Source organism: Pinus tabuliformis, chromosome 8 (genome assembly GCF_031772625.1).
Source record: "Pinus tabuliformis cultivar Carrire ecotype Pingquan chromosome 8, CPIR1, whole genome shotgun sequence".
Classification (NCBI taxonomy): Eukaryota; Viridiplantae; Streptophyta; class Pinopsida; order Pinales; family Pinaceae; genus Pinus; species Pinus tabuliformis.
In genome coordinates, this window is record NC_142294.1 from 207,271,957 (window position 1) to 207,344,045 (window position 72,089).

Genomic DNA, 72,089 nt, shown 5'->3' on the forward strand with positions numbered 1-72,089 from the left:
AGACTATGATTGCCATCAAGACTATGATATCCGAGACTGAGATATGTAGAGAAATGTCAAGATTATCCTTGCTTTGCTTCCCTTATTGAAGTTGATTTTTTTCCTTGAATGTCCCTTTTTGTTGCCCTTCCTTTTAGCACCTTAGCTTTGATACCATGTTGAAGAATCTAGGGATAATGTAGTTAGTGAGGTTCTTATTTAGCATGATAACTATTTGTGGGGTGTTTTTCAATTTTTCTTTTTAAACCAATCTTCACTTATTATTAGAGTGTGAATGTCCCTTTTTGCTGCCCTTCCTTTTAGCACCTTAGCTCTGACACCATGTTGAAGAATGTAGGGCTAATCTAGCTAGTGAGATTCATCTTTAGCATGATAACTATTTGTGAGGTGTTTTTCAATTTTTCTTCTTATACCAATCTTCACTTATTATTATTAGAGTGTGTCTTCTTTAGTTCATCAAATAGCTACCAAAACAAAGAGACAAGAACACAAGATGTTGGCATTATGCCAGGGCCAAAGCCTTTCCCTCTTGGAGAGGAAAACCCACACAAAATTCTTCTTATAAATATTCCAATTGACGAATACCAAGACCATGACCCTTGACCTATTAGGCCACTCCAAGACCAAGACACCAATCCTCTTTCTTTGTCAATGTTGAGCTCATCATCATTGTTGCACCATTACTGCACCACTTCATTACTATTGTAACATCTTTGTTGTCCCTTCACCGAGGTCTTCATCAACTAGATCTCCATGTTGAGATATGTATTGGAGAGCTACCTTTTGATCCATTGAGATCACGACAGTTTCATCATAGCCTTCACCAAGATCATAACTATGATAGTATCATGTCTGGATTTGACCGAGAATGTCACTGTGTTTATCATGATTGCACTAAAGTTTGTGTTCACCGAGATCTTACTTGTCATGGATATGTCGTGAATATATCACTGTAGGATTGACTTCTTATCATGATTATGTCGAGACTGTGTGAGACTGTATACCCCATTCATTCTCATCCGAAAACCATAGGATCCTTCTCCTAGACGAGGTACTGTACAACTCCTTCATCTGAGATTCCTATAGCCCTGAACTTGGCAGAGACTTCAGAGAGGTGTCCGAAGATGTCACTGTAATTATGACTGAGATTTCAAAGGCACTGAACTTGAACGAAGTTGCAGAGCTATATAAAAATCTTCCTTTTTGTTGTGACCCTACATGCCTATTTATAGTTGTTATGTCTCCATAAATAAGCTGACATGTCCAATGAACCGGTGTGTCTCCTTTTATGAGACTACTTAACAATTATACATGTATTGAGGCCGACATGACTGTTCTTCTTCATTGTTTAAGCTTGCATACTTCTTCTTGTGCTTGTCTTGGAGGGCTACTTGTCATTTCTATAGACTCATATTTCTCTCATGCTCAAGAAGAGCTTCTTAATACATGACATCGACTCTTTGACTTATTCTAAGGCGCTCAATGGGAGCCACTACTAAATAAATAAACTTCTTGCTCATGAAACCCATGCACCAAGGTATAATAAGTTTATTTTCTTATAAATGATAATTACAATGTCATGAAGACCGAACCCAATTAAAATTTCTTCAACACATTAGAAGGTTCACCTCTACTTGGAATAAGAAAGTCTCTCAGTGATCATTCCACCTTGTGTGGGATCCATTACTTAGAAGGATGATGATATGATGACAAATAAGTGCAACATGTCAAAATGGTTGAACAACTTTCAAGTAAGGAGAGGAACTTGCCGAAGGAAGTCTAGAAGACCAAAAGAAGAAAAGAGGGATCTTTTCCTTTGGAAAGATGCATGAAGGCATGGTTCACATATTGATAAGATGAAATAAACATAATATGTCCTCATATGGAATATGAGGTGGTTGAAAAAGATGGACTATGGATGGAATTTCCTAGGGAGAAATATGTGAAGAAAGAAAGAAGATATCGTGAAAGATGCAACTATAGTCATGTAAGAAAAGATAAGGAATCTACATCAAATGACTAGAAGAATTAGCTATGGCATATCCATAGAGAAGATATGAAGACGTTGATAAGGTCTGTAAAGGAAGGAGACCCTTGACATTTAAAGTCTTGGAGATATACTTAGGAATGTGCAGGATGTTGATGTGGCAAGCAAATAGATGTCATGATGAAAGGGCATCATAAAATTTAACTTTGATTTGATGTTCATTTTGATTTTTGAACAACATCTGGTTGGGTTGATACAGGGCTACCGAAAGAAAGTTGTATATGTCACCTACATCTAATACTCATGGGAATGGATGGAAGATCCTGAAAGTAACATGACTTGGAAGAGGTAGTTGAATGAAGAAAAGCCAGATGTGGGCTAGAAGATCACTTTCTAATGAAAAGAAGGATGACATGATTGATATGGTTCATGAAGGAAATTGATGGATGGTCGATGCCATATGAAGAAAAACTAGAAGATGAAGGCTCCATAAGGATGAATATGAAATTCATGACATCGAAAGAAGGAGCTCCAGAAGAAACTGATAGTACCATGATCTCCACCAAAGAGTTGATCGTTGTTGTTGTTGGTAACAAGTCCCTAGTTAAGAGGGAGCTTGGACAAGTCCTTGGATAAGAGGGAGCTTGGATATATTCCATTTATAGTAATAAGTATATTTTTCCTAGTTGAGAGGGAGAGATAGACATATCATTATTGTCTTCATATTGTGAAGAAAGAATGGAGGATTGGGTAAGAATCTAAGCTTGATTATGATACTCTTTGAGGATGAGGTAGGGCATCCAAGATAAGAGTAGTCGAAGAGGAAATTCATTGAGGATGTGCTATTCCAAGATAGGAATTGTCTTAAAAGGACATACCCTATGAACACTCGGGTGGGGTATGTTCCTTAAGAGACAATGATGATGGTGTATGTTAGTCATTAGTCTCGCCAACATTGTGCTCTTATCTTGTGGAGAGATAGAGTTGTTAGTCAAGGCCTTGCTATGTGACAATGTTGTTTGGTATGATGAGATGATCTGGCATAAGCTAAGGAAGTAGCTTATCAGATGGCTTACCAATCTGACTCTTCTTATGAGAGTTCTTCAGTTTTAGAATGTCCAAGTACCTTGTATGGATTATGAATACCTCCCTAGCTAAGTAACCGGATTCATTGATATACCCCAGCGAATCCAAATCCAGCGTATCTGATACGATTCGATGGAAAATCGTATCCCAAAACCGGATTCGACGAGTCCAACTAGGATTCGTACGAATCCTATATGAATCCTGTACATGCTCATCGAATCAAGATTTTAGGATTCGTATCCCAGAAAATTGCCTCTCGCGGGTTAAAAAGCACGCATTTCCTTTATTGTTTCACGTTGTTTGTCATTTGTATTTGCATTGTTTGAGCTGTTTGCAAGGAGATAAGGGTTTGGAGTAAGGAGCTAAGGGAGTAGAGCGTTCAACAAGGAGATTCAAGCACCAGGGAAGTGCATTTCAGCTCCATTTTTTTTCATTTCTTATTCTATTGCAACAGTTTGTATATGATTTTTTGTTTACAAATTTGTGCATGTTTTGTTCATTTTTTTTACAGTATTCATGGCTCAATCAAAGGCAACAGTTAGGGGGCAAAGGAAGGGCAAGAATGTCTCCATTGGAGATGCCCCTCCTCCCCCAATATCATCAGAGTCTGCTGCAAGTAATGTTGAGGGAAGAGGAGGACCTAAAGACAACATTGAGAAATATCTCTTGTGGAAATATGTCAGAAGAGAGGATGGGACAAGCACCAAGGGGAAGAGAGGAGGCAATGTGCAATGGAGATGCAACTTTTGTCACATTTCTTTCTAAAGCACATATTTCCGTGTGAAAGCCCATTTGTTGGCTTTACCGGGTTGTGGGATTGGAGCTTGTAAAGTTGTTCCTTTACAAAAGAGAAAAGAATTGGAAAAGGAGTCCACTGTTGGTATGGAAAATGTGGCTTCAAAATCAAGAAAACCCAAGAATGAATACCCCCTTCCATTTTTGAGGAAAGCCACCACCAAATTTCCATTTGAGAGTTCTATTGGGGGACAAGCAACAAAAAGAAGATCAATTACACTTGGTCCAATGGAATTTTTTTCAGAAAGAGAAACGAGAAGAGCTTGATCTCACCATCGCCTTCTTTTTCTATCAAAACTTCATATCATTTAATGTTCCATGGTCACCTTTATTTATTGAGATGTGTTGAGCTTTAACTCAAGGGTGTCCATCATGGTATGTGCCTCCTGGTTAAGAGAAGCTTAGAACCACATTGTTGACGAAGGCAAAAACAGAGGTGCAAAAAATGCTTGAGCCTATTGTAGCATCATGGCTAGCATTATTTCTGATGGATGGACAGATCCAGCTCGACACCCAATCATCAACTTCATGGTGTATTCCTTGAATGGTCTAGTTTTCATGAAAGCAGTGGATCCACTTGGAGAATACAAGGATGCACAATTTATTGGTGAGTTATTTATTAAGGTTATTGAAGATGTAGGTGTTGATTCTTGTGTGCAAATCATTACAGATAATGCACATGTTTGCAAGGCTGCTGGCATGACTGTGGAAGCTAAATATCCACAAGTGTTTTGGACACCTTGCATTATCCATTCATTGAACTTAACACTGAAATCCATTGCTTCTGATGTGCTTTGGATTGGTAACATTATTGAGGATGCATGACATATCCGTAACTTTGTGAAAAATCATACAAATTCCCTCACTATCTACAAGGAGTACACCAATCTATCATTGCTGTAGATTGCTGATACACAGTTTGCCTCTTCATTCATGATGTTCAAGAGATTGAGGGAGGTCAAGACCACTCTTGGGTCCATGGTTATTTAAGAGTTTTGGTCTTTTTGGAGAAAGATAGATCAGGTAGCCTCTAAAAGAGTGAAGGGCACAGTGCTAGATGATGCTTGGTGGGAGAGGGTAGATCTACTTATTCAGATCATGGACCCTATCATTTCTTTGCTTCGATTTGTAGATACAGACAAACCCATCCTAGGAGAGGTTTATGAGGGATGGGATTCCATGATTGAGTCTGTGAGGAGCATTATTCTACAGAGTGAGTGCCCCGAGTATGAGACATCACCAGAGGCCTTCTGTGATACTATACAGGATATTCTTGTCAGCAGATGGGACAAGAATTGTACACCTTTACATTGTTTGGCTCACTCATTGAACCCTAAATACTACAGCCATGAGTGGCTGAATGGTGGACCTTCCCGCAGATTCATTCCTCACATGGATGGTGAAATCTCACAGGGGAGGAAAGAGGCATTCAAGCGGATTTTTCAGGATAGTGCATTGCTTGATGAGGTGGAGGATGCCTTTGCAGAGTTTTCCACTCGCAGTGGTCAATTTGGAGGTTATGATGTGATTAGAGACATGGGGGGATAAGAAGCCCTATTCTTGGTGGGCAAATCATGGGGCAACAAGCCCTCCTCTTCAACAGTTAGCCATGAGGCTCCTCTCTCAGGTGACTTCATCCTCTTGTTGTGAGAGGAATTGGAGCACATATGGGAATTTGTAGAGTGTGAAGAAGAGCAGGCCTGAGCAGTCTAGGGCAGAGACAATGGTGTATGTGCACACCAACCTTCGTCTTATTTACAAGCAGAGGGGAGAGTGGTTGAGGGGAAAGACAAAGATGTGAGATGTCTTTCCTAATGATATGGGTCTGGACAATAGTGTTGAGTTGGCATTGGCCAACATGGATCTCAATGATCTAGTGCCAGATCCTGTTAGATTTGATGACTTATAGGGGTCATCCTCCACACCAGCAGATGCAGAGGCGACTATGGATACAGGGGAGGAGGAGGATACAGAGGAGAGCAGTGGGGACCATGATGATGAGGACATTGATGCTAATTATGATGTTGATGATGAGGATTGATGCCTTGAGGCTTGCATACCTGTAGTTGTTTTATATTTTCTATTTCTATTTGCCATTGGCATTGCACCAGCACTACCTCTGTAACACATTTTGATTTGATGACTTAATGAGAAAACTATAGTTGTCAGTGTGTTTATCTTACTATCTTGTAGTTGTAAGTTGTCTTTCATTTATGAATTATGAATCATGATTTATGTGACCACTGACATGTATTTGAATTTTGTATGTGCTATGCATGCTATAGATGAAGATCTATGTTTGAGATCAATAAATTTGTATCATTAATTAAAATTTGTATAATAAATATCTAATTTTTAATATATCTATATCTATATATATATATATATATATATATATATATATATATATATATATATTAATAAAATAATATATAACGAATCCTATGTGTCCTGTTCCGGGGGGTCAACGTGTCTGAATCCGACACTCGAATCCCCGAATCCTACGAATCCTGAATCCCCGTGTCAGGTGACTTAGCTCCCTAGTTAAAAGGAAGTGTTGAAATATGTAACTAGGTTTGGTTTCATAATCACATGTAATCATGATTTTATGTATTCAATGCATTTCTCTTTAAGGGAATGGGTGAATGTTCTTAGAAGAACCTCATAGGTTGAAAGACATTGAAACTTCATCTCCTTTGTGAATTTGAAGTATAAAACTCTAATAACCTAGTTGTTGCAATGGAAAGGCTAGCGAAGGTCAATTAGGGCTCCTTAGCATAATAAAATTTTCGATTTGGGTGTATTTTGATTCCATTAAGCCCAAGAAGCAAGACACTGATCCCATAGGGGTTTCACTGGTGGAGAAATACCATATCACATGCATTCATATTGGGGGATATATATTGAGGAAAAAATGACATAATATATTGACCATATAATAGGGGGTAAAGGATTTTTATATTCGCAGGTATTAAAAATGGAGCTCAAAGTTAATGAAAAAATATAAAGGGGTATAAAAAATGTTAATGAAAAAATGGATAACTACAATATCTAGTGAAAGTAGGGGTTTTTTTAATTGGGAAGGTGTATTGGGTTCATATTGGTAGTGGGTTAAATAATGTGATTTTTATAGGTATTTTCCAATATGTAGTGAAATTAAGGGTATTATTTAATATGCCAAGAACACATGTGATATGTCAGAGGTTCACTCAGTGAAACCCCCATGACTAATCCTCACATCCCTTTGGTGGTCAAATAACCTCTCTTTTATTCATATTTTCCAATTTTAAACCTAACCCTAGAAGGTCTCCTAGGGCATCAAGCGAAATGTTTTGTAGCCATCCAAAGCCCTTGAAAATTGGTCAAAAACTGCATTGGGGTCTTCTCAAGAGGTCCTCCAAGTTTGAACTCAATCCGATGGTGGAATCCTGAGATATTGCAATCCCTAGATCAAGGATCATTCCTCTCTCTAGGTTGCTTTGGGTTAGTGTCCTCATTTGAATTTCAAAATAAAAACCACTCCTTTGATCCTATTTTCCTCCCTAACTTAGTCAAGCCCCTCCATTGTTAATCAACTCCACACCCTTGACCTAGTTTGGGTCTACTTGGGTTCTTTGTCACAACCTTGTGACTCAAATTCCACAAGGGTTACATAGAATCATTTTCTCCTTTAAGATCATTAGGTCAAGGATACCTCTTGTTAAGGGATGCTCCCCAAACTTAGGTTTAAGTGTCTTCATATCCCTTCTAAGAGAGCCATCTATATTGCTTCAATAACAAGCAAGTCCATTATCTGAGACTCTCTTGTGAATAGGATTTAGGAATCACTCCACCTCCTATCATTGATCTATCCATCCTTATGATTCTTCTCATACCGGGTATCCTCCCATCGGTGAAATTACGTAAAGAGTAGGGAGCTTTAGCTAAGGTGATAGTGGGTTATTGCTCCGTTGTTGCCCCTTGATCTAATAGTTTCTCTATATGATCCCCTCTTAGGACCCCTGCTAGTTTGAGCGGTAACAAACACATTCGACCAATTTCTTCACCTCATGGCAGCGCAATTGTATTTGTGCAGAAGAAGGATGGGACCTAAAGGCTCTGAATTGATTATCGAGCCCTGAACAAAATCACTGTCAAGAATAAGTACTTGATTCCACATATTGATGACCTTCTTGATCAACTCAAGGGGGAAAAATACTTCAACAAGATTGATTTAAAGTCTGACTATCACCAAGTTTCAATAGAACCCACGGATGTGTGGAAGACTCCTTTCAAATCCAAGTAGGGTCTTTTCGAGTGGTTGGTCATGCCTTTTAGTTTGACGAATTCCCCCACAATTTTCATGAGGCATATGACATCTTGTGGGCTTTCACCAACTCATTTGTGGTTGTATCTTGATGACATCCTCATCTTCAACAAGAGTTGGGAAGAACATTTGTAAAATATTTGCCAGGTCTTGGATGCTCTGCAAAAGCACAAGCTATGCATGAACTTGGAAAAGCGCTTTTTTGGCATGGACATGATACAATATTTGGGTTACATTATTGATGAGCAAGGTGTGCATGTGGATCTAGCTAAGATCAATTCATTGGGGATTAGATGGCCCTCATGAGTCTCACAAAGCTTCATAGCTTCTTGGGCCTTGCTAATTTCTATTGCAGATTCGTGTTGGGGTTCCCCCATATCACTTGGCCTTTAAGTCAAGTTACCAAAGGTGGAGTGAAAGCAAAGTTTTTTTGTGTCACAAGATAAGACATTCGTGGAGCTAAAATATCACCTTTAATCTACTCCATCCCTCACATTTCTAAACATGCATCAACCATTTGAGATTGAGAGAGATGCCTTCAACTATGTCATTGGTGTAGTCCTCACTCAACAAGGGCATTCATTGTCCTATCACAGTGAGACACTCTCTGATAGTATTTGTAGATACCCCACCTATGATAAGGAGATGTATTCCACCATATAGGCTTGCCAACAGTGGAAACATTACATTCTGGGGAAGAAGAAGATCATCCACACGTATCACCGACTTCTTCAATTTATGTAAACACACAGGAAGTTACAAAATGATCGCCATCAGAAATGGTCCACAAATATGCAAAAATTCCATTTGAAAATTAAATGAAATAAGGGTAGCACCAATCATGTTACACATTCCCTCATTCGGTCCCTGGTCGTGGCACTTACCACTGTTCTCAACTCTTGTGGGAACAAGACTTTTGGATGGCTGCGACTATACAAAAATGATCCAGAGTTTTCCACCACATACCAAATGTTGATGGACAACAAGAAAGTTCTAGACTTCCACCTCCAACATGCACTATTGTGCTACCTGGGACACCTTTGTGTTCCTTCAAGCAAGCGTGTCAAGCTAATTTGGGAGGCACATTACAGTCGCGTAGCAGGACACTTTAGCATGGAAAAGACAGTGGTGGTACTGCAAAAGTATTTTTATTGACCAAAACTCTGACAAGATGTTTGCAAATATATTAGATCTTACACTACTTGTGCCATCGCCAAGCTAACCATTAAGAAGCAAGGTTTATACACCCTTTTGCCTACTTTTAGCCGACCTTGGGAATCCATCTCCATGGACTATATGTTTGTCCTTCCTTCTACCAAGCATGGTAATGACTATGTGTTTGTGGTCGTTGATATATTTTCTAAGATGACCATATTGGTTGCTTACAAAAAGAGTATCACAACATAAACCATTACCAAGCTCTTCTTCGAACGGGTGTGGGAATTTTGGGATCTCACAGACCATCATATCAAATCGAGATAGCAGGTTCCTAAGCACATTTTGGTTGAGCCTCTGGTCATTGTTGGACACCAAGCTCACGAATTCCACTGTCTTCCACCCTCAAACCAATGGCAAGATAGAAGTCATCAATGAGAAGACAATGCACATACTACACATGTACAACTCTAAGTATCCACAAACATGGAATGAAAGCCTCCCCTATGTACAACACAACTAAAACATGGATCTCCATAACTCAACTGGACACAACTCCTTTCAAGTGGCATGGGATTTCAACCATTGTGTCTCGTTGATGTTGCAATGCCTCTTGTAACTACGCCAATCAAACATGCACATGTCTAATATAAAGTTGATAAATTCATTAAATTTATTGAACACATTCAACACATATGCCAGTAGGTTTTCGACATCTTGGATAAAGCCAATACTAAGTAGAAACAATGTCATGATCAACATCGAGTGCCACATAAGTTCAAGTGGGCAACAAGGTTTGGTTGCATTTATAGAAGGAATGTCTTGCAAGAGCTCATCGAAAGCTTCTACCACTCCGATATAGGCCTTACACTATTATCAAGGCTATGGGTGACAATTCTCATTAGAGGAAAAAGTGGCCTCCTAAAGAAAAATAATAAAATAATAGTTAAAATAATGAAAATAAGAGTTATAAATTTGGAGGGAAAAGAAGAAAATTGTTTTTTTAATTGTATTTTTGGCTTATCTCCTTATAGGTTTACTCAAATTTCAAGTGTATACATATGTTGGATGCGTAATTAAATTTCACATCCAACAAGTACTCATTATGCATAATTTTGAGATGTCTCACATTGATAAAAAAAAATGAAGATACATTTAAAAAACGTGTGAATACACATTTTTAATATATCTTCAATTTTTATCAATGTAGTCATCTCAAAATTATGATAATGGGTACTCGTTGGATGCGGAATTTAATTCCACATCAAACGAGTGTATACACTTAAAATTTGAGTAAAACACATTTTTTAATGTATCTTCAATTTTTATCAATGTGGGTCATCTCAAAATTAGGCATAATGGATACTCGTTGGATGTGGAATTTAATTCCACGTCCAATGAGTGTATACACTTGAAATTTGAGTAAATATATAAGGAGATAAGCCAAAAATATAATTACTTAAAGTAGTTTTTATTCTTTTCCCTCCAAAATACTTACATGTACCTCTTTTTAAATTTAAATGATTTTGATTGGTTTATTTATTATGACATGGAAATTACATGAAAAATTCATGGACAATTTAAGGCTGAAATTTCCTCTAATGTTCGAGCTAAGTATCCCCCCATTCCTTGGCCTACACTCAGTATTCAATGTGGATAGCCTTCGGCCATACTTCACGCCATTGTTGGACACATCAAACATTGTCGAGCAGCTGACACTGACAAAGCTCAACTCATATTGCATTGAATATACCACAATTGATCGAACCATGAATACACAAATTAAGGACACTTGCCAATAGAGGATCCAACTGTATTTGGTTATCAAAGCCGACCAACGCCTACACTAAGGCAAGTGGCTCACCAGAGACTAAGTTCAACAAAAGTTTCCTCATCTCATGCAGACTCGTAACACAATGGGGACCATTGCTTCCTATGGAGAGAGGACTGATCCAGATGGATATTGGTGGCCACCTGCCTATTCTACTAGGACCCCTAACACGATTTCCTATCAGTTAACTACCTTTCATCATAGTTTCCTATTTCGACAACTTTATGTTTTTGGCAGTTTTTCGGGTCCTGAACTACCAAATCCGTTTTAAGGCCCTAAACAACGTTTTTTTGGGAAATGGACAAACAAGAGGCGAAAATGATGTTTGCATTCGAAATTTGTTGTCATTGGATAAACCTTTCTAACGATCTATCGTGCGCACCAAAAAAAGATTGTATACCAAAGTTACAACCCTGGGAATTTGACATTCCAATTAACCCCATCGAGGCCCATAAGATTTTGGCACTTCATCTCTTAGGGTTAGGTTTTTAGATGTTTAGGGTTTGTCATTGTTTCTTCATGATAAAAATTTCTCATAGCCTCATTGTAACTCAGTTCATAAGACATGTAGCCATCACATCTCTTCTCAGAGATAAGCTACCATCTTTGGAGCTAGTTTTATTTCATTCTGCATGTAAACAATTTAAAAAAAATAAAAATTATTTATTAATTAATGTTCAATTTTTTTGTATCTCTATGTTCTTGTTTCAAATCTATATTTCATTTTATTCCTTCATAAATCCAGATCAGATTGAGCATGGATCTATAAAAAATAAAGCTAATTATTGAGTGGCCTACTCCTCAAAGCATCATAGAGGTGAAGTACTTCCCTGAATTAGTAAACTTTTTAAGAGGTTGATTAGGAAAATTATTGGTATAAGTGCCCACTTGATTGATTGCATAAGAGGAAAGGTCTTTACTTGGATGACAATAGTTTTTGAGAGTTTTGAACAACTCAAAATAAGGGTTATGGAAGCACCCTTCCTTACTATACCAGACTTTGAGAAACCTTTTGTGGTCGAAGTGATGCTTTAGGAGTTCAAATTGGAGTATTATGCCAAGAAGGTAAATGTATGGCCTTTTTCAATGAGAAAGTAAATGAAGCTAAAGATAAGTATACCACTTACAATAAGGAATTATACATAATGTTAGATACTTTAAAATATTGGAGGCATTACCTTCTGCATAAAGAATTCATTTTGATGACTACTAATCAGACCTTGAAGTGCATAAATTCCTAATAAATTGTCCCACAAGCATGTTAATTGGGATTCATTTTTGCAAGCCTATACATTTCTTTGGTAGCATAGGGGTGGTAAAACTAATGTAGTGGTTAATTATTTAAGTAGGTGTCATATGTTGGTGGTAATGAGTACTAGTCAACTTTGAAGAAATGAAGAGTGAGTATACTAGTGATCTATACTTTGGTAGCATTATTACAATTCTAAGTGGACAAAACCTTACTGTTTTGGGAAGTTTTGGTGTCTACAGATAAACGCTTAAAACCCTAGACTAGTAGCTAAGTCTAGAACAACAGTGCAAATAATTCTCTACTTTTTCTATGACCAACAGATTAAATAAGAGGTAAAGAAGCCTACCTGTAGCTTTCACTTACTCCTTATCTCCCTTGACCAATTCTGTCGCTCCTTTCCATACTTAATCCGCTTGAAAAGTACCTGCACATAGACAGAAGACAAAAACCGATGAAAGCATATGATAATGGTCTATTGATTAAACATAGCATGGAATCAAGTGCATGATACACATATGAAAGCCTCAATGGACAATACAATCATATGGAAAAATATTTGAACACTTTATTAGTAAAAGGAAGAGTTACAACCCAATTTGCTTGATTCAACATCACTCCTCTAGTTCAATCCCATCCTCTCCTCATAACAAGAAAGACATTTTGACATCATTACAATACTTGAAATCAACTCAAGTTTCATACTAATAGCATCTCCCTATAATTCAATGATTTCAAGCCCCTGATCACTTAGATGAGTGGTCTTTTTATAAGTGAATGAAGGAAGTTATGCCATAAATGGTGATAATGAATGCCCTCCCAAACTTAGAATTTAGTTCCATGGAGGAAGGGATAAAGGGATTAATGTTCCTCAACTCCTCACCTCATCCAAAGTCGAGCCCAAAGGAGTAGATAAACTTGGGAAACTTCTAGATGCATCAGATGGATAAGAACATTCCCAAACCCCGATGCAATTTCACTCAAATTCGCCCAGTGCAGGCCAAAGAGGGCTCAAGTGCACTGCATAGCACCCTAGCAATGTACTGGACTACATTGTAGTGCACCCTAATGAAGGCCTGCCTGCGCTGATCTTCTTAGAGGCAGTTTTTGGATGATTTCAGTCATGGAACTTCTTGGGAAGCTAGGCATTCTGATGGTTGACTTCTTTATGGAATGTAACAACTGAATTAGGGTTTGATGGGCCCTAATAGTACTGATTTGTAGGTTGGGGTTGATGTGCCCAAATAGATCTGTAACAGTTGCCCCCTAAAGCATGAAGTTGTAAATATGTATGCCGAGTGAAATGTTTTATCATGTGGAGAGGAGGTTTTAAAGCGGAAGGTGACCTGTATCAATTACAATACATATATCATGATAATTTGATTTTTTCTCATGAACTCGCTGAGGGAAGGCATACCCATGCTTGACTTATAAAATTTCATTACATGTAAAAATATAGTCGTCTACAAATATAGACCCATGAAACGATGACCATGAATGTAAGGCCATTTGTACATTTGATTTAGTACTCCTGAAAATATCGCAGCGCAGATGGATGAAACTAGATCTGGGGTCTTAAATCTCGTTCAATCTTTCACTCAAGTACAAGTCTAACCATGTGAATAGATGATTTGAAGTCGAACATGGGAAGACATTGTCTGATTACCAACCAATGATGTAAGCCGTTAACAGATGCGAGAGGAATCACCGATAATGATAATGACCCTCAAGGTACTACAGTACATTTCACATGGTGTGAATGAATGATTTGATATCGAACACCATACAAAGTCTTTCGGTCGAAGGCTAGTGATTTCAACCTATCACCGGAAGTGAGAAACCTGCCATTGATGTATGCAAGCCTCAAGGTACTGAAGGGGTGTTTCTAAGTCAACTTCTTGGATAATGTGCTCATGTCGACAAGAAGCGACTCGTCGCAAGAGGGCCGTGATGTATCCCACATCAACGACACGAAACGAGGTAAATGATTTTGGAGATGAAAAATCAACTGACAAAAGAAGGTTTAGGAATGGCGGTCATGAAAATGAAGGTTTACGGTATTGCAAAGGATGGAGTTTGAACTGAATGACTTCTCTTGAACATGTCGGCAAGACTAAGATGAATTGGTAGCATTGACCCAAAAAAAAGTAATGGATGGTATGATAGACCAACGGTGTGATAACCATCAAGCTGAATGACCCAACCCACATAGTCATGGTGATGAGGTGAAAGTGTCATGTTCAAGAGCGACTTGCTACCATAAAGTGTTTTCCCCTTTTTCCAATTTTCCCTAGTCATTGCTGACTAGTACCTCTTTATTTTTATCAAGCTTGAGGAGGATAACATATGCTTGTTGTATAATTCCACCCTTCAGGTGAATCCATCGCTATTTGATGCTTTAACGAGTCTAGCGAAGGTGAAACTTGGTCTTGTCTAGATGGACAAGTTTGTCACTATTTGATGTTTTTAACGAGTTTAACGACAAAGATAAATCAATCCTTTTCATGGTTAGAGAGTTTGAAAGGAGACGAAAAGGAAACTCCACAAGTTCTTTTTCATAAATTAATCTCTCAAACCTGAAAAAGCGTAAAATAATACAAGAGAGATATCATTTCCAATCCGTTAACGAGCTAGAAAGGACAAGCGCTCGGAAACCTTTCCATATTTAAAGAGTCTGAAAATAGCTTAAAGAGGACTCCATTTTGAGGAACAAGTGGTGTCTAGGGTAGAAATTGGTTCTGGTGATGTTGGAACTTCTCAAAACATGTTGATTTATGTGAAGAGTCTGGCTAATAAGACCACTCATTGCAATTGTTCCTCAAAAAAGGTAAACAACCAAGTGAAAGCGTATGATCAGCCAAAGGGATGGTGGTGATGGGATGAAAACAACCAAGGATCATCTGACGAAAAGGATGATAGAATGGCAATCACAAGGGTTAAAATGGAAATGGGTTCATTTTTACACAAGTTTGAACCATAGGGAACTATGCTTGGATTCAGTTTCATGTTTACACAAGCTTGAAACGAAAAACTATCCTTGAATTCAGTTTCATTTTTACACAAGCTTAAAACGAAAAACTATGCTTGAGATTCGTTTACATGCCCCCAGCATGATGAAAGGGGGAGTCTGCTGTAACCAAATGGAAGTCACTAGGACAGTTATCCAACACATTTTTGGCTTCGTCCAGATAGGGACAAAGGTGAATGAGTTATTCCCTTCACATAACATATAGGGAAACTTACTTTTACCATTAGGTGCATGCCCCCAAAGCTTCATTACATTCACCTAAGTAAACTACTTGTGGCTATCAGGTGGATGGAATGAAGGTTCTTTTACGAGATCAAGTGAAAGACTTGACCGGGATTTTACTAGATCTAATCAAAGACCCGACTTGGAACTTTGCTCCAGGGGACCTTGTTTCATTTTTTAATGAGCTTGACACAAGACAAGGAACCATGCTCAAATTCCTTGTTTCATTTTTAATGAGCTTGACACAAGACAAGGAACAATGCTCATGGGAGCTGTTTCATTTTTTAATGAGGTTGACACAGTAAAAAGACTATCCTCATATTCCTTGTTTCAATTTTTAACGAGGTTGACACAAGACAAGGAACTATCCTCATGGGCCTGTTTCACTTTTTAATGAGGTTGACACCATAAAAGAACGATCCTCATGGACCCTTGTTTCATTTTTTAACGAGGTTGACACAAGACAAGGAAATGTCCTCATGCTCCTTGTATCACAACTCATAAGAGGTCATGAATGAGAGATCTAGTTCCAATGCCCCCAGTACATGGTGTACAACATCACTGAAATGATCATTAGTTGATGTTGGTATGGAACGGGTTGCCACATAATTAACCCATGGCAGGGACGATACCATTGGTAAAAAAGGGCCATTTAGGGAAGATGGTTGACTAGGAGCCATATTTGGACCGGGAAATGAAAGCTGGTAAACGGTGACAATTTTTCCTTCATGCAGGAAACAAATCACTCGAAAGAGTGTTGAAGCAATAGCTCCCATGTCATAAACATAGTCGTGCCCAAGAAGTAAATTGCAATCTAAAGGGCCTGGGACTACCATCACATTTAGATAAACGATTTTTCCTCCCAAAGTAATAGGTAACTGAGGGAGGATCCCTAATGGTTGACTGGTTCCTCTGTTAAAACCCAATAAATTCTGTGTAACAGGCACAAGCGGTGGCAAACCAAATGCTTGCCAAGCAGTTGAGGAAATGATACTCACGGATGCACCTTCATCTATAATAGTGCCCGATACAATCATATTACAAACTTGTACTATGATTTGGAAAGGCACATAAGAAGGAAGGCAAAATCCTGCTAGTCGATTCCAATCAAAGGAAGTGACTAGACTACTTGGAGGGGGTACCGTAGAAATGGGAGAATTAACCCCTTGAGTTACAAGAGTGGGAGGATTTTCCTCCTGTCTTGATGGAACATGAGGATTTCCCCCAAGCTCATTTGAATTTGAAGAAACAAAAAGAACCTGAGTGGTATCATATTCACTCTTTTCGGGAAGGGTACGATTTACTGAAGGTGAAATCAGGTCAACTGTTACCTCGACCTGTTGATTTAGGTCGGGTATAGAATTATAGGATTTACTTTCAGAGAGAGTGGGTTTGACCGGTTGATTTTGGTCAGTGAATTCATCAACTGGTGAAGGATTGAGGGAGAGTCTCCTGTAACTAGATGGAAGTCGCTGCGGTGAAGTAGGACGGCTATCCAATACCTTCTTGGCTTCATCCAGATAGGGACAAAGGTGAATGGGGTGATTCCCTTCACATAACCTACAGGGCAACTTGATTTTTCCCTTCTTTCCATGAACTTTACTACCACTAGTTGACGGTGTGTCACCAACATGATCTCTAGAAGTTGATGGCACAAGATGATGTGAACGGGAGGATCATTCTTCTAAGATCTGAGGAATATGAGGACAATTTCGAAGAAGATGGTCTCCCACACAAAGTTTGCATGGATATCAAACTTTGTGAGGCTTGACGGATGGTTTCTCATCAGACGTTGCATTCAAAACAATGGTTGCTTGGTTGCCCCTCTGCTGAATTTGCTTCTTCTTCTTCTTCTTCCATTTCTTCTTCTTCTTAGCCACCTGGTTACTAGTACCAATACTTTCACCAGGCGAAGAGGAAGAAGGGGAGGAAGAAACAATCGAGGAAGAAGGCAAAGGGTCAACTTTAGGATCAACTAGAGGTTGATTTTGTCCAGTTGAAGGTGCAGTAGATTGCGGAGAAATCACGACATTTGAACCAAGGAGGTTGAAAAAAACCATACTAGCAAGGAAATAGTAAATCCCGGAAGGGACAATGTAGCCATATAAGGAGTACCAATATTTCCGAAATGAGGAAAAGGACTAGGATTCCCATCAAAAGGAATTCCTTGATCGGTGGACTCCGGATTTGTCACCATATGTTTCAACCTAATATCAACTAAGGAGCGAACATGGAGGATGTTATTCGCGGCCAATTAATTTATTTTAATCAAAGTAACATAACAAAAAAAAAATAGGGATAATCTAGACAAAAGGTTTACCAAGAAACTGTGAATTGCAGAATACCTCCCGGTGAACCAAGAAGTACGGGCAGGAAATCTCCCCGAATGCTATGTTCGGTGTATCACAGTGTACAAGGCGGAAAAATTGATTACTTAATGATGGATAGCAACCTAGAGTTTTCCTCCCATATATACCGAAAGTACGTGGAGGCCTAGTCCATATAAGCGTTGTCTAATGCAAAACCGCACAATGAGAGCATTCCCATATACTTTACGTACTGTAACACTGCCCTATATACCAGAAGGTACATGGATGAGCTACGATATGCTCACGGATGTGGAATGAGGTATCACGCTCGGGATGTATTACAGACAAGTTAGTGACAACTGCTTTGTTTTACAACGCCGGAACACGTCTCTAGCCTAGATCTCTAAATGTTTTTCGTTAGGTGACAATGCTCCATTAGGTAAATTCAGATAAGCAACTAATGGATAAGCAACAATGCTCCATTAGGTGATGTATGTTTGCAATTCCTAAAATGCAACTAATATGATAAGCATTCTTTCCATTCAATTTAACGATGAAAATCCTAGCTACTTAGGGATAGAGAAATCAGATTTCTTTTGATCAAAGAGCTAAGAGCACAATCTAAATGAAAATTCCCTACACTATTCCTGTCAGCACACACAAACTTTTTCAATGCAACATGCATGTATTTCTTTTCGATTTCCCTTAATGTGAATGAAGAAAAAGGAAAACTAATGCACAATCGATCAATAAACTCTTTTCATAAAAATCACGATTTTGCGACAATTTATTTTCAATGAAATGAATACTTTACGACACTTTCGTTTTCAAAGAAATGAGGAATTACGACACTTTCAACAAAAAGACTAATCATATGCACACATCAATCAATCGATCTTTCATGAATGAAGATTTTACGACAATTCAATTTTTGAAGGAAAAGATGATTTTACGACACTTTCTTTCGCTAAAGATCAATCGACCAAAAACTAACTTTTGACTATAGATTGAAAATGGCAAAGTAAATACATAAGAAACATTTATCAATCCTAGTCTAAGTAGGGCCAGGTAAGGAGATGAAAAACTATTTTCAGAGACAAGACATCATTGACATTCAGCAAATCATTCAAACAGGAGAAAATTGACAAAAAACTTCAACTCCTAGATGGGAAACTGACCCTCAAGGGATCAGCGCAGGAAACAGTGAGAGATAGTGAGCTTCAGCGCACTGGCTCTATGCGGAAAGTGAATTGCAGTGCACTATGTCCTTCATTGGGCTGCGCTAGTGACATTAAGCCATTTTTGAAGGCAATTTGGCACAATTTTGACTCAATTTTATATGAAATTAGATTGAAATTCAATCAACGACCACAAGTACAGTATGTAGAAATGTCTTAAGAGGATGATAAGCTACTAAGATGGATGATCACTCCCCAGTGGAGTCGCCAATTTGTTTTGGGAAGTTTTAGTGTCTACAGATAAACGCTTAAACCCCTAGACTAGTAGCTAATTCTAGAACAACAGTGCAAAGCATTCTCTACTTTTTCTATGACCAATAGATTAAATAAGAGGTAAAGAAGCCTACCTGTAGCTTTCGCTTACTCCTTATCTCCCTTGACCAATTCTGCCACTTCTTTCCGTACTTAATCCACTTGAAAAGTACCTACACACAGATAGAAGAAAAAAACCGATCAAAGTATATGATAATGAACTATTGATTAAACATAGCATGGAATCAAGTACATGATACACATATGAAAGCATCAATGGACAATACAAGCATATGGAAAAAGCTTTGAACACTTTATTAGTAAAAGGAAGAGTTACAACCCAATTTGCTTGATTCAGCATCACTCCTCCAGGTCAATCCCATCCTCTCCTCATAACAAGCAGGACATTTTGACATCATTAAAATACTTTGAATCAACTCAAGTCTCATACTAACAACATCTCCCTATAATTCAATGATTTCTAGCCCCTAATCACTTAGATGAGTGGTCTTTTTATACGTGAATGAAGGAAGTTATGCCATAAATGGTGATAATGAATTCCCTCCCAAACCTAGAATTTAATTCCATGGAGGAAGGGATAAAAGGATTGATGTTCCTTAACTCCCTACCTCATCCAAATTTGAGCCCAAAGGAGTAGATAAACTTGGGAAACTTCTATATGCATCCAATGGATAAGAATATTCCCAAACCCCAATGCAATTTCACTCAAATTCACCCAGCGCAGGCCAAAGAGGGCTCAAGTGCGTTGCATAACACCCTAACAGTGTACTGGACTGCACTGCAGTGCACCCTAATGAAGGCCTGCCTGCGCTGATCTTCTTAGAGGCAGTTTTTGGATGATTTCAGTCATGGAACTTCTTGGGAAGCTAGGCATTCTGATGGTTGACTTCTTTAGGGCATGTAACAACTGAATTAGGGTTTGATGGGCCCTAATAGTACTGATCTGTAAGTTGGAGTTGATGTGCCCAAATGGATCTATAACAGAAAATAATTATTTATTAATTCATGTTCAATTTTTTTGTATCTCCGTGTTCTTGTTTCAAATTTATATTTCATTTTATTCCTTCATAAATCCAGATCAGATTGAGCATGGATCTAGAAAAAATAAAGCTAATTATTGAGTGGCCTACTCCTCAAAGCATCATAGAGGTGAAGTACTTCCCTGAATTAGTAAACTTTTTAAGAGGCCGATTAGGAAATTATTGGTATAAGTGCCCACTTGATTGATTGCACAAGAGGAAAGGTCTTTACTTGGATGACAATAGTTGCTGAGATTTTTGAACAAATCAAAATAAGGGTTATGGAAGCACCCTTCCTTGCTATACCAGACTTTGAGAAACCTTTTGTGGTCGAAGTGATGCTTTAGGAGTTCAAATTGGAGTATTAAGCCAAGAAGGTAAATGTATGGCCTTTTTCAATGAGAAAGTAAATGAAGCTAAATATAAGTATACCACTTACGATAAGGAATTATACATAATGGTAGATGCTTTAAAATATTGGAAGCATTACCTTATGTATAAAGAATTCATTTTGATGACAACTAATTAGACCTTGAAGTGCATAAATTCCTAATAAATTGTCCCACGAGCATGTTAATTGGGCTTCATTTTTGCAAGCCTATACATTTGTTTGGTAGCATAGGGGTGGTAAAACTAATGTAGTGGTTAATGATTTAAGTAGGTGTCATATGTTGGTGGTAATGAGTACTGGTCAACTTTGAAGAAATGAAGAGTGAGTATTCTAGTGATCTATACTTTGGTAGCATTATTACAATTCTAAGTGGACAAAACCTTACTAGTTCACATTCATTTCAAGATGACTTATTATTGGATGGATTTTTGTTAAAGGATTTTTGACTTTGCATTCCCCTTGAATCCAGGTGAGAAGAGTTGGTGAGAGAGATGCACTAGAATGAATTGGGCAGACACTTTGGAAGGGACAAGACCTTTAAAATAGTGAGAGAAAAAAAATCTTATGACCAAATATGAGAGGAGTTGTGAACATGTTTGTTTTTGCTTGTAGGGTGTATCAAATAACAAAAAGAGGACAACAAAATAAACACCTTATATGCCCTTAACTATGCCAAAGGAATTGTGGACTGACTTTCTATGGATTTTGTCTTGGGATCGTTGTGAACCCAAAGGGTTCATGATTTAGTGCTTGTAGTAGTGGACCACTTTTCCAAAATGGCTCATTTAATACCCTAGGGAAGGAAAATTGATTCAAGCCAAGTCACACATTTGTTTCTTCAAGAAATAATACGATTATATGGTATTCTAAAAAGTATAATTAGTGATAGGGATACCTAGTTCTTAAGCCAATTTTGGAGGGTCTTATGGAAAAAATTGAGTACTAGGTTGCAATTCAATTCATCATACTACCCCCAAATCGATAGTCAAATTGAGGTGGCGAATAGGAGCTTTGGAAATTTACTAAGGTGCCTAATGGCTAACAATCCTCAAAAATGGGGTTTAGTAGTACCCCGAGGTTAATTTTCCCTTAATCCAACAAAATTAGATCTCTAGGTGTATCCACTTTTTAAATTGTATATAGAGCTAGTCCTAAAGGACTTGTAGATTTACTTTATTTGCTTGAAAACCCCTACCTTAGTCTAACTATTAAAGATTTTGTAAAGACAATTTGTAAAATACATTAACAAGATGAGAACAAATTATAGCCAATGAATGAAAAATATAAGAGACATGCTTATATGCATATGAGACAAACACTCTTTTATGTGGCAGAAATGGTCATGATACATTTGTGCAAGGAGAGGTACCCCAAAGGTACTTACAACAAGTCAAACCCTAAGATATTTGACCCCCATAAAATTATGAAAAAAGAATATGAAATTGCTTATCTAATGAGGAATTTGGACAACAACTTTATTTTTAATGTTGTTAACCTTCAATCACACTCAGCTAGGACAAATGACGACTAGATGAGTGGAGATCAAAATGAAAAGGAAAATGATTGGAATAAAAACTTGCCAAAGAAGAAAAGAGAATAAGATGAATGAGTGTTAGACACCAATTTATCTACAATGCATTCCAAGTCATATAAGCTATATTTTGTTAAGTGGAAAGACCTACCAAATTCACACAACACTTGGATCACAAAGGCTAACCTACTTAAATACAGTTGAATAGCTACATCAGGTGACCTCAAACCAAAATATTAATAAATTGGAGGATGATGCAAAGCATCTTAGCTAATGGATTTCTCTCATGTTCAGTAACCAAATAATTCCACATCCCTAAATTCCTATCATTCTACTAGGTAGTTTCAGGAGTTTGGGTTGTTGGCATTATGATTCAGGTTTGGTGCTATGGCACAGGTGTTGTACTTGATGGCAACTCATTCAAGTGGAAAATCTCTGTTCTGGCTCTCAAAATGATGGAAAATAAGGGGTTTGCAGGTACACCGTTCAAAAGGTGCGGACCCGCAGGCACGCCGTTCACCAAGTGTGGTCATGTCCACAGGTTATCCGAACAGAAGGTGCAGACCCGAGTCCACTCATTCCAATGCAGAGAAAGCGCGCACACGTGGGAATTCTTTTGTCTGGCCCATGGTATTTAGCCCGACGTTCATGATCCTATGGTTTTGGCCCGTGGTATAGGATCTAAATTATTGAACCCCGTTTGGATCCCTTGTATTGGTTTTCGATGGTTTTGTCCCATGGTGTGAATAAGGGATTGCCTATAAAAAGGAAAGGAGATCACTTGGCTAGTCACTTGTGAAATTTGAATATCTTAAGATCTGAAATTTTGGGTGATCGGTTTGAAAAGCTAGATCTAAATCAAGGTGAAATTTAAGGCGAATCTATTAATTGGTCGAGATCTCTTGAGCGCATGATCAGATCTGTGGATCTGACTGTCTATGGCACATTGGAGGACTGTTAATTTGGCTCTATTCAGAGGTCCGCAAGCGATCCACAACGTAGATGCGGGGGTCCGCAACGCAGCAGAAGACGCAGGTGCGAGGGTCCACAGCGAAGCAGAAGGCGCTGTTGCGAGGTACGCAGTGCAACAGAAGGTACAGTGCCGAGGTACACTGTCAGGAGACAGTGCAGGTGCGGATCTGCGCAGAGGTAAACAGTGCAGCAGAAGGAGTAAGTGCGGAGGTACGCAGAGTAGAAGAAGGACCAGGTGCGGATCTGCGCAGTTTAGACACAGAAGAGCTGTGGATATTCACAGTTTTCTATTGGTGAAGTTGCGGAATTTTCTTGAAATATTTGTTGGCTGCCTTTTTTCTATTGCTGAAGAGTTCTGGGTTTAGATTACTGGTATTCATGTTCTGGTTACTACATTCTGAGAAGTTATTGGTTGATTGAAAAAGGAGATTGGTTGATTCACATGTACTTGATGATTATTTGATGTTTATGGATCGAGTTTGAAAATTTTTGAAAAGTGGTCCTTGGAAGAAAAGAAGTAGGGGGATTGTAGCTCCCTTCTAGGAGAGACTGAAAAATGAGAGAGGGTTGTAGCTCTCAGCAGGTTGCAACCTGCGTACTGGTAAAGGACTGCACCAGTACAAAATCATTGTAAAAGAAGTTTCTAATTGAAAGAAGATAGAGACATATTGCAGTAGGTGGTTTTCACCAATATTGGGTTTCCACCTTATATCTGGTGTTCTTTGGTGTGATTATCTGTTTTTCTTGTTCTTGATCATTATTATATGGTACTGACATACAAACTAATGATCAATATCTGAAGAATAAATTAAAGTATAAATCTGGAAGATATATTGAAAAGAATTTGATAATATTGATTCACCCCCCCCTCTCAGTATTATTTCCAACAATTGGTATCAGAGCATGTCCTTCTGAAGAAGCTTGATCGCTTGAAGGAAGATCCATCATCATGAGCAACTACGAGAGAGAAGCATCTATCAGGCCACCAATTTTTGACGGGAAAAACTTCGTATATTGGAAGGTAAGAGTTACTGCCTATCTTCAATCTCTTAGTACAGGAGTCTGGGATATCATAGATACAGGGTACACTTTTCTATCAGCAACTCCTACAGATCTGGGAGAAGAAGAAATATGAAACAAATGCAAAGGTTTTCAATACTCTACTAGGATGTCTATCTCAATTAGAATTCGTGAAGGTTATGCAGTACAAATCCGCAAAATAAATATGGGACAAGATTGTTCTGAGCTATGAAGGAGATGATCAGGTAAAACGAGCAAAACTTCAAACTCTCAGAATTCAGTATGAAAATCTCAGAATGCACAACGATGAAAGTGTGGCTAACTATTTCCTTCGTATAGATGAGATTGTTAATTGTATGAAAAATTTGGGTGAAAAAATAAAAGAGGCTATTGTGGTTGAAAAAATTCTAAGATCTTTGTCCCCTAAGTTTGAATCTAAAGTTTCTGCAATAGAAGAAAAGGAGAATCTACGAAACCTTACAATGTCTCAGCTGCACGGAATTCTGACTGCTTATGAAATGAGGAAAGGAGGACCATCAGACAGGAGAGAAGCTGCCTTCAAGGCTTCCGAAAAAGGAGATTACTATGAGTCAGGACACGTGTCAAAAGAAGAAGAAGAATCAAATTTTGTCAAAAATCTTCAACGGGGTGTTGGACGATTCCGAGGTAAGTTACGTTTCAAATGATTTGCTTGTGGAAGAGTCGGTCACTATGCTGCCAAATGTCCTCATAAGGATAAGATTGACAAGGGGAAGGAACCTATTAGATGGAACAAGAAACATAATGCAAATAAGAAAAGCCATTACACTCATGAAGATAGTGACAGACTTTCGAATAGTGACGAAGATGAACGAGGTAATAATTATAAACTTTTAATGGCTTTTGAAGATGATGATTATATGGATGTTGTAGATGAAGAAGGTCTTTATGAAGAGATTTCTAATCTCAAAATTTGTTTAGAAGAGAAAAATGTGATTATTGATTCTCTGCAATGTCAACTGGCTGAAAGGGAAAAATATCACGAAAAATTGGAATGTGAAATTGTTAGTCTTAGAAAAGAGATTGAGAAAACAAAAGCTCTTAATCTTAAATTTGTTAAAGGATCTGAAACTCTGGATGAGATTATCAATGTGCAGCATTCTCCACTAATTAAGATAGGTCTGGGATATAATGGAGAAGCATCTCAAGCATCCACCTCCAAAAGTTATCTTGACGCAGCAAGGAGGAGCAATCAAAGGCCTAATAGAAATCATCAGGTAAATCAGGGACATTTTACCTCAAGAATGAACAAAGACTATCAAGAAAATCGGGGGCAAGCTACCTTAAGGACAAACAGAAGCTACAACCACCCACAGGTAAAATCTTCCCAATTTGCCTCAAGAATAGATGTTAGTAGAAACTACAATTGGTTGGATAATCGCAGGAGTTTCTTCAATGGCCAATGCTTCTCTTGCCATAAATTTGGTCATAAAGAAGCTCAATGTGTTGCCTATAAGACAATCATGACTAGAGAAGCTCAAAAACAAAGAAGTATGACTGGAATCACGAAAAGGACCTATAACAAATTTTCCGCCCTTGAAAGTGAAATTGAATGTTCTATTTGTAATAACTTCGGTCATGAAGAGTCTGAATGCAGGAGCAGGTTTCGGAAGACAACTTAGAAGGAACAAACCTCAAATGCCAGAACATGGAGAATAAAGGAACCGCAACCAGAAAGATGTGGGATAGCTTTATATGCAGAAGGACAGGAAAATCAATGGTACATCGACAGTGGATGTTTGAAGCATATGACAGGTGATAAAGAAAAACTTCAATCATATAGTGCTTTAGAAAAAGGAAAGAAAGTTTCTTTTGGAAATGATACCCCTGCAGTCATAAAAGGAAAAGGCACTGTTCAGTTGAAAGAGAAAGTCAAGGCTGGAAATGTTTTGTATGTTGATGGCTTGAAGCATAATCTACTGAGTGTCAGTCAGATGTGCAATCAAGGAACTGAGGTAATATTTCGATCAAATGGATGTAGTGTTCGTGATCTTGATACAGGAAAAACAGTGATCAAAGGCATAAGAACTCCAAATAATTTATACATATTTGAAGAAGGACAACAACAATGCTATTTGAGCAAGAATGATGAACACTGGTTATGGCACTGGAGGTTGGGGCATCTAAGCTTTTCATAGATAAGGAAAGCATGCAAATACCAGGTAGTTCGTGGTCTTCCAGTTATCAGAATTCCAGACAATACAATATGCAAATCATGCCAGTTTGGTAAGCAAACCAGAACTAACTTCCCTGAGAAGGAAGGATCAGCTAGCAGGCCTCTTAAACTAGTCCATACAGATGTATGTGGACCATCTAGGAAAAGGTCACCTCGAGGAGAAGAATACTTTATATTATTCATTGATGACTTCTCCAGGATGGTTTGGATAGGACTTATGAAGCACAAAGACGAAGCCTTCGAAAAATTTAAATCTTTCAAAGCCTTGTTTGAAAACGAATCAGATCACAAAATTAAGTGCCTCAGGTCTGATAGAGGTGGGGATTTTACCTCAAATGAATTTTTTGATTTTTGCGAAGAACATGGAATAAGAAGGGAATTCTCTACAGCTAGGACTCCTCAGCAAAATGGAGTAGTGGAAAGGATGAACAAAACGGTTCAACAAATGGCTCGTGCTATGTTTGATGAATCTGGAACTCTCGCAACCTTCTGGGGTGAAGCTGCGTTTGTTGCGGTCGTTATTCTCAACAAAACAAATGTCCGGGTGAACATCACTCAAACTCCTTATGAGCTCTGGTATGGTGAGACTCCTTCGGTAAAACATTTCAAAATCTTTTGAAGCAAATGTTATATTAAGAATAATGATGAACATCTTGGCAAGTTTGAACCTAGAGCAGATGAAGGGATTCTCCTTGGTTATTCTCCTCATAGCAAAGCATATAAGTGTTACAACAAAAGACTTGGAAGAATAGTTGACAGCATTGATGTAGTGGTTGATGAAGAAGGAAACATTCCTAGGCAAGTAAATTATGAAAATATCGAAGAGGATGAAGATCATCCTTCAAATCAGACTGATGATGAAGAAGAACCTCAAGAGGCACCAGAGGAACAGATAAGGATAGAAGAGAAGACTCCATCCAAGTATGTTCAAAAGAATCATCCAGAATCTCAAATCTTGGGGCAAAAGGAGGCAGGCGTACAAACAAGAAGAACAATTGCAAAAGCTTCAAGCTATTTGGCATTACTCTCCTCCACTAAACCACAAAATGTAAGAGAGGCATGCAAAGATTCATGTTGGGTCAAGGCAATGGATGAAGAACTTGAGCAGATCGAAAAGAACAACACTTGGGAATTGGTTCCTAGACCAAAAGATAAGAATGTCATAGGGACAAAATGGATCTTCAAAAATAAGTTGAATGAAAATGGGGAAGTAATTAGAAACAAGGCCAGATTTGTTTGTAAAGGGTATGCTCAACAAGAAGGAATAGGCTTTGAAGAAACCTTTGCTCTCGTTGCTAGACTTGAGGCCATCCGAATGTTCCTTGCTCTCTCAAGCTTTCAGAAGTTCAAAGTATTTCAAATGGACGTGAAATCAACCTTTCTGAATGGAGACTTAGAAGAAGAGGTGTACATTGAGCAACCAAATGGTTTCATTCTTGGGAATGATCCAAATCTTGTATGCAGACTAAAAAAGGCTCTTTATGGTCTTAAACAGGCTCCAAGGGCTTGGTACTATCGTTTGGACAAATATCTTCATCAACAAGGCTTTTCAAAGGGATCAACAGATAGCAATCTTTATATAAAAAATGAAAATGACAAATTGCTAATACTTGTTGTGTATGTAGATGATATTATCTTTGGCAGCAATGAAGAAACTATGAGTCAAAGCTTTGCCTTGGTGATGCAGAAAGAATTTGAAATGTCATTACTTGGAGAGCTGACATATTTTCTTGGTCTACAAATCCAACAAAATGAAGGCGGTATCTTTTTGTCTCAAACCAAATACCTCAAGCAGATCTTGAAGAAGTATGGCATGGAAGATTCAAAACCAATATGTACCCCTATGGTTACAGGATGCAGCCTCAGTGCAAATGATGAATCAGCAGCAGTGCATCAACCAACCTATAGATCCATGATTGGAAGTATACTTTATTTGACAGGTACCCAACCAGACATCATGCATGCAGTGGGAATAGTTGGAAGATTTCAAGCAAATCCCAAGGAAACTCATCTTCGGGCAGTTAAGAGAATCTTCAAGTACCTTCAAGGAACTCAAAACTATGGCTTATGGTATCCTAAAGATACAGATCTCACACTTCATGCTTATACAGATGCAGATTGGGCCGGAAGCGTGGATGACAGGAAGAGAACAAGTGGTGGTGCATTCTTTATGGGTTCCAGATTAGTATCTTGGTTCAGCAAGAAACAGAGTTCGATTGCTTTATCTACAGCTGAAGCGGAATATGTGGTTGTTGCATCTTGCTGCACTCAACTCCTTTGGATGATGCAGACCTTGCAGGATTTTCAAATCACTTGTACACCACCTATCTCCATCCTATGTGATAATACAAGTGCTATCAGCATTTCAAAGAACCCAGTCATGCATTCAAAGACCAAGCATATACCTATCAAATATCATTTTCTTCGGGAACAAGTGCTTGAACAAAAGGTCAAGTTGGAGTATGTTCCTTCTAAGGAACAAGTTGCTGATATACTCACCAAACCATTGCCCAGGGAGACCTTTGAATACCTCAGGAAAAAGCTGGGGGTAGTTGATGCATCATCTTGTTGTTGAATCTCATCTGTTTCAGAGATTGTTGGTTGTACGCGAGTTTCATATGGGGTATACGCGTACATTTGCTGGGTTATGGATTAGTCGAAGATCGAATGGAACAGGTTCAGGGGGAGCATATATTCTTCTAACAATGCATTGTTGGCATTATATCTTGGAGGAGAAAGTACAGAAGGAGAACATGGATGCTGATCTGAATATTGCTGCTAATATGTCTCTATCTCTCTTGTCAAGGTCATGTATAGCAGGTTATGGTTTTTCTTGAAGAATTGGTATCGGAGCTCATTCAGAAATTTCAGGGGGCACTCAGGGGGAGTATGGACAGCAAAGGAAGAGAATATCTTGGTCCGCCCTTTGCCCTTGATGTCAAAGGGGGAGAATGAATTTGAGGATCTTAGGGTTGCCATCAAGTCCAAAGGGGGAGATTGTTGGCATTATGATTCAGGTTTGGCGCTATGGCACAGGTGTTGTACTTGATGGCAACTCACTCAAGTGGCAAATCTCTATTCTGGCTCTCAAAATGATGGAAAATAAGGGGTTCGCAGGTACACCGTTCAAAAGGTGCGGACCCGCAGGCACGCCATTCACCAAGTGCGGTCATGTCTGCAGGTTATCCAAACAGAAGGTGCGGACCCCAGTCCACTCACTCCAATGCAGAGAAAGCACGCACACGTGGGAATTCTTATGTCTGGCCCATGGTATTTAGCCCGACGTTCATGATCCTATGGTTTTGGCCCATGGTATAGGATCTAAATTATTGAACCCCGGTTTGGATCCCTTGTATTGGTTTTCGATGGTTTTGTCCCATGGTGTGAATAAGGGCTTGCCTATAAAAAGGAAAGGAGATCACTTGGCTAGTCACTTGTGAAATTTGAATATCTTAAGATCTGAAATTTTGGGTGATCGGTTTGAAAAGCTAGATCTAAATCAAGGTGAAATTTAAGGCGAATCTATTAATTGGTCGTGATCTCTCAGGCGCATGATCAGATCTGTGGATCTGACTGTCTGTGGCACATTGGAGGACTGTTAATTTGGCTCTATTCAGAGGTCCGTAGGCGATCCACAACATAGGTGCGGGGGTTCGCAGCGCAGCAGAAGGCGCAGGTACGGGGGTCCGCAGCAAAGCATAAGGCGGTGGTGAGAGGTATGCAACGCAGCAGAAGGCACAATGCGGAGGTACGCAGAGGAACATAAGGACCAGGTGCGGAGGTACGCTGTCAGGTAGACAGTGCAGGTGCGGATCTGCACAGAGGTACGCAATGCAGCAGAAGGAGTAAGTGCGGAGGTACGTAGAGTAGAAGAAGGACCAGGTGCGGATCTGCGCAGTTTAGACACAGAAGAGCTGCGGATATTCGCAATTTTCTATTGGTAAAGTTGCAGACTTTTCTTGAAATATTTGTTGGCTGCCTTTTTTCTATTGCTGAAGAGTTCTGGGTTTAGATTACTGGTATTGTTGTTCTGGTTACTGCATTCTCAGAAGTTATTGGTTGATATCATTGGTTGATTGAAAAAGGAGATTGGTTGATTCACATGTACTTGATGATTATTTGATGTTTATGGATCCAGTTTGAAAATTTATGAAAAGTGGTCCTTGGAAGAAAAGAAGTAGGGGGGTTGTAGCTCCCTTCCAGGAGAGACTGGAAAACGAGAGAGGGTTGTAGCTCTCAGCAGGTTGCAGCCTGCGTACTGGTAAAGGACTGCACCAGTACAAAATCATTGTAAAAGAAGTTTCTAATTGAAAGAAGATAGAGACATATTGCAGCAGGTGGTTTTCACCCATATTGGGTTTCCACCTTATATCTGGTGTTCTTTGGTGTGATTATCTGTTTTTCTTGTTCTTGATCATTATTATATGGTACTGACATACAAACTAATGATCAATATCTGAAGAATAAATTAAAGTTTAAATCTGGAAGATATATTGAAAAGAATTTGATAATACTGATTCACCCCCCCCCCCCCCCCCCCCCCCCCTCTTAGTATTATTTCCAACATGTGTTACTAGATTTGGTGATCTATTACACAGGCTATGTTTTTTCCTAGTTAATAAAGAGCCTTAGCACTCTTTTAGTAGGAGATTAGAAGGGAGTCTATGATCTACAAAAGGAGGGGAATCAGAGAAAACAATGTTTTCTTTTAGGGTTTTATTTTTGGGGCGAGTAAAGTGACAACATGTCTGAGGGTTATTATTGGCTAGAAGTCATTGTTAAAGTGAATTTCTCACTCTATGCCTCATTAGGGACTATAATTTTCAGTGAAGCGTCAAGATACATTTAACAAGACAACCATTGAAATGTTTCATTGTTAGTTTGTGCGTCAATAGGAACTATAGTTTTGGTTTGTGCCTCAATAGGAACTATGGTTTTGGACAGAGTCAAAGTGATTTAACCATCTATTTTACTATTTTATCCAAATATGTTGTTCAATTTAATATGTTACTATTTTATCCAAATATGTTGTTCAATTTAATATGTTTGTTATATAAAATTTAACTTAAATATTGTATTTATCTGATTTTTCTAAAAATAAATTTGATTTCATATTATGAAATTTAAAATTTAAAATTTTTGATCCATTGACATTCTTGGAATAGCTTTAATTCTTTCAAAGTGGCTTCATACTCAACCTCTCTTATGAAAATTTCATTGTAAAGGCTAGTAGAACCCAACCATACCATGTGCAAAGCACTCTCAACACCATTTTTTTGGGGTTGTCTACCAAGGCCACAAATTCGCCTAGACACAGATTTCTTGTCCAAGAAAAAAATAAAAAAATCAGAATGGAGTATTTGAATTGTTTTTTTATGGCGGAAATGGATTAGACACCATCAAGAACCCTGGGCACCCAAAATCCTGAAATTTGACAGTTACAACCAAAATTTTTAAAAATATCTACCAGATTTTGATATATTCTTGCCAAAAATTCCCTTATTTTCCAAGCTAATTTGTACACTATTTACACTACATTTTTTTTGGTTAATTATCATTATTATATAAATTTTTATAAAAATCAAATGTTCCATCGGTCAATATACCGACTATGCATGTTATAATGAAATTTGTGCATACGCCTAATTTTCCATTTGTAATAAAAGCTCTGCTCTGATGCTCTGCCTGTTCACATCACCGAAATTACATTGATGCCACTGTCAAGGTTACCAATGCACATTGACACTACAGTGAAGGTTCCCAATGCTATTTTGCAGGTTCTGACAACACTCAGTGCAGTCAAGTTTTAATAAGAAGTGTCTACGTGGTGGAGGAATTGCCTGGATGGCCAAAATTGGTCGGAATCCACACAAAAAGAAATTAAAAATTTTGCATCACTAGTATTTGAATAATGTTTTTGATAGTGGAAATAGATTCAGCACCATCAAAAACTTTCGGGGCACCAAAAACCTTGAAATTTGACAGCTATAACCTAGATTTACAAAAATCCTTGCCCATTTTATTAAAATCTTAACAAAATTTCCATTTTTTCCAAGTCTAAAAAATAATCTAGACTACGTGTTCTAATAAGCTCTGATAGACTCTGATCACCTTAGTTGTGAAACTCTGACACTAAGTGCTTGCTGGGTGCTAAATATCCAAGTTAACATATATTCTACAGGTGGTAGCTCTGTATAGAGGGGTTTAGTTGAATATTACCGTGTAGATAGATCTGCACAAACCAGTAAAATAAGACACAAATGTGGTCAACAAATTCATTGTGACTTCATTTTAATTAATTTAGAAAATAATACTACCAGAAGTTAAGAGTTTGTATGGTTAAAATAATATTTTCACGGACCATTAAAAGGGTTGGTCTATACTTGTGTTACTTTCTTTCAGATCGATTAATCTCTTTGTTATTCAAAGCCCTTGGCTCCTATCTGGTCGGACAATATTTAGTGCTTGGATTCCCAATTTCTTCATTGTTGGTTCTCGCATAGGAAGGCGTAATGTAAGAATTTGTTTATAACTACTTGCAACAGGGTTTCACACAAATGCATGGGGAGAAACCCTAATAGCCATAAAATCGAAGAAGAACGAAACTGTTGGTGATACTAGAAGATCATAAATATGTAAAGCAGAGGAGCCTATGGGCGTGCAATTTTCTGAGTATCTTTCGCACAAATGCCAGAGAACTGAAGAAAAATGTTACATTCAATAGTCTTAAAAGATTATTACACTAATAGGCTTAGTTTTTTTTTTGAAATATTTTTAGTCGTATACACATTTTAACAACTGTTTTTCAGCTTCCCACCTCCACTCATCTTAGCTTGAGACTCTTTTGATCTCTGCTATCCATGTTTCTCGGCCATTTAATTTATATAATTAGTTAATATATATAAATAAATAGATATAATAAAATCTGATTGCTATCCATATTTTTCAGCTATTTAATTTACATAATTATATTGATATAGTTTATATAATTAACTAGTATATATAACTAAATCTATTTAGAAAAGAAAAGAGCTTCACAACACTGAGTGAGGAATTGTTATTCACATTCTAAGCAACTTTTAATATTAGGTCATTAATGTTCAATAGTGTAACATGTCCATCCCTTCTAATACTACTCATATAAATAAATTAAAACTTATCAAAATAAAAATATCCTCTTTATTTTATATTTATTGCTTTACTACTTAATCAATCATAAAACATTTATAAAGCGAATTCCACTATGATAAGCATCATAATAGTTTAGTATTAGGTGATTTGTAAAGTTTCCAAACAAATGCACTTGATTAATATTCCCCTCCTTATTTGTATACTTTCATATGCCTCACACCTAACGAAACTACAGGTTTAAGGTTTCGACATATTTAATGGGTGGTATTTACATCTTTCAACTATAATGTGCATATGCTTTCATTCATTATGACAACGAGTAATAATCTACCTCATACCAAGTGCCGATCTACAGATGATTGACATGTTTTGAGGAGTACCTACCCAATTAATGGTGCTCCATCTCGATCTCATTGCTAGAGTTATTTGTCCTCATCTGGGTCGTAGGTCTGTAAAGAGTGAATCTAACGGTGTAGGTCGCCCCAGGGCAGTTGAGGTAACTGATTGCCTCCCCAGCCCCGTTCGAAATTCCTCATTCTCACCACAGCTGCTTGGAGCTCCGCTATCCATTTCCTGTAGGGTTTTGGGTAAATTTTGATGATTTTTCGCCACATGTACACTCTCTTATTTTCCTAAGCCACGGTTGTCAACAACATAGCTCAACAATTTTTGTTTTTATATTCCTTGCTCACCATACATTGGTGATTGCAAACTCAGCTCCCAGCGTCCACGACAAGTTGTTCATTAGTGCCTCGGTTGGCCTCAGGCGCAAGTACTTACAACAAAGTTCCTCGGTTATTCTTAATGAAGATTTCCATGGTTTTTACCAGCATTTTCCCCACGCTGCTACACCATGGCCAGCGACCCTTGATAGGTGATAACCAACACCAGATGTTTGTTGGGTTTTACTTATGCTTTGTTACCAGGTTTGAAGCTACAATTACAATTAACCTACACCTTTGTTGCTTTGCAGGTAAATGATTACGGGTTTTGATTACTGTTGGCTACCAAGGTATTTGCACAACGACTGCATTATCTCTTCCACTCAGTATTGAACTAAGTTATCCTACATGGCACTGTTAACTCACCCAGTTTTTCTTCTTCATTGGATTGTAATAAGCTTATGGCTAGGGTTTCATCGTTTGTTTTATGAACCCATCCACATTACGGACAAATTGTTTGACTAGCTAGCCCTAGGGTTTGAAGGTTATATAACCTGTCTGGTCTGAGTTAGAAGTTAGGGTCGGTTCTGATAAGGGAACTGTCTATTGCATTTATGGTATGTCCTTTTCTGTAATTTATGGAGCCTTATTTTATGTTTTGATTACCCAACAATATTTCACTTACTCAGATCTTTTTGTTACATTTTCCTTGGGTTGTAATATGATTTAGGGGCAGATATTGTTTCTTGATTTAGGGGAAAATATTGTTTCTCGTTATTTACAATGGTTTGACTTTCTTAAAAGGTTAATTGCACAGTAATGTACTATAATTCATGAATGATAATTTCCTCTTTGCAAGATATGGAAAGGGATTAGAAGTTCTTGTACAAAATTGTTTAAAAGTTCTATTTTTTTGTTTCGTTTCCATTGCGTAGTTGTAATAAATTTTTCTTCTCTTACATAACCTACAGGTTCTTAAAATAAGCCAATTTCCTAGCATCTTGCCATCAAAATCCTTATGTTATAAGTTCCATTGGTTTTAATAGAATCTATTACAAATTCCTTTAACTATAAAAGAAATTGATTACTAAGGTGCAACTCTCCCGCAGCAAAAAGAAAGATGATAAATATTATTATAGCGACTACGATATTTCTCTTAGGCGTTTAATTGAATATATCAATTTCTTGTCCTATTGGTAGTTAATTTCCAGTGATTGAATGAAGTTCATTCGTTTACTGTTTGAATTTAAAATTGCAAGTCTGGAAGAATTACAATTATTGTCGAAGTGTATCAAATGGTTATATGTTGCATAGCTCAGGGTTTATCTACGATACTATTTGCAGTTTTAGTTTGTCTATTTGTATATCTTGTTGGTTTACCCTTTTAAAGGTCTCAAGACTGTTCCTAGCAGCTGGTGAACTGTGTAGCTTCAGGAACTAACATGTTTCCTGAATCAAATTCATAATTTAATTTTTGTTTAATTTTGGAACATTACTTGTTCAATTGTTCCTTTGTCCCCTTCTTACTGACTTCTACAAGACATTCTACATGAATTTAAACAAATTTTTTTTGTGACTGTTCTAATCATAGATTTCCTTTATGAAAACATTCTATACAAATAAACAATTAGTTCTCCAGAACATTTCCCTAACAGTGATTCTTTCCTCAATTATTTAATGAATGTTGATAGATAACAATTCCAACAGAGTCAAACCTTTTCCATATCCGTTAATATTTAATTAGAAACCTCCTCTTACGCAGACACATATAAAAATAAATAGTTTGATAGTTTCAATACTTATTTGCATTATGATAATCCAATCCAAAAAAACTTGTTTAGGAAGACCACTCCTCCCTACCAATGAGAATGACTATTACGTCCATTTCTCCCCCCGAACTCTCCCAATTTCCAGACAGTGAGTTCGACTGAGAATCCTTCTTGGCCAGTTCAGTGGCATCAGGGCTTCACTTAGCCAAGCCAGAACTTACAGTCTTCTATACGACTTATAGCCTTCCATTGGCCCTAACCAGCTCAGGAATTATCTCTTTGGCAACGTCCTGCTTCCAACCAATATCCTCCTCTAAGCTTATTCCGGTCAAAAAACAACCAGCCAACCCTCCTCTCCTCCAAGATTTTCCTTTAAATATCTAAGAGGTAGTAAATTAATTGTCCTTCCCAATTGTCTGGAAATTGGGAGATCTTATGGGTCTTCCTGTGAGTTTTCCTTTCTAGATTAAACATTAATCATAAAAATAATAATAAACTTCTTTTAAGAGTGTATCAAAATTTCATTAGGTTCTTAACCAACCTAAAAATTACCAAATTCAACATAAAAGTAATTAATAGTAATTCTAATTGTTTTTTTATTTAATGTAACTTGGGGTGTTACCTCTCTCCCCCCTTACGCATAACACAAATTCAACATAAAAGTAATTAATAGTAATTCTAATTGTTTTTTTTATCTAATGTAACTTGGGGTGTTGCTTCTCTCCCCCCTTACGCATAACATCGTCCTTGGTGTTTACCCAATCTTGAAGCAAACTAGGATAAGCTTGTCGCACAAAGCTTTCATCTTCCCAAGTAGCTTCCTTTGGGCTAAAGTGCTTCCACTGCACTTTAACTTGGGTGATAGCTCGCCTCTGCAGCATTATTTCTCTATGTTCTAGAATACATAGAGGTTTTACCAGAAACTCTCCATCTGAGTCGACCTGTATCATCAACCATGTATAAGTTAATCGTGCAGTATCATATCAAGGAAAGAAAAAAAACACACACACACACTCACATATGTTGTTAATGCCCACTTTACCTGCACATCTTGCTAATTAATGATGTGTATCAGGTTATATATACATATATATATACACACACACAATGTGGACTCGTAAGTGACTGGGTAATGCAAGTTGATAAGCTATTGGACCTATTCTTTCCAAAATTTGAAAAGGTCCATAGTAGTGAGGAGCTAACTTCATACAACTCCCCCATCTTAAGGAACATTTTTTGGGCTTCACTCTCACATATACATGATCACCAACATGAAATTCTCTATATGTTCTTTTCTTATCAGCGTAAGATTTTTGTCTATCTTGGGAAGCTTTTAAATTTTGTCGTACCTTTCTCATTGTCTACTCCATTTCTATCAACATATCTGGCCCCAGGATTAATTTATCCTTGAGACTGCCCCAGTTAGTTGGTGTTCTACGCCTCTTGCCATACAACACTTCAAATGGGCTCATCTTTAGATATTCATGATAGTTGTAGTTGTATGAAAATTCAACTAAGTGAAGGTACTCTTTCGACTTAGTTGGTTGTTGCATTACATACATCCTTAACATGTTTTCCAAAACTTGATTATCCCGTTCAGTTTGCTCATCAGTTTGTGGGTGATATGAAGTGCTAAATTGAATTTGAGTTCCAAAACCAGCCAATAAGGCTTTCCAAAAGGCAGAGGTGAACTTAACATCTTTGTCGGATATCACTACTTTAGGCAGCATGTGCAATCTAAAAATTTCTTTCATGAATATATCAACAATTTCTACAGTTTTATAAGTGGATTTGACATGAATAAATGAGTTTTTTTTCTTAACTTTTCCACCACCACCATGATGGAAAAACTTTGCTACCTGGATCTAGGCAAACCTATTATAAAATCCAATGTAATTGTATCCCATTTCCACTCGAGAATAGAAAGTGGGTGAAGCAGACCAGGGAAATGTTGATGTTCCGCTTTAACTTGCTGACACTCTAAGCATTTAGCCAAGTATTCTATGATATCTCTTCTCATACCTGGCCAAAAAGTAACCCTTTTTAATTGTAGAAAATAACTTTTGATAGCCCGGATGTGCCATATATGGACTCTTGTGAATTTCATCTAACATATACTGCCTAATAGCTTTTTTATTTGGCACATAAATTCTCCCTCTAAAAGTCAACAATTGGTCTTTATTTATTCCATAATCAGTTTGTTTTCCGGAATCTTGTACTTGCTTAGCTTGCTGCCACAAGAATTCGTATTTGGGGTCTTTCATAGGAGCTTCTCTAATTTGATTTGAGAAATTAATTTCTATCTTGTTGAATGATATTTCATATATGTGATGCAATTTCCTACTTAAGGCATCAGCCACCTGATTTTCCTTTCCTTTCAAATGTTTAATGTCAAAATCAAATTCTCTCAAGAAAGCAGTCCACCTTGCTTGTTGTGCATTTAAATTGGGCTACTTGAAGAAACTTGTTAAACTGCTATGGTCTATCATTAAGAGGAACTTTTTTTCCTAATAAATAATGTCACCACATTTCCAGGGCATGCACCACTGCTGTCAATTCTAGATCATATGTTGAATACCTTTGTTCATGATCCTTTAGCTTACGTTATTCATAAGCTATCACTTTTCCTTCCTGCATCATCACACCGCCAACCCCCTCTTGACAAGCATTCGTGCATATAGTAAATTCCTTCTTAGGGTCCGCTACCTTTAGTACAGGGGTTGTGGTTAATAACTGTTTCAAGAGTTCGAAGTTGTGCTGACATTCAATTGTCTAGCGGAAGGCTCTTCTCTTTCTCTGCAAAGAGGTAATAGGATAAAAAATTTTGGAGAATCCATTTATAAATCGTCGGTAGTAACCTACCAAACCCATGAAAGATCTAATATATGCCACAGTTTTAGGTACATACCATTTCATGATGGTTCTAATTTTCTCAGGGTCTACAGTTATACCGTCTGATGAGATAATATGTCCTAGATATTGGATCTGGTCTTTATAAAAATCACATTTGTTGTATTTAGCGTACAACTGATTCTCCCGCAGAACTTGCAATACTATATGGAGGTGTTCTTTATGTTCCTCCAAATTCTTGGAGTAGATCATATTATCATCAATAAATATTAAAACAAATTTGCCTAAATAAGGGTGAAAGATGCCATTCACCAGACTCATAAAGGTTGTTAGAGTATTGGTGAGTCTGAATGGTAACACAATAAATTCATAATGCCCATAATGTGTTCTAAACATTGTTTTGCAAATATCTTCTTCTCTTATTCTAATATGATGGTAACCCGATCACAAGTCAATCTTAGAAAATATAGTGGCCCCTTTAACCTGATCAAATAGATCATCTATCCTTGGCAGTGGGTATTTATTATTGACAGTTGGTATTTATTCTTGATGGTTAGCTTATTAAGTTGTCGGTAATCAATGCACAACTGTAACTTACCATTTTTTTTCTTTATGAAAAGTATGGGCGCCCCCCAAGGTGACACACTTGGGTGAATGTAGCCTTTATCCAACAACTCTTGTAGTTGCATCTTGAGTTCAATTAACTCGGGTATACTCATTCGGTAAGGGGATTTTGACACTAGGGCAACCCCCAGAATTAATTCTATGGTGAAACCAATATCCTTTTTAGGTGGTAATCCCAGTATCTCTTCAAGAAACACATCCACAAATTTCTAAATAACATGTCCCCTAAGGTAGTTGTCTTCTCCATGGAATTGGTATAGCCTATTTGGAAAACATACACCTGACAACCCTTTCGAATACATTTACTTAACTAATTGGAAATGATTGTTCGTAGCTTAACATCTCTTTTAATTCCCTGAATTTATTGTCTAACACCCTCTTCCGAGAGGTAACTAATAGTTTTGTCCTTGCAATTTACTACCAAACAATGCTTCTCTAACTAATCCATCCCAATGAGTATATCATATGATCCTAAAGGCAACATATTCAAGTTTGCAGTCACTAGTCATCCCGCTATTTCTAATGGATAGCTTTTTACTTTCGCTGTCACCCCACGCTTAGCTTTGGTGGCCAACTATACTAACCAAGGGGTTTTAAATTTAGTGGAGGATAAGTGACACAACTCAACTATTTTAGGGCTAACATAACTCAAACTCACACCTAGGTCTATCAGAATGGATACATGATGATTAGCTATTTTACCTTCGAATTCCACCATAGTAGGTTGATACTTGGCTTGGTTGTCCTCCAGGGCTGCATTTATCTGGGGAATACTTCTTGCCAAATCTCTGACCACGGAGGCTTCTTGAACATTTGCTAGCCATGTCCTGGTACGATGGGGGCAATTTTTTTAGTAGTGGGGTTCTCCACAACCCCAAACATTGCAATGGTGGTTTCTGTTGTTGGTTGGCCTTTGGCTTCCTGGATAGTTTAGTTATCCGATTTTCACTGGGCGGTCTAGGCTTAACTTGATTTTTATCAGCAAACCCACTATGTGATTTCCTTTGCATGTTCCTAGAATTGGAATTTTTTGCATTTTTAACATTTGATAAATTTTTCTGTCCCTTTTTATTTGACCAACGTTTTCTACTTTCTCCTTTCTGCTTCATCTGTTGATAACAAATTTTGGCTTTTCGTATGGCTTCGTCCATGGATTTTGGATTGTCAAACTCTATTCTTTCTTTCATGAAAGTTGGCAAACTGCTAACAAATAGTTGTACTTTAGCTTTTTCCTCCCAAATATAAGGTACATATCTTAATAGGGACGTAAACTTAGTCACAAACTCATCCATAGATTGTTGCCCCAACCTCAAATCATGAAACTCTTTTGCCTTTTCATCATAAAATCGCTCTGTTAAATATCTATCTTTGAAATGTTTTTGGAAATTATCCTAGGAAACTTCTTGTTCATCTACTCCCCACGTTGTTTTAATTTCTTCCCACCATAGGGTGGCTTTACCTTGTAATTGGTAAATTTCCAATTTGGCCTTTAAATTATCTTCATACTCATAAATTTGAAAGTATTTGTTCATATTTATCAACGAGGCCTCAACAACCTCTTCCTTTTCTCCATCAAACGTGGGAGGTTTAATCTTCTTGAATTCTCCTTGTAGGTTGGTCTTTTGTCTTTTGTTTCCCTTGCCACCTGAAACATTTTCTGAACCTTCCTCATTATCCATTCGACTTCCATCCATTCCAAAATACTCTGCTCTTTGTTGGTGTTCCTCATTTATGTTTTCATCTTCGGGGCTGGGAGTTGGATGCCTTTGGTTTTGTTTATCGGAAAGACTCTTCAAAATTCTTTCTTTTTCTAGTCTTAATCTTTCATTGTCAGCTCTCAAATTTTCCATTTCAGTCTGAAGTTGTTGAACTGTTTCCAACAACATCACATATGTGTTACTACAGGTGCCTTCTCTTAACTGCACCCACATCTCTGGGTTGGCTCCTGTGAATGGTGTAAATTCCTCTTCAGTGGTCATCCTCCTTGATGGAGTAGATGATGTCCCTCTTCGCATGTTCTGCTCCCTTATGTGCAACAAAAGTATTGTGTTATTATGCATTGTCCATTCATGTCACAGTGTTGAAACCTATGGGCTCTGATACCACTTCTAAGATGTCCATCCCATCTAATACTACTCATATGAATAAATTAAAACTTAGCAAAATAAAAATATCCTCTTTTTCCTTATTTATCACTTTATTGCTTAATCAATCATAAAACATTTATAAAGTGAATTACATTATGATAAGCATCACAATAGTTTAGTATTAGGTGATTTGCAAAGTTTCCAAACAAATGCACTTGATTAATATTCCCCTCCTTATTTGCATGGTTTCATATGCCTCACACCTAATGAATCTACAGGTCTAAGGTTTCGACATATTTAATGGGTGGTATTTACAGCTTTCAGCTATAATGTGCATATGTTTTCATTCATTCTGACAATGAGTAATAATCTACCCCGTACCAAGTGTCGATCTACAGATGATTGACACACTATGAGGAGTATCTACCCAATTAATGACTCTCCATATCGATCCCGTTGCTAGGATTGTTTGTCCTCATCTGAGTCATAGATCTATAAAGAGTGAATCTAACTATGAAGGTTGCTCCAGGGCAGTTGAGGTAACTGACTGCCTCCCCAGCCCCATCCGACATTCATTATCCTCAACACAACCACTTGGAGATTTGCAATCCATCTCCTGTAGGGTTTTGGGTAAAGTTCAACGATTGTTAGCCACATGTACACTCTCTGGTTTTTCTAAGCCATGGTTGTCAACACCATAGCTCATTTAGCAATTTTTGTTTTTATATTCCTTGATCACCATATGCTGGTGATTGCAGGCTCAGCTCCCAACATCCACGATAAGCTATTCACTAGTGCCTCGGTTGGCCTTGGGCGCAGGTACTTACAACATAGTTCCTCGGTTATTCTTAATGAATATTTCAGTGGTTTTTACCAGTGTTTTCCCCACACCACTACAACATGGCCAACTACCCTTGACAAGTGAGAACCAACACCAGTTGTTTGCTGGGTTTTACTTTTGCTTTGTTACTAGGTTTGAAGCTACAATTTAAATTAACCTACATCTTTGTTTCTTTGCAGGTAAATGATTACGGGTTCTGATTGATGTTGGCTACCAAGGTATTTTCACAACAGTCGCATTATCTCTTCCGTTTAGTATTGAATTAGGTTATCCTACATGGCACTGTTAACTCACCCTGTTTTCTTCCTCATTGGCTTATAGTAATCTTATGGCTAGGGTTTCAGTATTTGTTTTATGAACCCATCCACATTACATACATAGTTTTTGACTAGCTAGCCCTAGGGTTTGAAGGTTAATTCAATATGTCTGGTATGAGTTAGAAGTTACGGTCGGTTCCGATAAGGGAACTGTCTATTGCATTTCTGTTATGTCAAGTTCTGTAATTTATGGAGACTCATTTTCTATTTTGATTATCCAGCAGTATTTTGTACTCAGATCCTTTTGTTACATTTTCCCTGGGCTATAATATGATTTAGGGGCAGATATCGTTTCTCGTTATTTACGGTGGTTTGACTTTCTTAAAAGGTTAATTACACAATAATGTCCTATAATGAATGAATGGTAATTTCCTCTCTGCAAGTATGGCAAGGGGTTAGGAGTTCTTGTACAAAATTGTTTAAAAGTTATATTTTGTTGATTTGTTTCCATTGCATAGTTGTAATAATTTTTTCTTCTCTTACATAACCTACAGGTTCTTAAAATAAGTCAGTTTCCTAACATCTTGCCATCGAAATCCTTCTATTATAAGTTCCACTGGTTTTAACAAAATTTGTTACAAATTCCTTTAACTGTAAAAGAAATTGATTAGTAAGGTCTAGCTCTCCCACATCATAAGAGAAAGATGATAAATATTATGATAAAGACTAAGATATTTCTCTTAGGCGTTCAATTGAATATACCAATTTCTTGTCCTGTTGGGAGTTAATTGATTAGTAAGGTCTAGCTCTCCCACATCATAAGAGAAATATGATAAATATTAATATAGAGACTACGATATTGCTCTTAGGAGTTCAATTGAATATACCAATTTCTAGTCATGTTGGGAGTTAATTTTCAGTGGTTGAATGAAGTTCATTCGTTTACTGTCTTGAATTTTAAATTGCATGTCTGGAAGAATTACAGTGATTGTCGAAGTGTATCAAATGGTTATATGTTGCATAACTCTGGATTTATCTACAGTACTGTTTGCAGTTTCAGTTCGTCTATTTGTATATCTTGTTGGTGTACCCTTTTAAAAGTGTCGGCACTGTTTCTAGCAGCGGACGAACTGCCTAGCTTCAGGAACTAACCCATTTCCTAAATCAAATTCATAATTTAATTTTTGTTTAATTTTGGATCATTACTTGTTCAATTGTTTCTTTGTCCCCTTCTTACCTACTTCTACAGGGTGACCACCTAACCCTGATTGTTATTCCAGAGGAGACATTCTACATGAATGTTATTCCAGAAGAGACATTCTACATGAATTTAAACATTTTTTTTTTGTAACTGTTCTAATCACAGATTTCCTTTATGAAAACATTTTATACAGATAAACAATCATTTCTCCAAAACATTTTCCTAATAGTCATTCTTTCCTTGGTTCTTTAATGAATGTTGACAGATAACAATTCCAATAAAGTCAAACCTTTTCCATATCCATTAATATTTAATAAAAACGTCCTCTTACGTAAACACATATAAAAATAAATAATTTGATCGTTTTAGTACTTATTTGCATTATGATAATCTGATTTGGAAAAATCATTCAAGAAGACCACTCCTCCGTACCAATGAGAATGGCTATTACGTCTAATTCTCCCGCTCTCCCAATTTCCAGACAATGAATTCGACTGAAAGTCCTTTTCGTCAGTTGAGTGGCATCAAAGTTTCACTTAGCCCAACGAGAATTTACAGTCTTCTATTCGACTTAGAGCCTTCCACTCATCCTAACTAGCTCAGGAATTCGCTCTTTCGCAGCGTCCTGCCTCCAACCAATGTCCTCCTCTAAACTTCTTCCCATAAAGAAAGAACCCCTCCTCTCCTCCAAGATTTTCCTTTAAATCTCTAAGAGGTAGGAAAATAATTGTCCTTCCCAACCGTCTGGAAATTGGGGAATCTTGTGGGCTTTCCCGTGAGTTTACCTTTCCAGATTAAAACATTAATCATAAAAATAATAATAAACTTCTTTTAAGAGTGTATCAAAATTTCATTAAGTTTTTAACGAATCTAATTTTTTTTTAATTATTATTATCTAATGCAACTTGGGTTGTTACAAATAGTCTCTTAACTCTGTGAGGAATTGTTATTCACATTCCAAGTAATTCTTAAAATTAGATCATTAACTTTCAATAGTTAATGTTTATAACTAACTCATGTTTATAACAAGTATGGATTCATCTTAAACACGGAGTTAACAAGTTTTGAGAGGCATTAAATCTCTTTAGGTCCAAACCTCTTTTAAAATGTCTAATTAACAAAATACTTGCACTTAGGTCTGAACTTCTTTTAAAATGCCAAATTAACCAAATATTTGCACTTCCATAGATTTGATCACCACATAATTTGATATATGTGTGTGTGTATGTGTGTGTAATTTTTCATAATTTAAATTGCATTTTTGAATGCATAAATGGATTCAATGCTTTGAAAATCTCTTTGGACACTTGGATTGGATTGTTTAAACTACATTATTTAAACTTGCAATTTCAACAAATCATTGTTGTATTTAAGTGAAAATGACCCAAAAATAGGTCAAAAATGGCCCAAAAAATAGGTGAAAACCAGTGAATATGTAGAATAGTGAGACTAGCTAAAATCTTTTAATTCAGATTTTTTTTTTTCAATTACTTTATATATATATGACATAGCTAAAATGTTTAAATCCCAAGATTTTTTTTTTTTTCAATTACTTTATATATATATATATATAAGACCTAGCTAAATTGTTTTAATCCCAAGTTGATTTTTCTGTTTTTGTTTTTTGTTTTTGTTTTGTTTTTGTTTTGTTTTTTTTTTCAGTTGATATATATATATATATATATAAAACCAACATGTGTTATTTGTGCAAAAATGCATCGGAGTCAAGTCATCATCTTTTCATTCCTTGAGCTTTGCAAGTTAGGTTTGGAATGACAGGTTGCTCTTTTTCTTGGGAAGGAATGTAGGTTGAAGAAACTTTTCAAATTTGGTTCAGCTTATCTATCTCCCATAACTCCCACAAGGCTCTTCCCCTCTCCATTGCTTGGGGTATTTGGCTTGAGCTTAATTCAACAAGCACGGAAAATTGCGGCATGTTTAGAATGTGGACTTGAAGATTTAAAAATTACTCTTATTGGGGATTAAGTCAATACAATTTAAGCATATTGAAAGATTGGTTGAGCCAAGAAGCTCATTCTACAACTCAGTGTGAAGGCGATTTGTAAGTATGTCCGTGCTCAATTTGGAGTTGACATGTGTCCAACCCAATGTGAAGGCAATGTGTAAGTATGTCCGTGCTCAATTTGGAGTTGACATATGTCCCTTTTAAAATACAAATAAAATATTCTTTAGTGTATTCTGCCGCCCATTGTGAAGGCAACGTGTAAGTATTTCCATACTCAATTTGGAGTTGGCAAGTGTCCCTTTTAAAATACAAATAAAATATTCTTTAGCTATAACCAACATAGATCAACGGACATTAAAATGGTTTTTTTTGTTATTAATTTATAACAACAATAATTTTCTTTTAACATTTTTTTCTATGTATAGATACATATGAACTTTTACCATTAGCCGTTTTTGAGTTTTAGGTTTTGACAACCCATGATATAAATTAAGCAAAGTCTTTGTGTAGAAATCACATAAGAGAAATTTAATAGAAAAAATATATTTCTACAAAAAAAATGTTGACATAAATATTTTAACGTTGTATATAATAAAATATCCAGTGGGATATGGAGACAATACTTTAATATGGATTAATATTGAAGTATACTTAAAATTATATTAATAACAAAATCTAATTTCTATTTTGCATTCTCAAATAAGTTTGCAGGTGATGAAGAAATTCGATCCCTCTCATGTTAGATCCGTGCTTAAATGCGTGTATGGTTATTATAAGGTTATAACTTCAAATCCAATCCAATCCAAGTCAAATATGTATGTCTTCCTAAATTTAGCAATCAAATTGTTGTATAGAGATGGATTCTTTATCTCACAAATAAGGAAGTTTTATACATCAATTTAATGTCTAACTTGATTACAACCTTAGATTTAAAAGCATTATACATCAATTTGATGTCTAATTTAAATGTGATTTTAAAATTAAAATATTATTATATAAAGAGAAAATACATCTTTACTACTTTTATTACTTATACAACAAATATAGGTATACATATTTTTCTTAATCTCAATTTATTTTATGAGAAAAAAATTCGCCCTAAATCACACAATAATACATTTGTTGACGGGCTTCAAACCAACGAGGGTGGTTGAAGAATCAGTTCATGGCTGCATGTTAAATAGGGAGAGCAAATGTTCCAACAACTAGGTTTGACTGGAAAACAACAATATCGGACTAGACTGGACCAACAACTATATTTGACCATGAAACCACTAGATTTGACTAGCCAATTAGAGTGGTCCAAGGGATGGGGACCAGGACTAATATTATATTTGATCAAATTATTTAACTATAATAATATTATTAGATAAATAGTTATTCAATGTATTATTAGTGTTTAATATCAATATATTTTTTAATGTTTTGAATGCCATTAAAATCTAGAATGATAAACTTATGAAATGCTACATACTAATATTATTTTAATACTTTTTTGTTTGTTTTGCTTATTATTTAAGTAATATGTTAACCATATATGTGTTAAAAATCATAAATCTAGAGAATATTAATAATAATAGTTGAGTAAAATGTTAATATATTTATGTTTAATATATTAATAGATCTAGAGATTATTAATATTAGTAATAGCTCAATTTATTTTTTAAACAACACTTCATATTTATAACGAGCAATAACATTATAAATAGCACTTTAAATGCATACTTCTACTTGTAATGAACAAAAGAACACAAGCGATGGAACAACTCCATCTCAAACTCACTTTTCAAAATATTAACCTTGGTTATTTAATCAAGTTTAATATAATTTAAATATTTTTTAATTAAATTTAATATAACTTAAATATTTTTTATATATTTTTTTCTAATAATCTTTTTTTTACAGTGTATCTATTCACCATGAATACAAAGCCTGGTGGTCTTTTTTTTTTCTCAAAATATAATCATAAATTAAATTATTAAATTTATACATTTATAATAGATAAAAATTATATCATCAAATTTTAAATAAAAAAAAACAAAATATCACAATTTTAAATTTGAATATTTAAAAATAACCAAATTTGTTGAATGTTTAAATATATATATATATATATATATATATATAAATTGTAAGTTAAATTTAATCTTTTTGATTATCTAAAGTTTTTGTTTTTTGTTTTTTAATTTTATTTAATCAAAACAAATTAAAATATCACTTAAAATTAGATCAAATTTATTTATATATATTTAAAAAAAAAATTAACGTGAAAGAATAATAAACATGTTATCATTAGCACAACTATCATCTAGTGTGTTAAATATGAAGAGAAATCTGAGCAAATGCATTGGAATTGGCCAGGCTCCATGGCCAATGTCCAAGCTACCCACCAATAGTATGCCTGCAAAGTTGAGGTTTATTTTTCCAAAAAGGAAAATGACAACCTTTAATAGAAAATGATTACATGGTCAGCATCAAAGCAAATACTCTTCATGCAAGGAGAGCATGGATTTATATAAGGACTACGCCTGTATAATTGGTCTAAAAATAAATAAAGAATATTTGGAGATATTGTTTACATGGTATAAAGACGTGGACTACGTCTGTATAATTTGTCTAAATAAATAAAGAATATTTGGAGATATTGTTTACATGGTATAAGGACTACGTCTGTATAATTTGTCTAAAATAAATAAAAAAGGAATATTTGGAGACATTGTCCGAGAACTTAGAGATATATAAAAGGCATCAGATATTGTCTACTATATCTCAACTTGAATTCAAGTTGAGGTTATATTGTTTGATATATCTAAATTCAAGTTGAGGTTATGAAGGAGGTCATATGACTTATCAATTAAGGCAACGCTTAAATTGATGAAAGAACATGTTAAAGCTGGATTATTCTTGAAAATAACCCGAAGTTAAGAATATTAAATAGGAATCTAAATTATTTTTATAAAAGAAAAGAAAAGGAAAAATTAGAAATCTTATATAAATATTAAGATAAATTAAAATTTACATATTTAATAAAATTTGAAATACTGAAATTTTATAATAAAAAATTTATTAAATACAATTTAACATAATTCTTTTGATTCTCAAAAAAAAAAATAATAATCATAATAACTTTACATAAACATGATTAAATAAAATTTACCTCTAACTATGGCCAGCCCCTTAAGGAGATGATTAACTTTCAGTTTCACTTTCAAGTTTCAACATTTAAACTACATAAATCAAATATAAAAACTGGAAAATAGAAAAATATTGAACTGAGTATAAATGCCAAAAGAAACTAAAAATCACATATTTGATAAAATCTTAAACAGAAATTCAATTTAAAACCACTTATTTGATTTTTGACAAAATAAAATAATCATAACAAAAAAAATATTCTTAACAATTTTACATAACCTGTTTAAATAAAACTTGCATCCAATGGTAGCCAGTGCCATAATTAGATGATCAGATGATCAGTAGCCAGTGCCATAATGAGATGATAAGCTTTGAGCTTCACTTTCAATTTTTACCCTTTAAACTACATAAATTAGATCAAGAAACTGAGGGAAGTAGGAATAAGGAATTTGTCCAAACTAATTGTTTGCAACACCCATGTAAAAATTTCCTCTGTTTCCTTTAATGACTCCTCACATGATACCTGCATATCTAGCAATTATATGCAGAGCCTGGGTTCCACGAGGAATTTGTAAGAACATTTATTAACGTGAATCTACATTCGTATTACATTAAATAAACAGATTTATGAGCTCAGTGGGCGTCAAACAGCAGCCAGTGCTACAAAAAGATAATGAACTTTCATTGTCACTTTCAGGTTCAGACGGGTCACATTCCATTGATCGATAAGGGGCGAGCTAACTAAAACACCTGAAGAGTGGCCAGATAACGAAAGCACCGAGAACCAATCAAGCCTATTATCCCGTTATGGGTGTTTTGGCCACTATTGATTGAGGTCTTATTTCGGTTTAGCTGGCTCCCTTGTACATACTACAGTATTGATAGACCTTGCGGCGTTTATTGGTTCCCTGCGGTATTGCGGCGTTTTAGATCATCAAGCCTCGCGACTTAGCTTAGCTTCCCCGCGCTGCATTCTGGATAAATCGTCTTCCTTTCATGTAAATTCAATAATCCATGAGCAACAATTTCTCGAAATACATTTGCAAAGACCTACAGGTTTGAATTGGTACTGATAACTAAATATTATCTGTTTTGATGGCAGATGACTTTCCTGTTTGTGTCCAATTGTCAAAACACAAATGATTTATGTTCAAAGTATAAAAACAAATAGATTGTTGAATATAAACTATCCACACAATAAAACAGAAATCAGATTACCTAATATGAGCTATTAACATTTATACAAAATTCAAATATAAACTATCCACACAATAAACAGAAATCAGATTGCTGAATGAGCTATTAACATTTATACAAAATTCAAATACTAATTGCATCACTTCATACAAAATGCACTAAATCAATTACCCTTTTATTAATTTATTCAGTAATCATTTTTTATAGTCTGCCCACAGGTAAGACGATTGCCAAACAAATTATTGGCCTTTTCTTTTTTGCCCTTTAGGCAGAGAGGAGCAGCCTCACTGTTGTTCCTCTTGTTACCTGTGAATATGAAGGAAAAACATTTATTTACCTTTACAAATAGTATAGCATTTCAACTTCTCCCACTTTCTATTTTCATCAGATTAGAATCTTCCATTGATTTGCATCCCCACCATTGTCTGTCACCTCCTGTTTCATTTAAACTTCTACCATTCCCACGCAATGTCTTCTAATTATCCGAATAATATAATTATACACGAAGAGACTTCAGCACGGGTCAGGGTGACGCCCACTCTCGCAGTTCCACTTCCACTTTTTGCTGCCACTGCCCCAACACACTCTGACTGTATTCCCCAAAGGGTCAACACCTGTAGCTTTGGAAAACTCATCCCCTACTCCAACTCTTCGAACTTCTGGTTCGAGTATATCTCCAAGCAACTTTGCGGGGTAGCTCTTTCAGCTGCTTACAGATCCGGCTATCAAGGTATGCAAGCTTTCGAAATTCATTAACCCAATCGCTCCACAGCACACTGCCAAAGGCGAAGGCAAAGATATTCCAGGTTTTGCAATTTTATCCTGACTTATAGAATCCTGTGACGGCGCAAACTTTGCAGGTCACTCCCAGCTACAGTTTTTCCTCTTTAATCAATTTCCCATAATCCCCTCTAGATCAGTGATTTTAATAGGACTTAAAAAACCTGAGACGGCACGAACTTTGCAGATCCTTTAAACGAGTATAATTTTTTTTATTGCACAATAGTCTTCAATTTCTCCAATAACTTAGACTAAAACACTTGAGCACAGCTAAAGGTGATGCCCACTCTCCCAACCCTCAACTTCCACTTTCGGCTGCCACTGCCCCAACATCTCCCAACAACTCTATTACCCAAAGAGTCGAACATCTTTAGCTTGGAAAACCCGTAACCTACTCCAACTCCTCCAACTTTGGGTTCCAGTACATTGAGCTATCAAACATGGCAACTCCGTGGGGAGTTTTTTCAAATACTTTGAAATAACACCTGTGTTCCTGCTAGGCAATGGGAATCGGCTGATCAGGAAGGACATGGTGTATTTCAACAGCTTCAATCACATCCACGCTATCCGTTTTTACAAGCTCAATCAAACAACGACCCGTTAAGAAGTTGATAAAACTGTACCCTATGTGTGTCAAATAGCTCTCCACTTTAGCTGTGGATTATGTTGTCTTGGGAAAAGCTGTTAAATATACAAAACCAGATCTTCTGCAATCCAAAAATCTATGACCTCTTTACAGTAAATTACTGTGTCTTCTGAAAAAGCTGCAAAATACACAAAACGGGTCTTCAAATAATCTTGTAGACCATTGCAACTCCATTTCAAAAGTTGAAATGTTTTTTCCTCAATTTCATCGGGCAGGCCATAAAACTTGTCATCTATCTTGTGCATATGATGTAAACCATGTTTCCACTTATCTTGATAAGTATAGTTTCTCAATGGGGCAACCACTACATTTATAGGCAGTGACGTACCCTTGCATTTCACTGCGATTTTCCTGGCAAAGGTTCCTATTTCATCATGAACACTTCCATTTGGAAATGCTATGCAACAAAACAACTGCCAACCCCCCTCTACGGGTAGCGGTTTCACTCTTGCTATCTCATCAGCTTCCATACTTGTACACACTTCTTTATTCCTAGTAGTAACCTCCGTCATTATGACCCTCCTAGGGTTTGCAGTTCAAGACTCTTCCACATCATCTAGTACAAGAAAAAAGAAAGTATCACTTAAATAAGACCACAGCCTATATTTTTGCCCTTCCAAATTAGATTTGTCTAGAAAGTTCTGTCAGTTTTATCTACTGGCAATGCAATCTTGTAGTTTAAGATATCGTAACGTTTGGAGACCGTTACCCAAATGATGGAATCAAATGAACCGCGTACCTTAAAGCTGTTGTTGATGGTCTGAAGCAGCAGAGTCTTAACAACACTCTGCGTGCCATATGCATCATTAATTCGGATGTTGCTATCTGGTTCCCCTCTGTATTGCATTTCCAACAAAACCAGGTTCCCCGCATCCACCACTTGGAGGAAAATCGAACTCACTCTCTGAGTCGAGCTGACCAACATCCCATTTCCGATCTCTGATATGTTTGCTGCTGTTAGATTGTTCAGACGCTCAAATGTCGCTGAAAGATTGGGCAAAGAAATGAGCAGTTTCACATCCTGCACAACCCTTTTCAAATGGCTGGTGAACACATTCGCTGCAGTCCAAACCCCATTACACCAGGAGTTTGAGAGCACAAGTTCTTCCAAACCAGAGGCGTACCAGATTTTATCATTCCCACCACCAAAGCTCTAGCAAGATTAGGGTTTCTCTTCCCCAAATTGGGCTGAATGTCTCCACGAGGGTGGGCCCACCATGACTATCAATTATTTCTGATTCTGGTCCATTCGTACTCAATTACTTTCAAGCAACTTGACTTTAGGTGACCTGTAAAAGTATTAACAACAGTACCTATAGTTAGATGCAAAAGCCGGTTGTGTGTAAAATATTAATTTAGTTTCTGGTTCTGGTTCATTTAATACTCAAGAACTACAACCAACTTGACTTTTTGCAGGTGCAAAAGCCACCATAAGTATTAATTTATTTTTGGGTTCTGATTCAGTTGTACTCAACCACTTTCATGCAACTTGACATCACGTGGAGTGTAAAAGTACTAATTTATTTTCTATTTCTAGTTCATTTAGTGACCAATACTTGTGATCAACTTGACTTTAAGTGAAAAGGTATTAATACTTGTGATCAACTTGACTTTAAGTGAAAAGGTATTATTTATGTTGGGGTTATGGTGCATTGGTACTCAACAAATTCAGTGGATGTTTACTTTTTTTTTTTTTCAATGGAATTTTCTATAAAAAAAAATTAGATTGTTAGAGTGTTTCAATAGTTATTTTGATGTTCACATGGGGTAGCTCAAGCAGCAAGGGCCGTGGAAATGAAGTCTCACCGAACCGGAAGTCTTGGGTTGAAATCTTGGGCTACCCTTCCCCCGTAGAGGGGTACATAATGGACATGTAAATCGGAGAGTCCCACCCCAGCTTACAAAAAAAAAAAAAATAGTTATTTTGATGGTGAAAATGGATTCAGTGTCATTAAGAATTTAGGAGCATTCAAAATTTTGAAGTTTGACAACTATAACATAAATTTTCAAAAATTTCTGCCAGATTTATTATAATCTTGCCAAAATTTCTATTATTTTCTAGGCTAATCTGGTTTTTAAAACTATATAAAAAGCTAACAAGCAATTTGACCAGACAACCAAATGTCACCTAAACTCGGCAATGAAATTTAACAAGACAATCAACTAAACAACCAAATGTCACTTAAACGCAGCAATAAAATTTAACAAGACAATCAACTTAACTTTTGGTAATAGAGTTTGACTCAAAAATAATAATAATAATAATAATAAAATTCTCAAATACATTCATAATTTTAAAATACCATCACCAAACTTCATTTAAAAAAACTTACAATATGTTTGATAATCCCAACCTTGGGTGAAAGTTAAATATTTTTTTGAGGCCGAAAAAAGCTATATTTCATTTATATCAGTAATATAAACAATGACATTATATCAGTTCATCTGGTCTTTGTAAATTAAAAACATACAAGATATTTTATCCCAACTAAAAAACATAAATGTTCCACATATATGAGCCTAAAATAGGATCAGCATAATCCAAAAACTCCCATTGAACAGTATCTGAACCAAAACTCCTAATTAAACCAGGATTGAAGCTATGGCGGACACGCAGCCCATAGCAAATCACAATCATAAAAAAGAAGCGAGACCTAGCATACTGCATCCAGCAACTGTATAATGTAAACACTCATGAAGAACCTGCGATCACTGGAACAGCATGATTAGCAAATGGAAACATTCATCTACCATAAAGATATATCAGAGCTTTCTTGAAACAAAACCAGAGAAAGAAGAAAGAGCTAGAATCAGAACAAGGATTAGAAATTAGGAGGGAGAAAGTCCTAAATGGAGATAACGTTGCCCTCAAAAGAAACCTGCAAGAACCATAATCCTGGAGCCACCCAGAGACCTTTTTTGGATAAGTCATCTGCAGCATGGTTAAGATCCCTCTTGATATGACGAATGGAAACACCCTTAGATCTGTTGCATAAAAAGTTAATCCTCTCAATCCAACCATAGAGTTGCAGATTTCTTATGTATTCTTACCACGGAGACCATCAACCAAGACCTTAGAATCACCAAAGATGGAAACATCCTGAAGATTGAGAAAAAGACAAAAATGAAGAAGGCCAGCAAGGGCCATCACTTCCACCTTACTGTTTGAACTAGCCTCCATTCCAGAACAGATGAAAATGACAGCTTTCATTTACCACAATATAAACCCTGCAGCCACATTGGCCATCCTGCTCACCCTCATCGAAGAAGGCTCTCGGCATGACAGACAGGTCCTGCTGAATCACACTTTCTTTCTGGAGAGGAATCTTAGATGAGCTTTGCGGGATTGATTCAAAAATAGAAGTGATGGAGGATAAAATTTCCAAGTGCTGGGGGACCTTGCCATTGAAGACAACCTTATTGCGCCATTTCCATATGCACCATACCGTAATGATGAAGATTGATCTCCATGATTTCTTTTGAAGGCTGCACCATAAGAACGCATCAGCAGTCGAAGAATGAGATAAGTGCTGGACACCATGGGCATTCTCCAGATTCCACCACAGAAGACGAGTCTTCTTGCAGGGAAAGAAAAGGTGGAAATTGGTTTCTTCTTCAGCCCAACAGATGGAGCAAACACCCAGTCCCTGCCACCCTCGCTTCCTTAAGTTATCCCAAGAAAGATTCCTGTTGTGAAATGCCAGCCACGAAAACAGGATCATTTTTAAGGGGCAACCTATTTTCCATAGAATGGACGGAAAGGACGGCTTGAGCAGAGAAGGAACTTTGCTTATCAAATCTTTATAAACATCTTTAACTTGGACCTCATATAAAACCTTAGAACTTCTCCAGATGAGATTATCATGCTCCTTTGAACGAAAGATTCCACAGTTCCTGAGTCGAACTTTAATGTTGTCCCACAGTGAGGCAATGTCTGCTGGCATCCGCATATGTTCAGCTTCCTTCCACTGGGGGATGGGACCATTCCATTCAGCAATAAGACTTTCCCAATAAAAATACCTTGTCTGTGGAGAAAGTTTAGCAGAGGCTTTTGTATCTCAATCACTTCAGAACCACTCATAAAACAATCTTTTCCAATGAGAATATTTTTACCTGTTTGGAAATGCCAGAATAAATTTTCCAGAAAAAATTTGCCAATTTTCCGCAGGCTTTGCCAAATAGGAGATCCCCTAGGAGAGCCTAATTGCTTTCTCCTGAGCCAATATGCCAGGCTCTTCCTTCTTAGGTATTTGAAACGAATAATGTTACTCCACGGACCTTCCTCAAAAACTCCTCTCCATAGCGTCCTGCATAGTAAAGCCTTGCCGAAAGATTTCAATTCTAAGAGCCCCCAGCCTCCGAATTTCTTTGGTTTGGAGATATTGGATAGAGAAGAAAGATGATATTTTTTTTCCCTGCTTGGTCTCCCCAAATAAAGCTCGTTGTGAGCTTATTCATTGCCGAAATTATGCTTGCTGGGATGGCATATAAATGAGCCCAATATACCATCAGCTGATTTAAAACCGACTGGGCAAGGATCATTCTGCCTCCAAGAGATAGATATCTATACTGCCAGCCGGAAATCCTCTTATAGAATTTGTCTAATATCCATCCCCAGTCCGCCTTTTTATAGCCTGCGGCTTTTAGCTGAAAGCCCAAATATTTCAGCCCACGCCCGATAGAATGGGCTTTGATTCCAAACAGCTCCGTCAGCCAATCAATCATATCCTGGCTTGAATCGTTGTGAAAAAAAGCAGACTTTTCAGAATTGATATTGAGGCCTGTTGCTTTTTGAAAATTGTCCAAGATGTCGAAGTAGCATGACCAAGTTATCTTGCATAACATTCCAAACATTATGATATCATCGACAAACAGGTTATGGGATATCGAGATTCCTCTACAAACTTTAAGCGGAAAAACTTTGGATTCTTCTACAGCTTTATTAATATGGAGACTAAGAGTATTCATTGCGAGTATAAATAACAGTGGCGATAAGGGGCATCCTTGTTGGAGACCTTTGGATGTAGAAAAGAAAGGGGAGGGAATTCCATTTATGATCATCGAGAAATTCACCATCTCAACGCACACCATTATCCAGTTTGTCATACCAGTATTTAGGCCAATCTTTACCAATAAGCACCTGAGGAATCTCCAATCGAGGCAGTCGTATGCCTTTTGGAGATCAATCTTAAGGATGGCTACATTCCTTTTCCTTTTTTGTATAGTAAATAGTCCTTCCTGGGTGCTTGCCACTGCATCCTGTATGTTCCTCCCTTTTAGAAATGCATGTTGTTCTGATGAAATATGCTTTGATAAGTAATCTTTTATCCTTTCTGCGATTATTTTCGCAATAATTTTATAAGAAATATTGCATAAAGAGATCAGTCGGAAATCCATAAAAGACTCAGCTTCATCTTTCTTTGGGATGAGTGCGATATTGGTGGATGCAACCTTTGAATTTATACTGCCCGCTATTCTTGAACCCTCAACCATTTTTAGCAAATCCCCTTTGAACAGGTCGAAGAAATGAATAAAAAACTCTATTGTCCAGCCGTCCGGCCCTGGACATTTATCAGATTTAAATGACTTCATAACCCCAAGCAGCTCTTCCTCAGAGATTTTTTGGAAAATTCTATCATTTGCTTCTTCATCAAACATCTTTGGGAAGATTTCGATACCCCACAAGATGTCTTTAAAGTTACATTTTTCAGATCTTTGAAATTGCTTCCCAAAGAAACTTACTGCCTCATTTGTTATATCATGCTGAGAATAAATAAGCTGACCATTGCCATTTTTTATCTTCCATATGGTATTTTTTTCTCTCCTGGCATTTGCGAAATTATGAAAGAACTTTGAATTTCTATCCCCTTCTTTAATCCAAGTCGCTCTGCTTTTTAGCCGCCAATAGGATTCCTCTTGTTCCATGATTTTGATTTTCTTTTTTTGCAGCTCCTTTATGAGGCATCTCGATTCCAGTGACAAACTCTGAGAGGCAAAAGCCTTCGATGCCATATCTAAAGCCCCTTGAATACTTCTTAGTTCTTTTCTATTTGATTGTCTTTTCTCATATTGCCATTTTTTCACAATCCTCCTCATATAATCCATTTTGTCCTTAAAGGTCATCAGGAGCGTGGAAGGATTTTTATTTTTTGTCAGCTCAGACCATGATTTTTTAATGAGATCATTAAATCCCTGATCCTCCAGAAAAGAGCTATTAAACTTGAATGAGTATCCCTTCCTGAAGCTTCTTTCCCTCCAGCCTAACTTGATTGGCCTATGATCTGAAATGAAAATGTTTTCTATTGAAGAAAATGGCATACCCATACAATCAATCACACTAGCATGAATAAGGAACCTGTCCAGTCTCTTTGCAACATATGCTTCATCATTTCTGCCATTTTCCCAAGTCAGCCTCATTTGAGAAGGAAGGACGTCCACTAAATTTCTTTTAAAAAATTCATTTTTTAGCCTTTCAAGTATAGGATCTTTTTTCCTTTTGCTTCCCCATATCTCGTCCATGCTTAAAGTAAGGTTTAAGTTAAATATTTGTTACTTAAAAATAGTCCATTTTGGTTTTTCCTTAGAATTTTGGTTTGGATGTCGCTATTCCACTTTATATCATAATTCCACGGGCACCTAATTAAAAGGGTGGGATACTGTCATTCTGCGTTATATCAAAGAGTTCCTATGGTCATTTTAATTCTATTGTGAAGTGTAAAAGTGATCCTAAAATCTAAGGTGTAAGACTCTTCACAAAGTAGAGAGTAGAATTGATCATAAGATCTAAGGGTTTGAATGCAAATCTAAGTTTTTAAATGTGAGGTTTGCATAAAAGGGTTGAGAGTTTTTTTGGTGAGTGAGCCCTACAACCTTCGTTGTTTGCAAAGACGTTTCCTCGTTGTTGTTTCCTAGTGTGCAAAGATGCCATATGTCGTAAAGTAGTCATCAAGCTTGTAGCACAATCCACAGTCTCTACACATTGAAAGTCACCTGAACTATTACACCATTTGGAAGATTGTGCATTAAACAATCCACCAATTGAGAGTCTAATGGTTTGGAGGTATCACCATGCATTTTATTTTGGAGATGTCACCATGCATAGCAGTGACATCTATTATCCATGAATTTGCATTATTCGTGTTCGTACAAAATTTTTAGGAAAAAATCTACTAAATGTCCATGGTTCACCTTAGGTTTTTATTTTTCCAATACAATGACCTGAGCACTGTTGCCACATCAGGGCTATAGAGCCCGATGCAGCAGCGAGCTCCACGCTGGCAGTTTAAATGTTTTGTATGCTCAGTGCTCTGCAGCTTCACATGACTCGTCGAACGCTTGTCCCGATGATTCTCTAGTGCTCTGCAACTTCACATGACTTGCCAAAATACATGTCCTGATGATTCTCTAGTGCTCTCCAACTTCACATGGCTCACCGAAACACATGTCCCGATGATTCTCTAGTGCTCTGCAACTTCGCATGACTCGTTGAAACACTTGTCACAATTATTAACGCCATTAAATGAAGCAATGCATTGACGGTCTTAGATTTGTTGAACCTTAACATAATGATCATTCCCATTCTCAGTAGAGAATTAATTTAATTCCACTTGCATCGACGACTCTGCTTTCCAAAAATTATTTTCTTCAGGCATGGATTCCCTCAACATCTTTCTCATACAAGGACCACATATTCATGTTGAAGGATTAGTGTTGTCAATCTCGAGTGCATTGATGAATTTGGGTGATAGTCATTCATTCCAAGATAGGCTCAAGTTCCAGAGAACAACCAGCACTATAGAATATTTGGGTAAAATTGGTTTTTGCACTATTGGGTATTGTTTTTCGTTGTAGATTATATAGGGATATGCTTCTTGCATTCATATTCTCAATGCTTATGTTTAGAACTATGTTGCTACAAGCACTAAATATAGTTATACCCAATATGAGTTGTTCTAAGAAATGAGGCAAAAATCAATGGCAAGAGGTAAGGCTTCATTCTCTTATTTGAAGTGGGCAGTGTTGATTCCAATCCTCATTCTATTTCTCCTGCTACGTTCCCAACAATTATATTCTGCTAATGTCTAGACCGTGCTGAGAATTTAGAATCTCTTGGAACCCAATGCATTAAAACGATGGAACAATAATACAAAATTTTGCAACCTTACTACTCCTTCATCTCTCACCATTGTATGCTACGAGGGAGCAATAACACAATTGAAAATTGTGGGTGACAAGGGTTCTATTCAAAAGGGAAATAGGACATTTTTTGTTTCAAACCAGACTTTGTCATCATATTTTTCAATAGATGCATTTTTAACTACCCTCTACAAGCTTTCAAGTCTTAAAGTTCTCTCTCTAGCATCTCTAGGAATGTACGGTCCTCTACTAGCAAACATAGGTCACTTATCCTCCCTTGGTATACTAAATACCACTTCATTTTTTTTTTTTTTTTGTGGAAACTTCTTCAGAGGAATCCCCAGACCTTAATACTAGACAATAATATGTTGAATGGCACAGTGCCTAACTAGATAAGGACCCTCCCTGGTCTAACTTCTCAGGCCTCGAAGAACAACTTATTAAGTGGTCATATGTCAATCTCTCTGAGTACATTGCAAAACCTCATAGTATTACAACTTTCAAGAAATCAATTGTCTAGGGATTGTCCAAATCTAAGCAACTTGAGAAACTTTTAAGAACTTTATTTGCAAGGCAGTAATCTTGGACCCATGTTCCCAATTCTAGCAAACAAACAAGTTGTTAGGCTTGTATTGAGCAAAAACAATTTCAAGTTTCATGTTCCAAATCTTAGTTCATTTGACCAATTATAGAGGCTTGATTTGTCTTGGAATTCCTTATCAGGTCACCTCTATTGAAGAATCTAAGGCATCTAGGTATAGTGAGATTCTTCTGATAATGATAACAATTTGTGAAGTACTTTTTGCTTTTCTTATTAGCATGACATTCTCTTATTATTATTAGCGTGTGTTTTCTTACTTCATCAAACAATTACTAAAACAAAAGAGTCAAGAACAGAAGATGTTGGCTCTCAGCCACGACAAAACCTCTCTCTCCTAGAGAGGAAAACCCTCCTGCAAATTTCTCTTATTGAAGCTTCAATTGACAAATGCCAAACCCTATACCCTTGATTAGTAGATCCTCCAAGCACAAGACATCGTCTCTCTTCCTTTTGTCCTTCAATCAATGCCTTATTCTGCTTTGCACCTTGATCTCTTCCTTCACACTTCTTCTGGCAACTGAGTGCTCTTTTTCCGGAAACTGCAGAAACCCTAGGTCTCTTTCGATACCTCTTCTTTGGTGTCTTCCTTTCCTTCTCTACTTCGCTTGGAAATCTTCCTTTCCTTCTCTACTTCGCTTGGCAATCTTCCTTTCCCTTGACACTTAGGCTACATAATGAGACCTTCCTTGAAAGATATTTCCAAGTTGAGAGGTTTATCCTCTTACCCTTCTGCAAATTTCTCTTATTGAAGCTTCAATTGACAAATGCCAAACCCTAAACCCTTAACTAGTAGATCCTCCAAGCACAAGACACAGTCTCTCTTCCTTTTTTCCTTTAATCAATGCCTTCTTCTTCTTTGCACCTTGATATCTTCCTTCGCACTTCTTCTGGCAACTGAGTGCTCTTTTTTCGGCAACTGCAAAAACCCTAGGTCTCTTTAGAGACCTCTTCTTTGGTGTCTTCCTTTCCTTCTCTACTTCGCTTGGCAATATTCTTTTCCCTTGATACTTAGGCTAGAGAATGATACCTTCCTTGAGAGATATTTCCAAGATAAGAGGTTGATTCTCTCACCCCACTGCAGATCTGAATTCTTCACACGTGTGGCAGATCTAGGGCTTGAAATGAGCCCTTTTACTTGGTTCCTTCCTTCACTTTAGTTGTCCTCTTCTTCGCTAGAGATGGAGGCTTTATTAGAAGTCTTTTCTTAGTTCAATCAAACTTGATTATGTTGCTGAACTTGTGGATCTGATGTGACTACAGAATTTCCCTCCTTTCTTCACACGTGTGATAGAATTAGGCCCTAAAACAACCCTCCCAAACTTAGTTTCTCTTGCTTCTTCTATGCTGCCCTAAAATCACCTTTATGCCCCTTTTTCACACCTCTTTCTTGATTCTCTTCTTCATTGATTTCATAGATCACTTTATGGTCTAATATTGAGGTCGAACTGCCCTATATATAGGAATTTGTCCCTCCTTTTGGGCCGACTTGACCGAGTGAGGCCGACTTGACTTTAATTGCATTGAAATTCATTTCTTTGAGCCAAATTGAAGAGGAGACTTGTCTTTTCTTTAGAGGATCATCCTAAACATATTTCTTTAACTATAATACATATGTTTACATAGTGTAACATGCCCACATGGGTCTTCAATAATTATATTGACTCTTTGACTTTCCTAGAAGCACTTAAACATGTGCTTAACCTATCAAATGAGCAAGAAACACATTCTTGATAATGACAAAAATAATAATTATTTTCTTTTACAAGTACAAAGATCAAAATTACATTTATGAAGACCGAACCTAGTTACACTTTCTTCAACACTCCCTCTTAATTAGAGAGGTATTCATAAATCATTCTCAAGGTGTTTGGACATTTTCAATCTGAAGAATTCACATAAGAGAAATCAGATTGGAAATCCATCTATTCTAGCATCATAGTAACCAACATTGTTTCCATATTAAGGCCTTGACTGACATCTCTATCTCTCATTAGATCATAGCACAATTTTGGCAAGACCAATGACTATAGACACCTTCATCATTGTCTCTCAAGGTACATACCCACTCGGGTGTTCACTGAGTATGAACTTCTAGGACTATTCTTGTCATGGGTTCTTAGCCCTAAAAGAATATCAGTCCTCTTGCCTACACTTATCTTGGATGCCATACACATCCTCAAAGAGTATTGGATGTCATATGATTACCCAATCCTCCATTCTTTCTTCCCACGTGAAGACAAGAATGTTGTGTCTATATCTCCCTTTCAACTAGGGAAGATATGCCCATTGCTATGAAGGAATGTACCCAAGTTCCCTCTGACTAGGAACTTTCCCAAGATCCCTCTTAATTAGGGACTTGTCAGAGCTCCCTCTCAATTAGGGACTCTCCTTTTCATCAGAAACTTCTTCTTTGTGGGTCCTTCAGTTGCTTGATCACTTTCTTTCCTTGATGTCATGAAATTCAATCGAGCTTCTTCTTAGTAGGGCATTAACCATCAATCACTTTCCTTCTTGTTTCGTCATGTCATTCCTTTATTCATGGAAAGTGGCCTTCTTGATACATATATGGAACCTTTGTCATATGGCTACTTCTTTCTCATCATGCTTCTTTTTGGAATTTCCATCCTCCACATGAATGCTAGTTGTACTTATACTTACAACTTTTTTTCCAGTAGCCCTGCATGAACCTATCCAAATATTATTCAAGAAATCAAAGCATAACATTAAATCAAATAGTACCTTACAATATGGATTTCCATCATGACATCTTGTTGGCTTGAATCATCAACATCCTGCATTTTCACATCTCCAAGGACTTTCTAGGTGTCAAGGGTCCTTTGATCTTTTTCTTCCTTTGTCAAAATTCTTGTGCCTTCTTTCGGGAGATGCCTTCAACAAATATGTCAGATTTTGATTCCTAGTGTCAATGGTGTCGTTTTATCCTTGATATATTTATCTCATATGCTTCTTTAATATTTTTTCTTTGTCAACCATCTCATACTCCATATGAGGACATTTCTCATGTTGACCTTTATCAGTAAGTGAGCCATGCCCTCGTGCATTTTGTTCAATGAAAGAGATCTACGTTGTCCTTAACCATGCTACCAAAGAAATCCTCCATGCTCATTGATATAAATGATGACATGACTTTAACTAAAAACATAGATGCATACATACCTCATCTTAGTTCTTTCCTTGATCATCTCAGCTTCCTTTGATAGCTTCATAGATTGAGATTAACTCAATCTCCTTTACTTTGCTACATCATTTCTTGCCTACATATCATCCTTTCTTGAATCCCCATAAGTGGAACTCTTATTGAGACATCTATTTTTCCTTAAATTCATGAACCCTCTATTGAAGATTGCACTGGAGGATCCTTGTAGTCCTCATCCTGCAAATGCTCCTTTCTGCTGATGATAGTGGCCTTCTAAGATGATCATGATCATTCCTTCATGCATAGATGAGTTTATCTAATGGCTACATACTTATTACATGAATATATATATCTCCACATAATGCTCCTATATTCCTGAATATGCCATTCTCATAAACCATGCATTCTATCCCACGGTTACATGTTCCTATGATACCCAAAACTTTAAAGAAGACTTATGTGAAGAAGTTGATTTCAAATCATAGCAGAGATCTGGAGTGTCCTCCTTATTCTAATTCTTATCTTCTTCTTTCACTTCTTGGGTAATGTGGTCTTCTTCTTGTTTCCTCTTATTGTTGTCCTTCTTGAACTTAGGAAAATCCCTCTTATAGTGTCCATATTCTTGGTAGCCAAAGCATTGGAATTTGGACATATCTCTTTTACCCTTTCTTTGTGGACCAAAATTGCCAAATTTCCCTTTTATTTTGGCCATAGCAACAAATGCCCGCTCCTTCGATCGTACATGATCCTTGGATTTAAGTCTAGTCTCTTAAATTTTGCATAGAGACCAAAGTTCACTCAATGGGGTGGCTTCCTTATTGGCATATATACTTGATTTGAAGTTGCCCCATTCCTCAGGTAATGCATTGAGCACTACAGTGGCCATCTCTCTGTCTGACATAACTTCTCATAGTTCTTGCAGTTGGTCTCTCATCTCAGAGCCCTTCATGAAGTATGGAGTTAGTCCTTCTTCTTTGGATATCTTCATTTTATATAATTCATTACGCAACAATATCACTTCCCCAGTTGTACTAACTGAGAATAGCTCCACCATATTATCATAGATATATTTAGATGTTTCAAGTTTGGAAACATAAGGAATGAGAGGGTCCTTGATGGATTCTATCATAATCCTTTAAGCCCTTGTTTCATCCTTATTATACTTTGCTAGGTCTTGAGTTTGTTCCTTAGCAAGAATAGTGACACTCCCTTTGACATAGTCCAGAACTTCATTTTCTTTTATAAGTAGATCAATCCTCTTTTTCTATGCAAGGAAATTAGTAGTCCCAACCAATTTGTTCTTTTCCTTCCAAAAAGACATTTTGATATTTTCATAAGAGGGCATAGAAATACTTACTTGAGAGAGTTGTTATGAAGAGATCTTGTTGGTTCCTTGAAGATTTGATGACTTGACTGCTTAGAGCTTTCAAGATGCTTCCTTCAAGGGGCCTTATGAGAGATTTGCTTGGTGATGAAAACTTCTCACTGTGTAGATATGGAAATATTCAATGATGAGTCTAGATTTGAATACCTTCCTTTGAAGATGATGAATCTTTGATGTAAACCCTTCTTGGATGAACCTTCTTGCAGAAGACTTTAGATGAAATACTTTCTTCTTTCTTTGTTCCCAAGCTAGTAGTCCTTCTTGATGGATCTAGGAGAGAAGATAATAATCCTTCTTGTCTTTGATGGATTTGGAACTCTTGCTTGTAGATATGATGCTTCAAACTTTTTGTACCCTTGCTTCTTCATCTTAATGCTTCAATCTTCTTTGTGCTCTTGAGATACCCTTCCTTGATGTGTCACCTTAGCTTTGATTCCATGTTGAAGAATCTAGTGCATCTAGGTATAGTGAGATTCTTTTGACGATGATAAAAATTTGTAAAGTACCTTTTAATTTTATTAATAGCGCAGTCTTCTCTTATTATTATCAATGTGTGTTTTATTACTTCATCAAGCAGTTACCAAAAAAGGAGATAGGAACACAAGATGCTGGCTCTTAGCCAGGGCAAAACCTCTCTCTCCTAGAGAGGAAAACCCTTCTGCAAATTTATCTTATTGAAGATTCAGTTACAAATGCCAAACCCTAGACCCTTGACCAGTAGATCCTCCAAGCATAAGACACAATATCTCTTCCTTTTTTCCTTCAATCAATGCCTTCTTCTAATTTTCACCTTGATCTCTTCCTTCACACTTCTTCCGGTATCTAAGTGCTCTTTTCCGGAAACTACAGAAACCCTGGGTCTCTTTAGAGACCTCTTCTTTGGTGTCTTCCTTTCCTTCTCTACTTCGCTTGATATTCCTTTCCCTTGATACTTAGGCTAGAGATTGAGACCTTTCTTGAGATATATTTCCAAGCCGAGAGGTTGATCCTCTTACCCCACTGTAGATCTGAATTATTCACATGTGTGGCTGATGTAAGGCTTGAAATGAGCCCTTTTACTTGATTCCTTCCTTCGCTTTAGTTGTCCTTTTCTTCGCTAGAGATGGAGGCTTTATTAGAAGTCTTTTCTTGGTCCAATCAAACTTGATTATGTTGCTGCACTTGTGGATCTGATGTGACTATGGAACTTCCCTCCTTTCTTCGCACGTGTGACAGAATTAGGCCTTAAAAAAACCCTCCCAAACTAGGTTTCTCTTGCTTCTTATTCGTTGCCTTAGAATCACCTTTATGCCCCCTTTTCGCACCTCTTTCTTGATTCACTTTGTTCATTGATTTCAGAGATCACTTGATGGTCTAATGGTGAGGTTGAACTACCATATATATAGGAGTTTATCCCTCCTTTTGGGTTGACTTGGGCTAGTTAGGCCGACTTGACTTTAAGTGCACCAAAATTCATTTCTTTGAGCCAACTTGAAAAGGAGACTTTTCTTTTCTTTGGACAATCATCCTAAACATATTTCTTTGACTCTAATACATATGTTTACATAGTGTAACATGCCCACATGGGTCTTCAATAATTACATTGACTCTTTGACTTTCCTAGAAGCACTTAATCGTGTGCTTGACCTATCAAATGGGCAAGAAACCCATTATTGATAATGACAAAATAATAATTCTTTTCTTTTACAAGTACAAAGATCAAAATTACATTTATGAAGATTGAGCCTAGTTACACTTTCTTCAACAACCTCTGCCTTTGTTGTTCTCACTAAATGGAGATCAAAATCAATATGAAGTAAATGATCTTGGGCCTCTTATTTTTTTCCTCTTTTCTATAGAAATTTTAACTAGAAGGATAGAGTTGTTTGTTTAAATGTTGAATTGTTTCAGGAAACCAAGGACTTGGTTAGAGTCCTAAATTTGGGTAATTTTATATTTTGATTTTTTGGTCTTATTCTTACCAAATTTCCAGTTTTAGGACCAATGGGATTCATAAATTATATTTTGCTTACTATTTATACTTGTTTCAACTATCCACCTAAATTAAAGATGTTTGAGATACTTCTTATTATATATACTATTAAGAGGAGTTTTCATACATGTGATTTTAGTGGACAAATGGATAATTTAGTTGTGGACAATTTTTAACACACCAATTGTTTTGCTATAGCTATCATATTTTGTGCTTTACGTTTGCAGAATACCACTTTTAGTTATTTGTTCACCTGAAGAGTATTCAATTTCTTCCTATTCTCCATTGCATGTTCCTTGTTTGGAAAACTTAGTACTTTCCTCTAATATCATTATTAGGATCCTGAACCATTACTTAGCCATCAGATTATGTCACAAATGCATCTAGGTCAAGGTCACTAAATGGATATGGCAATAATTCCAAGCTCTTAGGCATATGGAGCACACCCGCCGATTTGAAACTACAATGCCAAGCACCTAAGCATATAGAGCATGCCCGCCAGGATTTGAAACTAGGTCATTGCAATGACAATATCTCAAGTTGTTTCTTGACCATAGATCCTGTTCATTCCATCTACACTGTCACCAGAGTATAGTTTATTACAATTTATTATATTTACATGTTTTATTTGTGACCAACTCACACAGACCTTGATCCAAGCCATGGAGAGAACATCACTACCTAATAAACTTAAACATGAATCTATGTTTGAACCCTTAGCTTTGCCATCTCAAAAATCAAAATAAAAAATAGTACACATTAGTGTTTTAATAACATAGAAACTAAAGGTGCATTTTGATTCAAATTTTACCCTTTCCTAGTTTGGAGTAGGATTCAATTATACTCTTCCCTAGTTTGGAGTAGATATTATGTCTTTTAGGTGCCTAGAGTAGTTCCTTTTAAACTTCTCTGACTTAAAAGATTTGAGACTTAAAGGAATTGTATTGACATAAACCATGTTCTATTGATATAATGAACATGGTTTTGGTGTTGTATGGATTATTCATTTTGCTTGGTTACTTCTGCAGATGGTTGATATGGCTTATGTAGAAAGTGAATGTGAGGTTGAATGGCTTGTGTGTACTATTGCAGATGGTTGATATGAATTCTATAGAAAGTGAATATGAGGTTGAAAGGATTGTATGTACTGTCGCTAATATAGCTCATAAATTAAAGAGAATCGCTGATACATCACTCGATGATGTGCACCACTGCTCAATTTTTGGTGGGCTAAGATGTAGTGTATGGAGGAGCATAATTGTGGTGTTAATCTACAATAAGATTAACTCGTTATTTCCTTCCGAGCCTATTGTTGTGATTGTGGCTTCATGGAATGTGAAACTTGTAACTAATCAATGCTTCATGATTTTACTTGTTTTTATCGATAATCGAATTGGTTTGTTGTTGCTACAATCACCTTGTTTGCAGAGAGTTGTGTGCTTATGGGGCTAATAAAGCCTAAAATGTTTACAAATACATGGTAAATTTTAAGGGCAGATTTTAGCCCAAGGGTGAAATTTAAGGGGTTTTTCATTTTAGAGGGGCAAATTTTTTGTAAAACACCCATTTCATATATTTAGCCCAACTTTTATTTAAAAAATATTTATTTTTTTCATTTTAGCCCAAAAAAGGGGCGGATAAACTATGAAAAGACTCATTTGACAACAATGAAAAAACTCATTTGATGTGATTCGCCTGGTTTGAGAGGTTATATTCCATTACAATGCTCGTTTCTTCTTTGCAATGTTAAATTTGTTTGCAATTGCCTATTTTCTGGTTTGGGAGGTTGTATTTGGTCCCAATAAATAAAAATATAAATAAAGTGGAGGTATGGTAAATAAATAAAACCTCTTTTTATACTTACTCCAAAGGTATGATAAATAAATAAAAATATAAATAAACTAGAGGTATGGTAAATAAATAAAACCTCTTATTATATTTAGTCCATAACCCTCTTTCTATTTAAGAAGGCTCAAAAAAGAGGTTTTATTTAAGTGAATCCTATAGGCCAAATATTTATAAAAGAGGTATGGTAAATTAATAAAAATATAAATAAACGAGAGGTATGGTAAATAAATAAAATGTATTTTTTTATTTACTCCATAAGTCACCTTATATTTAAGAACACTAAGGGTGTCAATAAATAAAAATATAAATAAAGTGGAGGTATGGTAAATAAATAAAACTTCTTTTTATATTTACTCCGAAGGTATGGTAAATAAATAAAAATATAAATAAACTAGAGGTATGGTAAATAAATAAAACCTCTTTTTATATTTAGTCCATAACCCTCTTTCTATTTAAAAAGACTCAAAGAAGAGGCTTTATTTAAGTGAATCCTATGGGCCAAATACCATATTTATAAAAGAGGTATGGTAAATCAATAAAAATATAAATAAACAAGAGGTATGGTAAATATATAAAACATTTCTTTATATTTATTCCATAAGTCACCTTATATTTACAAAAACTCAAAAATGCTTTATATTTAGGAAAACCCTATGGGCCAAATACCATGGGCAAATTATTATTAATACCATGCAAAAAAAATATTATTAACCCTAATATTAGTATTAATAAAAATAAAGATAGTCAGTGGTATTGACCCATGGTATTCATATGGAATGTAGCTTATTTAAAGGGGAGAATTTAAACCAACATAGATCCATCTTTACTCTAGATCTACTAAGCACCCAGAGGGATCAAATATCCTGATATGCAAACTAGCATAGAGTGAAAAAATATTTGATCCCTCTCAGGGCTTGGTAGATCAAGAGTAAAAATGGACCTTGTAGTTTAATGTCACTTAAACATTTTAACTTGGTTAAAATAAAAAAATAAAATAAAAATCAATTATTAATTTTATTAATTTTTATAAATTACTAATAGCAGTTTTTAAGCTCCACGTTTATGATAACCCATGGTATTAACCCATGGTATTCATGGGAGAGTAGACTATTTAAAGGGGAAATTCTATCAGCGTAGATCCATATGATAATCCATGGTATTGGCCCACGGCAATACCATGGTATTCATGTGAGCATAGACTATTTAAAGGGGAAATTCTATCAGCTTAGATCCATCTTAATTCTGGGTCTACCAAGTGCTCAGAAGGATAAATAGATTTCATCCCTCTAAGAGTGGTAGATGTGGAGTTAAGATGGATATAGGTTGGTTTTTATGATAATGAAGATATTAAATAGACTTAGGAAATTATATTGTAAAAAACATCACTTAAAGTGAATGGTTAAAGTTACATTTAGTCACTTCACAAAATTTAATAAAAAATACCAATATCTCCATTAATATTGGTTTTTCTAATTTAACAAAAAAATATTCAAAATAGTGAAATCTTATCACTCTTTCCGCATCACCCTCGCAAAAGAGAGATAGTCGTTGCCCAGATTTCCCACCATTTTTCAAACAAGAGAGATAGTCGTTGCCCAGATTTCCCACCATTTTTCAAACCTTCTCAATATGATATCTTCATGAAAAAGTTAAGGTATTTGTTAGCACCTAAATCTGCCTTAGGCTGAAGGAAGGCAAAAATTAGGGTAACCACAAACCACGCTCAGTCTGGTAGCTAGCCCTAACAAAATAGGAGAGGGCTCTCTCCGAGTCATGCTCAGTGAATAGATAATCAAAACGGTCTGAGATGACTTACAATGAAATATTTACCTTAGGCTGGTAAGTGAATAGGGATTTGGGAAACAATTTTCATGAATGACCGAGCTTCTGGGATGGTATGGGACCAACGATCAACAAAGAACAGAGAATTTAATACAAAGGCACAAATTATTTCGTGAGGCAAGGCAGGCGGAAAGTGTAGCAATTTAGTTTGCAGTAACACAGAATGAATAGATTGCTGAAGAGAGTGAAAAGGGCATAGTTACATGAATCCTTTTCAATAGAAGAAAAAACACTGAAGATGAAATTTTCCCACAGGCAGAGCAATAAAATTGAATTCTACCTGATCTCACTCAGAAAATTTCACTGGAAATGAACATGAATTGAATTATGAAACATAACGAAATACATATGAAAACATAAAAGACACATTTGCTACACTCACAACCACAAGAATCTCATGAAACAGAGCCGCTGCCTTTCATTAATTCTCTGTCAAAAATATATAGTGAAGAAACAGAGTTTCTTTCCCACAGTCTCCCAGAAGTTACAAGCCAACCAACCCTTTTCAAATGGTTTGCATACAATATATAGAATGTTCTATGAAGAGATAGAATTCCCAAGGGTTGGGAAGTTGAATCATTACAAAATGGAGGTGAAGAGCCAACCATCAGCTACAGGTACAACGTTACAAACATGACAAATGGCTTGGGTGACCGTTTGCCTTCCTTTGCCACTTGGATAGAAGCAAATCTGGAGTGAAAATACTTTAAATGCCACCTTAGGTGCCAAAAAAATGAAATGTAGATGAGCGGGCCCACTTGGATAAGTCGCGAATTGAAATTTCGCGAAACGGAGGTAAAATTGGGCTTTTTTCCTTTGTGCGCCGCGCAATTTTCTCTGTGCACCGTGCTACTTTGGGACCTGTTTTGGGGCACTTGCAGGTGCCCAAAATATGCCCAAGTAGGCTTGTTGGAAAGCATGTCCTGTCTACTTTCTAACCCAACTAGAAATTTTGAATTTGGTGCTCATTTACCCCTCCAAATCTCCATTCTCACAAGACTGCTTTCTGTGTGTCAAAAAAGTGGCAGAGAGGCCATTTTTTGGGTGTTTTTGACCTCTAGGAGACTCAGGTTCCCAAATTTCTTGTCCGGACACTAGTAGTCGTGATTTTCCATGCTGAATCCAAAAATGCAAGCCATTCCCCATTTGGAGCTCTATAATTTTAGCGTCGCGCGCATAGGGAGAAAATCCCTGTTTTTTGCCCAAAAATTTGTGATGTGACCAAAAATTCCCCAAATTCCTTGAAATTTGGGCTGGAGGTTCTCTATGGGGTGCTATGATGAGCCAAGGAAGCCTCAGCCAAGATTCGAAGCCGATCTTGCTCTTTTGCCTCCTTTGCCTTCCTTGTTGCTTTCCTCAATTTTACTTTTAAACTC

The 72,089-nt window shown here is 36.7% G+C and overlaps 1 protein-coding gene and 1 long non-coding RNA gene across 5 annotated transcripts; both read left to right on the forward strand.

Moving 5' to 3' along the window:
- The first annotated feature begins 34,062 nt into the window (after positions 1-34,062).
- LOC149234862 (uncharacterized) lies at positions 34,063-34,765 on the forward strand. The gene is made up of 2 exons (XR_016246127.1): positions 34,063-34,632; positions 34,732-34,765. It is a non-coding gene; the product is annotated as an uncharacterized LOC149234862 (long non-coding RNA).
- Positions 34,766-41,879: 7,114 nt separating this feature from the next.
- LOC149234863 (uncharacterized) lies at positions 41,880-43,209 on the forward strand. Of its 4 annotated transcripts, none has more exons than XM_089371973.1 (3): positions 41,880-42,380; positions 42,509-42,569; positions 42,771-43,209. In XM_089371973.1, exons 1-3 carry the CDS (start codon positions 42,185-42,187, stop codon positions 42,772-42,774), a joined length of 261 nt encoding a protein of 86 aa, XP_089228099.1. In that variant the 5' UTR covers positions 41,880-42,184; the 3' UTR covers positions 42,775-43,209. The 4 variants fall into 4 exon arrangements, with proteins under 4 accessions (XP_089228099.1, XP_089228097.1, XP_089228098.1 ...); XM_089371971.1 differs by having other exon boundaries at positions 41,914-42,380; positions 42,509-42,671; XM_089371972.1 differs by having other exon boundaries at positions 41,920-42,407.
- The last annotated feature ends 28,880 nt before the right edge of the window (positions 43,210-72,089 follow it).

What these genes read in the sequence shown, in the direction of transcription:
- LOC149234863 (XM_089371970.1), top strand. Translation starts at nt 42,185, where the DNA reads ATGACTCTCCATATCGATCCCGTTGCTAGGATTGTTTGTCCTCATCTG. An exon ending in TCAACGATTGTTAGCCACAT is followed by an intron (nt 42,408 to 42,508) that starts GTACACTCTCTG and finishes TGGTGATTGCAG; the next exon opens with GCTCAGCTCCCAACATCCAC.